Here is a 72,089-nt window from a genome sequence, read left to right on the forward strand (position 1 = left end):
AGCTCTTGGACTTGCTCCATGACAGATCGAGAATCGACCATCTCGTAGTCCATAAATTTGGAAGCTACAACTTGTTCAGTCCCTGCAGCATTATCTATGCTATACTTCTTTTCTAGGTTTTCCCACATTTGTTTAGATGTGGTTACATTAGAGTATACATTGTAGAGGCTATCATCTAATGCACTTAAAATAAAATTTTTACATAGATAATCCCCTTTCTCCAAGCTTTATAGTCCGTCATGACTTCGAGCCTAGTCTCTTGGTCGCTTGGCGCGGGTGGCTCGTTTTCCATGAGGAAGTTGGCGACGCCCAATGTTGTCAAGTAGAACAACATCTTCTGTTACCACCGCTTGAAGTCAGATCCTCCAAACTTCGGTGGTTTATAGGCAGGTGGCATCATTCTTGGTGCCAAAGGTGTCGCACTTGGTCCATGGAAGGAACCAATTCCGTTGCCCCCGAAGGAGCCAACAACGTGGTTGGGCATAGAGCCCCCACCATTCATGTTGGGCATAGAGCCCGCCATGGTCATGTTGGGCATAGAGCCCGTCATGTTCATGTTGGTCCCGGAGGAGCCAATACCCGTGTTGGTCCCGAAGGAACCAGCACCCGTGTGAGACCCGAAGGCCCCAGCACCTGTGTGGTACCCGAAGGCCCCAGCACTCGATCCATCAAAGGATCCGAAGGAACCACTAAAAGTGGAACCAACTGTTCCACTCGAGGTGGATCCGCCAATGAGCCCATGGGTGTTAACATACACCCAAGGGGTTGTTGATAAAGATGGATAGAACCCAGGGGTTGGCATCATCGACGGAATCGATTAAGTGTTGACAGGTCCAGTGGTCACCATGGTGGAGGAAATGGCGGCGGTGGTGGTGGCAGCAGCGGTGTTGGATTCAGTCGACATCTCCAGCAAAGGTGTTAAATCTCGTCTTGCGATTGTTGGTTTCTGGGGATTACAAGAGATACAACCGGGCGTAATACAACCCAAAAGAAAGAATACAAAAGGAGAAACTGAACTTAAAATTACAACGGAAAATCAAAACAACTAAACCGTGAATTAGCCGAGTCGAGGAGGCCTCTTCCCGCAAGACGAGATACGCCCCGGTAGTGCTCTCAGTTTGGCGTGTCGTCCCCAAAGGTAAAACGGCTACGTCTCTGGTGAAGCAGCACCGCTATCAGCAGAGCTCCGGCGAACTGGATGGAGGAGAGGGCAGAGCTTCGACAGAAAGACAATGCAGAGAGAGGGAGAGAGCTTATGAATGCAGAGAATGCTTGTTTTTGTGTAGCTAATGAAATGGTATGGCTAGCCTATTTATAGGCCAAGCCACTATGCAGGGTCAACCAAGCCATTGAAGGCTCATCATGGCAAATTCGTAACCGGCGTAGGTTACAGGCGTGTGGCAGGAGTGTGCCTTTCACGTGTGGAGCATGTGGATTTCTTATGTGGCAGTCGTGACTGTGCCTCGTTTGACCATGTGTCAAGCCACTTGGATTGCTGACTCGGCTGGCTCGGGCGGGCGAGCGGCGGCGCGCGCGTGTGCGCGCGTGTGGGCTTTTTCACCCATCTTGGTCCACTATAATTATTAAGTAACATAAAGTCACTTAATTTAAACACATTAAAATATGTGTTGATCCTCCAATGTGGGATAATTAACACTAGTTACTTATTCCCTAAGCTCCAACTCCAAGCTTTAATTAAAAGCTAATTTGCCCAACTTTAATCCACTATTTCTCACTCACCGGAAATCGGATTTGAGAAAGTGAATATACTACATTTATCTACGTAAAATGTAGATCGACGCTATGTCATTTAATTTCACAAAATTAAATGTCCCGTCACATTTATTATTTGGTCAAAATCCATTGACCGGGCATATTTAATCCATGATTTTTTACAATAATCACATTGCAAGTAAATATATTCGGCTTACAATCATAATCCTTCATCCTACCGAATGCATCCACGGCTTTCTCCGCATTTTTCTGTCTCCAGTAACCCAACCAAAATCAAGACCGCAAACGCATCTGCTGAAATGCTCATCTTCTCATTCCTCTACTCATCAAGAACTCCCCAGCACAAATCCAACGAATTCCCATTCTCGCCGCTCAAAAGCATGTCAACCATCAGTTTATTCGAGAAGCTACTTCGCAAATGCGCCGTATCAGAAGCCCACACGAAGAATCGGAAGCTGACAACCAGCTCCTTGTTCAATTGGAGGACTGAAATGACGACTTCGCGACTGAGCGATGGAGATAGCTCGGTGAGAGCGGGCTCCATGGGGCTTTCAGAGTTAGTTTAATCGTTTGGTTCCTTGTTCCTTATGGTCTACCATGATTACTCAATAGTTTAATCGTTTGGTTCTGATGTTAAAGTTATGTGTTGGTCCACATTTATACGAATCTTCTGTAAGTAGCATCGACAACAAAAAGTTTTCGAAATTAACTTTTTGCCTGTGTTTTCATATTTAAATTCATATTGGGGCCAATATTGTTGTTTTCTGGGATTATCGGCATCGATGTGCAATTAGTTTGCTGCTTTTTAACCTCATTGTGATTTTACATATAGGCTTCAAAAAACATTTGTCTGTGTGTTATTCTTTTCAGTAGCTTGAACCATGACCGACAACTACCACCCAATGAACTCCGTCGAGACGAACATAGGCTCGCAAGGTCAGTAAACTTAACATCGTTGGAAGTATTTTATGGTAAATACATTCATTTTATGTGTTCAACGGATTTGTAGTAATTAATACACATTCTAATACTCGGGCAGCAGTGGCCTAGGGCGTGGTCCAAGGCCCCGGGTTGATCGCACAAGAAGAAGTTGGACAGCCCGCGAAGAGGAAATACTTGTGTCTATTCTGAAGGATCTTGTCACACATGGCTGGAAAAGTGACAATGGGTTTCGCGGGGGATATCTGCAGCGGATTGAAGAGGCTCTGAATCGGGAGTTCCCAAGATGCGGCTTGAGGGTTGCTCCTCATATTAATTCGAAGATTAGCCAGTGGAAGAAGAGCTACTCGTCTCTAAGTGCGATACTTGGACGAAGTGGTGTGGGTTTCAACATGAATGGAGATTTCAAAATTGATTGTGACGATGACCAATGGGAGCAGATTGTTAAGGTTGGACATGTCAAACTCTGTATAGTTCATGACTTGCTATTGACTCTGTGTTTGGTATTGTTGGTAATTGTTTTTTTACATGAGAATATAACTACATGATTGGTTGTTTTATGCTTTTTCTATACAGCGTGATGCCAACGCACGTGGTATGCGACACATGTTATGGCCTCTATGGGATGATTGGAAGGTGCTGTTTGGAAAAGATCGTGCTGTTGGGACCGTTGCAAAAGACACATTCGATGCACATGCCAATTATGCAGGGCGAACACAATCCTCTCAACAAGATGTCCGGCTGGGATCCCCTGTTGAAGCTGGTGAATATTCAGCAGCCAACCCGAGCCCTCAGCAGAGCCCCGTGGCCAACCCGGATGAAAGCACCGGCCAGAGCATTGGTGATTCACTACAAACCAAAAAATCTGGATAAAAAAGGAAGGCCTCTAGCCCTCCTGTGGGTTTGATTGAGATGCTTGGACGGATGCAAGATGATACCAATGACCGGCTTGACAAACTGACCAATCGGATTGGGTTTGAGTCCGATCTTAGCGAAGCACGTAAGGAAGTTATCGACATACTGAGTGGTATACCGGATCTGACGCTTGTGCAGCAAACTGATGCCTCCGAGATCATTATCGATAAGGTGGAGCGTGTTGAGTTGTTCATGCGTCTTCCGGAGACATCGCGTCTTACATACGTGATGCGTGTGCTGGAGAAGCACGACCACTATTGAATGCAACACATTTGTGTTTTGTGCACCATGTAGACGTGCTCTACATCCTTCTTTGGTGCTTTTATATATTAATGTCGCCAAACTCTATTATGTAGACGATTAGTTTTGATGCACTGTTGTGGTTGTATATTTTGGGGTAAACTCTCTGTCTTAGTAGGTAAAGACCCCTTATTTGTTTTTTGGTAATGTGCATGATATTTGGGGCCTGTGTTATGGAAATGCATATTGATGTATAATTCCCGAGTCTTAAATTCAATTCACAAGTTGTACTTAATAACACACAAGTTGTTAAAATTAACGATAGAGGCATGTAAAGTGATAGAATCTAAAACATGGTAAATATCACAATGAAAACCATAGGAAGCATGCTCTCGTTGAGTGGAATTGAGATTTGGAGATGGTTCGTCAGAATGTTGGCCAGAATTTCTTCTTTCTCTTCTTCATCCTCTCTTCCTCGCTTTTCCTCTCTCTTCTTTTGTCTGGAATCTGCCTCAATGCCTCAATGAAAACCATAACAAAAATTCGGCAGTTTTCGCCGGGCTCGGACTGCTCCGCGCGGCCGTCATCAAATGGCCATAACTTCTTCATCCGAGATCCGATTGAGGCGTACAAGGTACCCACGCGAAGCTATTTCAAAGACGAAGATAACAGTGGTAAGATAAAATAATTTGGACATTGTCTTGATAGGCAATGAATAGTTTGAATCAGACTCCATCGCTTTGGATACAACATAGGAGAAACCTTGGAGAAAAATTAACATTATTTGATTTACATCACCGCCAATGAATGTCCTATTTTACTTTTACAATATTTGTAAGTGGACCCTACATTACACTAACTTATTCCACTCACATTTTACTATAAAACCAATACATAAAAGTAGACCCTCATTCCATTAATTTTTCAACCCACTTTATAACTTAAAGTCAAACCATTTCTTAAAATCTGTATCGATCAAATATGAGACATACTTAGGGTTTAGGGTATGAACGAAGAGAGTATATATATTCTCGTCTAAAATTTGGGGGAGAACCGGAGAAGGGTTCGAATTTTTTTCAATCCGACGCTTCTGTATTATGTTTTCACTATCTACTTTTGCATTAGACAAAATCCTTTTCTATGTCAATATTTTACAAAAACGTGTGTCAATAATAAAGCATTTTAAAAAGTGTAATGACATTTTTTATGATATTTGCAAAGCCTTAAACGTTCCACTTAGTCAGGAATTTGATATTGACTTTTTTAATAACAAAATTTTAAGTATTTAAGTTAAAGGGTTTGACGACTGTTAATTAATTCATCTTTTTCCTTCTTTCCAACTATATTCACAGCCATTGTTGTAGGTAGTTTTTAACTGTAATTTTATTTTCAAGCCCCTCCATCCATTAAACCTATAATAATTTAGACACCAAAGATATTACCTCGAGAAGGGCTGAAGATAACATTCTTTTTTCCTTTGCAAATTTTAACAATATAAATTTATTTAAGCCCCTCATCACTTCAACGTGTGTCCGCCACTGATCACATACTACTAGTTCTCATAACATTACATAACATACACTCGCTACATTAACAACAAACGATGAGTTATAGATGACTAATAAAGGTAATTGTAAGACCTCGTCGTTAATGCTGCCGACGCACGCGCTCTAGCAGAATTTCCACCATTCTCTTCATCGGATGGTTCAAACTCCATTGCCTCTGCACGGTTAGGATGAACGACATCAACATTCTCTATGTTGAGTCATATAACACAACTAATAATTTGTAGAAAATTACTCACCTGCGTGGAGTAACGGAGGGAACCGAGTTCCAGTCCAATATCGTCGCATTGTAAACCATTCACCTCGTACTTGAATATTAGCAAATCCCCATGCCGTAGAGCATTGTTTCTTGCACATTGGAACCAGCCCCGTGCGAATTGATGGACATCCCCACGCGTTTCAGACACTACCGATGCTACACAACCAAATTCATTTTCGATTCTACAATTCACAGGAAGAGGCTATTCCAGTTCGACAACAAATTGGTTGGGGAGTTTCTGCAAAACATATGAATAAGCTAAGAAATTAAACAAATATTAGAGTGATAATCACATTTCACATGCGACTATGATCAAATACCAAACAATTTGTGCTATCCACAGGGAAATAAAGTCTGCAGAAATATGGCTCCATGTAAAAGGATTGCGATGGAAATGGAGGAAAAGTATAGATGTTTGGCTAAAATCTTCGAAAAATGGTAGCTAAGAGCACAACTCGTTCTATTCGCTTCAATTTATAGCCTCTGTCGGATTGGGTAGGTATGTATATTTATTAGGCTTCCCAGTGTTGTCATTCGTTGAATTGGGGTTGGTTTGCTCAACCAACTTCATTAAAAACTCACCAGTTGCATATTGAAAGATATTTGTTTGTAGTACAAAAGGAATATAAAATGGAGGAGGTAGTGGGTGACAACATATTAAACCAACATAATTTTTAATATTATAACGTGAGATTGCATGCCAAGTGCATCTACATCCACACATCATGTTCTTAATACAATCAAGCTGATACGATACAAAAGGAAATTATCTCCATCTTTGGTAACGATAAAGCACTACTAGGGATACTACTAATTCATGTGACGACAAGAGTACTCCAGATAGACGTCAATTATTCATGTTCTTCCACCAACCACATGGGGCACACTGAGTTTCGTCGACGGGAGGGAGTGATATTTAAATGTGAAAAAAATCGCCTCTCTCCTCTCAAATTTTGGAGGATGCCCTAAAATTTTGAATTTTAGGAAGGTTAATTTAGACAATGACGATCAATTTGATGACACATACTCCAATGCAGAAAATAAACGCTGAAGAAAGAGCGGAAAAGGTTTCTGTATTCTTCGCGTATAGTTTCTTGGGCCTGGTCGGGCCAGGCATATTTTCAAGGGCCACAAAGTACGAATAACAATGCTATCAAATGTGGGTGTAGACCAGAAAATAGTCGGTTATCCTGGTATTCACGCCTATCAAACACGCCCTTAATAACTTTATAGAGCCTAAAAAATTTCTAAGCATAAATCTTGACGTGGCCATATGGCCCATACCACAATTTCACTAAAGCTTAAGAGCATCCACAACCGTGCTCTTGCCAGCGGCACGGTTGTGGGCCCGGACCCACTTTTTCTGTCTGCTCTCTGGCAAGAGCACAACACCCATAGCTGTGCTCTTCCGCAAGGACGAGCACAATTAATTTAAAATTCAATTAAACAAAAACATTTCCATAATACTAAAATTCATTAAAAAAACCTAAATAATATTACAAATGACAAATAAAATAAAAACGATATAATTAAAATCCTAAAAATTAAAAATTACATAATTAAAATACTAAAAATTAAAAAAACCAGTACTTGTTGCCGAATTTCGCCCACATGTGTTTGATTAGGTCTTCTTGTAGCTGAATGTGAGTTCGGGTATCGCGCATTGTGTGTCTTGTCTCGATCCTCTGGCCAACCGTCGTATGCTCACCTCGGCGTGGGGGAGACCTCGCTGTTGAGCTTCCGGCTTCATCCTCGTCGTAGAAGCTAGCCGCCATCGGCCCTTTGTCGGCTATAATCATGTTGTGTAAGATAATACACGTGAACATGATGTCGGCTATATTATTCACGTACCACAGCCGAGCCGGGGCCTTCACAATGATGAATGAGAGATGATTTGATGTGATAAATGGATGATGAATGTGTGTATTTATAGATGATTTTAGGGAAAAAATAAAAAAATTTCAAAAAAATTCAGAAAACAGGCAAAAAAAGGGCCATATTTTTGGGATTTGGAAAACATTTTTTACCATTATTAAAAATTAAATAACGAATTTTAAATAAAAAAAAATATTCAAAGGCAACGGCTATGCCGTTGCCCAATCGCGTGCCGCCACGTCGCCTGCTCGTGCATCGAGCAGGGCCGTGCCAGCAGCGCGAGCGCAGCGGCCGAGCCTCGTCCTTGCCATTGACACAGACGAACGCGGGGCCGGCGTCCACCGTTGTGCATGCTCTAAGACTATGTTTATCGGGTGGGGTTGGTCGACCTCCACCTCACCCCACATTAAAAAAAAAAATTAAATTGAAATCAATCTCCCTCCCAGATGCCAACCGCGGTCGCCCAACACCCAAACACCAACCGCCTGGTCTCAATTCCATCATCCAATGAGATTGTGCCAAATGGCACAATCTCATTGGTTGATATATATATTTTTTTAAATTAATATATCTTTAATATAAAATATTATAAAATTATAAAAAATATATCAAAATTCATAATTTTTCTTCCTCTATAAATAGAGACCACATTTGGTATAGTTTTGCATAAAAAAAATATCATCTTTTCTCCTCCTATAATCCTTCTTGTTTGATAAAATTTCATATTTTTTAGTTTACTTTGTTGCTAACTATGGAGGATGATGAGAATAATATATTCTCCAATTCCCCAAATTTCTATCCGTCCCAAAACTACAACCCTTCCCAAAATTTTAATCATTCTCAAGATTATATTCCTAGTTTTGATGATTTTCCAAATTCTGATCAATTCCAAAGTTCATTTCAAAACCAACATTCAAGCCAAAACATATCACCAACCAACTTGAGTGCTTCAAACACTCCACATGATTGGAGTGAGCAAGAAGATATGGCATTAATGTCTGCTTGGTGTTTCGTGAGTAGGGATGCAGTTGTTGGCACCAACCAAACTAATGCCCATCTATGGCAAAATGTTCTTGATCAATATGAGGAAACAAGAAAAGAAAATCCGGGAATGGGCCAACAAAGCCCAACTTCAAAATAGAGAAGCTCACAAAGCTCTGCGAGACGATTTGGTTGAGCATATATGGGCAAAATTCGGCTATTGCAATTGAATGTCTAGTTTTCGTCTTATGTATGGGCACCAATTATGTATTTTCAATTTCATATTTCAATTATTGTAATTTATATTTTTATTAGTTTGTTTTTATAATTTTTAGTTTGTCATTTATTACGTTTTTCTATAAATTTACAATAATAAGTATTTCATATATTAATAATATTATTAAAAAATAATATAAAAATAAATATATATAGTGTGGTTGGGTGGTCATTGATAAACCATGAAAATGTGGGTGGTTGGGTTGGATGGATATTGATGATGTGGAAGATGATGTGGAAGAGATAGAAATGAATTAAATATTGAAAAGGTGGCTGGTTGGGTTGAGTTAGTTGGTTGCTGATAAACTTAGTCTAAGGACCGAATACAAAAATGCTGATATTCCCAACGTTATATTATACGGTATTTGTATTATACGGTATCCAGAACCTTTTCCTTTTCAGCTGATAGTATTTGAAATCCATCAAACAAACATATATTATACGGTATCTAGAACCTTTTCCTTTCAAGATGCCATCACAGCCGTCCGATTATTCCACCAACTGTACCTATTACAATTCGCCAGTCAACATTACGACGCCGTTGATTGATCCAGCCGTTGAGAATATATCCCACCCACTCATTTTCAGCCGCTGGATCATTAATCCCTACAATAAATACACCTTTTCCTTTATCATTTCAATTCATTTCATATTGCTTCCATTCATTTCCTAGCCGCCTCCGTCAGCTAGCTCCTGACCTCTTTCTCCACGCCGGATTGGTGTTTTCTTATTTTTTTCCGTCAGATTCATTCAGATCGCGAGGCGATCTACGTTTTGGTTATGAAATCTCCGATTTTTGTTATGTTTTTTATTTTTCTTCGCTTGATAGATTGGTCTCCTGGTTGTTATGCTGTCTGCGGCTGTGAAACGCCGAGGTTTGGCTAGATCTGCAAAAGTGTTGGACGGATCGTCAAAGGTACTTCGTAGATCTGTGTTCTTATTCGATTTGTTTGGGTGGCTTTTCTTATTATTGCAGATATGAATTTTTAACGCTCGAATTGCTATTGATTTATTGTGTTTTATTGCTTATTATTGGCTTATTGCAGATCCGATTTTGCGTGATTGGATTGGAAACATCGGTGTCTGGATCTGGAAACACGGAGACATCTTGAGAAGAAACGATTGTTTGATGGAGGGCGTTAACAGTTCTGGCTTCGTCGTGGTTTTGTCTATCAATCTCTGGTGGATCGGCCGAGTGATTTAAGGGAAGTTAATTGGTTTATGCTGTGTTATTTCATGTGTTATTCTGTCTGTGTAGACTCGACGAATTGTTGAGGTATCAGACTGTAAAAAAATGAAAAATGAGTGAACTATGTGAAAAGAGAGGTGAGGTGTGGTTGTCTGCATGACCTTTGCCATGATGGGTGCGCTCGCATGGCAGGTCGCCCGTTAATGAAAATTTCTATTTTTTGGTTTCGAGGGGAGATGGTACGGGGATTTGCCCGGTTCTCCCCCTTGTGTGGTGTCCTCTCTCTCTCCTGCATCTCTCCATCTACTCCTCATATTTTGCATCTTCAATCTTTATTATGCACGCGTGCTAGTTTCAAATCCAGCAATTTGGCCTTGAATCGGGATGTGAACCGTTTAATGCAAAATATAACGCATTCAAGACCAAAACGTCTCCATTACTTGAAAGCAAAATATTGGGATCAATCAATATAGGGCTGCAATATGCTTATCAGCATCCACTACTACAGAGGTACCAATTTGCACTTTCTCAGATATACTTATCTTTTTCACTTGCCAATCTTTACATTCTTAATAATAAACTTACTCTAACGCTTTGTTGGTTTACTGGCTCAAATTATCTTGTGTCGTTACTTAAATAGGGTTTTTTTGTCAGGTCTGTGTACGTCTTATCTTTTAATACCTACAAATAAAGTTCTGAACAAAATATAATCAGAGCTATATCAATTTCAAAATCACTTTGATTTACTTTTTAGGAATAACCGGATACCAAACTTTCCTCTGACAGTAAACGTGCATCTTCCCTCTCATATGAATTGAATCATAACATGGTTAATTGGTAGTAGTATTTTTAACATTAGCTACAGAATATAATCTCCACACGACTTTAATTATTAACCAACTATCCGTTCCCCTACTACATCATTACTTTTTAACCAGTTCACAAGCTATCAAACTGTACAGTGTGTTCTTTATAGTTCTTTTGCACTTGGTTATTTAGTTTTCTTTTAAAGCACATTTGATATCTGATTTGTTAGTTTTCTGTTGAGGGTTTTAGCCAATTATTTATGATTATTAATGTATTACCGTTTAAATTAATCTGCCAATTGAATGGTTGGAGGGACTGTAGTGTATAGTTTAAAGCTGTAGCTTGGTTGTAATAGATCGACTTTCCAGTATAAGGTTGGTTGCTCACTGGATTTGGAGCTGTCCTTGGTATGGTGGTTTGCTGCTGCTATGTTGCTGCACCTCTGTTTTATGTTTTTTTGATGTGCTGCTGCTGCTATTGCTTTGGATCTTTTGGTGATTGTTCTCATAATTGTTGCTGCTTATCTAGCAAATATTCTCAAGTTGCATGTAGACACATGCTTTGTTGGTCTCTTCAAGTGTAGTCGAAGATAATTGTCAAGTAAAGCTGCAAGGAACTTCAGTTGTCTTTATGTTGCAAGTGCCATATGATTTGTGGTAATGATGTGAATACTCTTATTTTCAGGTGGTTAGATTTTACTTGAGCCCTGCGGTGTTCTGTTAGTTTATTGTTACTTTTCCTATATGATTGCTTCTGTGGTGTTTGTATCTTGTGATTACTTGTGCATTATTTTTAATATGATGATATATAGTAGCTCAAAGTTTGTTTTATCTTGGTGAAATTTAAACTTTTGCCCTTTCCCTAGTAATGGGTGTATAGACTTTTCAAAAACTTGATTGGAACTAGGTGGGAATATCATGGCATGGCAGGTATACGAAATATGGCGGAAGGATCTAGGAATTTTTTTTCTCTATAAAAACCCAAAATTTTTATTCTTGTGGAGGTGATGACGACAAGTTCGTGACGTTTATATGATAAAATTTAATTTGTTTTGAATTATTGCTCCTTTGTTCGAGTGTGACTGCGAGAGTATAATATTCAATTTGTAATGGGTTTGGTCAGTTAATTTATTTACGCAGTTATAATAACAACTTTTGAGGTCTAAATCTTGATGAAAGATTCTTACGCCTATGCCTCTGGATATGGTTGATATTTTGAGGTGCAAATTGTTGGGGTAAATCTTGATGAAAGATGCTTACGTCTGTGACTAGTTGGCTTAGGCTGATATTAACCTAGGTAGAGGAATTAAATCACCACCCTTGTGCATTAAACCCATGTTGGAGAGTATTGGAAGTCATTAGATCGAAAAATGATACTCCCTCCGTTCCATGTTAATAGAGTCATTTTTCTATTTTGGGAAGTTTCAAGTTAATTGAGTCATTTCTATTTTTAGCAAAAAGTAATTCTTCTTTTTACTTTATTCTCTCTTCATCTCTCTTACTTTACTCTCTCTTACTTTTTTCACTATTCATTTAACACACTATTCTTAAACTCTGTGCCGAAAAGAAATGCCTCTATTAACAAGGAACAGAGGGAGTACTACATTGAAGTAAAGGTTTTGTCAAAAATTGTGGTTGGATGGATCCATAAGCTCGAATGGGAGAGCGCTCAATTGCTGCCATGCATTGAGAGGGCGGCGGTTCAAGTCCGCCTGGATCCCTATTGGTTATGTCTCACTCAATTTGCGCGTGGTATCTAAATTTAAGGCCGAAGAAAAATATTGAAATACTGAAATATCGGCCTTGTCGTATTGAAAATACTGAATTTTTGGTATACCGTGATTTTCGGTAAGGTAAAGGTATGAATTTTTATATATAGCGGTATACCGTGGTATACCGAAATTCGATATATATTGTAATTTAAGGTATATACTGTAAAATATAAATATAATTAAATATTGGGTAAATTGCTTAAAAACTCACAAACTTTGGAGAAAGTTTGTTTTTCCCACAAACTATAAAAGTTGCGTCTAAAATCACGAACTTTATAGGACCGTGCAAGTTTCCCAAACTACCTGACTTGATGATATATTTCCATTAAAAACTTATATCACGTGGCATGATAGATGCGTGACTTGGCAAAATTCCTGAACTCAGGTAATATAACCTCTTTTTGGTTGATTTCGAAAGCGCAAAACAACGACGTGTAAAGAAGATTCAATAAAAAAAGCATAAAACGATGTCGTTTTGTGCCCAGTCAGAAATGTTGCTGAGTCTCGCCTCCGGCATGCCAAGTGGGATAAATTTTTAACGGAAATATGTTGTCAGGTCGGATAGTTTGGGAAATTTGCACGATCCGATAAAATTCGTGACTTTAGGCCCAACTTTTATAGTTTGTGGGAAAAATCAAACATTCCCCAAAGTTTGTGACTTTTTAGGCAATTTGCCCTTAAATATAAAATATATTTTGAAATTATAAAATCTATTGTGAAATATAAATAAAATATAGTATTTAATATATTATTTAAATTATAAAATATATATACTATTCTAAAAACTCAAATATTCAATTTTCATTGATGTTGAATGTAAGGTATATCGAACTTTGATACGGCATACCGAAAATGAGGTATGGTATCGGCATGAAAATTCTTCATATCGAAAATAAGGTATACTGAACTTTGGTATACCGAAAATTTTGGTAAGGTAAATGTATGATTTTTTCGCATACCAAATTTACGGTAAGGTTTACGGTATGATGGTTTCGGTAAGGTATACCGTACCTACCCACCCCTATCTAAATTTATTAGAGCATTTTTGAGATAAATTAATTGAAAATATATGTTAGTACTTATTTTTTTTATCTCTCTTTAAAAGAGTAAATATATTTTTTAAATAGTGAATTCCAAAATAACAAAGGTAAATTTTAGAGAAGATTAAAATTCAAAACTTAGTTTTGTCTATTTGATCTAAATTTTTTTTTGTTCTATATACTCCCTCTGTAGACCATTAGGAATCTCATTCATGGACGACACGAGTTTTAAGTAATTTTAAGAAAAGTGAGTGGAAAAAAGCTAGTGGAATAAGAGTCCTCTTGTGTATATTAGTTTTAAATAAAATGTGGGTGAAATGAGTTAGTGGAAGGTGGGACCCTATTACCATTTATGGTAAAAGTGAACCGGGACTTCTATTCGCAGACGAACTAAAATTGAAAAACGAGACTCCTATTCGCGGACAGATGGAGTATTAAGTTTGTGATATTTTGATCCCAAACAATATGTTTTGGTTCAAGCTAATCTTTTTTTGTTACAACTTATGGTTGAACGTGTTTGATCAAATTAATTACTCCCTCCGTTCCACCATAAGCGAATCACTTTATTTTGGGATGTCGCATCTTAAGTGAACCATCTTCATTTTAAGCAAAATGTCATTTCTCTTATTTTATTTTAACACCTACTTTATTCTTTTCACTTTTTTACTTTTTTCCTCTCCTTCTCTTTCTTCCCCTTCTTCTCTTTCTTCCCCAAAACCCTAATTTTTTCTTTATCTACGACACCAGCATCAGGATGGATTTTGAATCCGATTTTGATTTTGAATCTATCTGCTACATACCATTATGATATGGATTTTTTTAATTTCGATTAGCAAATCTGGAAGGAATTTTGAATGTGAATCTGAATAAGAAAACATACAATTTAATAAACGTCAAAGTAGTCCATGATATTCATATCAATATGATATAGGTCCCAAACATTTTACAGTTAAATTCAAGTCCAGTGCCAAATGATGTCAAAAAAACAAGTTTCTGTGTCACTGGCACAATCAAAACCACCATCAAATTCAAGTATCAACCATAAAAAAACAAGTACCTACCATAAAAAAACCAGTACACACCATCAACATAATAAACGTCAAACTAATCCATGATATTCATAATCGTGATCAAATAGGTCCTGAAAATTGAAGCAGACGGTTGTGTCGGAGCTTAGTCCTCATCTCAAAATCCTCATCGATTTCTGGAATATTGAACGACAGAGCTCCATGGTCGGAAGAACTAGGGTTTGTCGTCGTCCTCTGTGCGTCGTCTTCTTCCTCAGGGACTTCGTAGCCGGGCTCGACTTCTGAAATTGGAGAAAGCTCGACTTCGGCGTCGACACTAGGGTTAGCCGACGGACCTTGTTCTATTTGCTTCAGAGGAGGAGAATGGACTTCCTCTTCCTCGAATATGTTGCTTTAACATTGATAAGTCGGTCGGTGGAGCAGAATTGAGGGTATGACTTCCAACTCATGGCCAACAAGAGATAATCGGCGACGACGGCGTTCTCGGTCGGAATCAGACTTAGGATTTTTGTGGATTGTGTGGAGAACAGAGAGAAGATGAGAGAAAAGAAAAAGTTGGGTAGGTAGTCGATTCGTTTTCAAGTATTTGGAGTGGTGTGGAAGAATGATATTTGAATTAGAAATGAAAATTGAATTAAAAAAGACTTAAAAAATAATTTAATTAGCAAAATAATTAGAGGACTAATAATCCTATATTAAGCCTAATCGGGTCAAAATTTTGCTAATCGACGATTGACCGTCAAAAATTGACGGAACCATAAAAAATGGACCTAATCGACACGGATTTCATTTGTTATGGACCCGTTTTTCAAAAAGTAAATGATTTGGACCAAATTCGTATTTCGACCATATGTTTATGACCAAAATTGACCTTTACTCTAGAAAGAAATTTGCTTAAATATAAAACTAACCTAATTAATCTAATAAAAATTAATTACTATTATTCTAAATTAAAATATATAATAAATTAGCATTTACGGGACTTCATCCAAAAATAAATGGAATATTGGTTGTTTTTGGGACAAGTCGAAAAGAAGTATGGTCCCTTAACTATTATTTTTATTAAAGTCTCGTAAATGTTATTTTTATTAAAGTAAAACGTGGTTTTTATATTTTAGTTTAGAATAATAATTAATTAAGTTAATTAGATTATAATTAAAGTAATTTTTATTTTAAATTAATTTCCTTTTAGTTTGATCAATTTTTATTTTAAAAAATATTTTATAAATTTTAATATTAAATTAATTAAGTTAATTACATTACAATTGAAGTCTTTAATTTGGTTAAACGCGTTTGATCGTTATTTTTAACAAAAAAAGTTAAATTTCGACCAAAATATATTGGTTGGGATCAAAAGGTCATAAACTTAAAGTATAAGACCAAAAAGAATTTGAAGGCAAATGTAAAGGACAAAAAATAGACTTTAGTGTTTAGAGAATGTGTACCTTTTATGTAGAAAAGGGATAAAAATATCTTTTCAAGTATAATTCTCAATGGAGGGGTTTTTATGAAGTTATTTTTCTTTACCTTTATATATATAAATATTTCTCATTATTCATGTGGGTCGTAGGGTTTTGATCCATGCAAAACTAGATCTAAATAGTATAAAATAGCAGAATAAAATCGTACGGAGACCATTTTTAGGTCATTGTTAGTTCAATTTTAGGTCATTTTAATAAAGTCATCTAATAATGACATCAAACCAAGATATTATAAAATGACCTTATGTGTTTCTTGTTAATTATTAACTATCAGATCACCTAATCTTAGGGCCATGATTTGGGATGCATTTTTGGATTTAGATGCATTCTTGTTTAGATCAAAATCCTATTCATGTATACACATGTTTTTAAGTATTGCTAAATTATGTGTGGTATGCAAATTTATTATGAATATTTCTTTTCTATTTCCGCCCGAGTTGTTCACTGCCCTGTCACCCTATGCAAACAAGTGCTCCCTCAATTCCATAGTAGTTGGTCATTTTTCCATTTTTAGCGTCCTATAGTAATAATGTCATTTTTCTTTTTTTGGTAAAAAGTATTTCCTTCGTCCCTGAAAATTTGTCATTTATTTCCTTTTTCGTCTGTCCCTAAAAATTTGTCACATTTCACTTTTACCATTTTTAGTAGTGGACCCCACATTCCACTAACTCATTCTCACTCACATTTTATTTTAAAACTAATATATAAAAGTAGGACCTACATGCCACTAACTTTTTCAACTCACTTTCTACTGCATTTCTTAAAACCCGTGCCGGGTCAAATTGTGCCAAATTTTAAGGGACGGAGTTAGTAACACATTTTCCCACTCTTACTTTTTCTCTCTTATTTTATTATATCTACTATTTCCTCTCCCCTACTTTATTACTTCCTCCGTCCCAAGGAAGATGACCCCTTCCTTGGGCGGCAAAAGATTTTATGTATTTTTATTTTGTGTGTTAAGTAAAGATAGTAAAGTAAGAGAGAGAGAATAAAGTAGAGATAAAAGTGTTTCGAATTTTAGTAACGGGTCATATTGGTTGGGACAAACAAAAAAGGAAAGTGGGTCATCTTTAATGCGACGGAAGGAGTACTACTTTGATACATTACACACATTTTTTAATCTCTGTGCTTAAAAGAAATGTGTTCACTACTATGGAATGAAGGGAGTACTCCATAATGTTAGAAGTTCGGCTGCAATGATTGATTACAATCAAATTATGCACTATATTGCTTCCAATAAAATGTAATTTAGGACTTCAATTATATATTTTTTGACTTCGAATAAAATATAATTTTAGAATTTTAATGAACTTTGTGTTTTATTGAAATTGTGATAAATAAATTAGAGTATATAAAAAGAAATAACGTGGAATCCATGAATAGTTAAGGAAAATAATGTAAGTGGTGTGCATGGTTTCTTAATACTAGGAAATATGATAAAAAAAACAAAACTACTCCCTCCGTTCAATAAAAATATGGACATTTGTGACGACACATGAATTAATGTACATTTCGTAAAGTAAGAGAGAGATAAAAAGAAAAAATAATTATAGCATTGTTAGTAGAGAACGAGGTCCACCTTATTAGAGAGAACGGAGTTACCAAAAATAGAAGGGAATATTTTTGTGAGACATCTCAAAATAGAAAATGTCCTTAATTTTATTGGACGAAGGAAGTATAATGCTATAAATAGTGAAAGGAATACACGATTGAAGGATCCTGGTATGAATGGCCTAAGTAATATTGGAGAGAAATAAATCAGTAACGACGTGGCAAATGGTTTGAACAAGATAACAACTAAAATTAAAAAGACTACTATTTAAAAAAAAAAAAAATGAGAGCCACAAAATTTACGTCACAAAACACATGGTCAAGTCTGATTCATTCCTGAGGAGCACAAAACAGTATGTATAATTAACTCTAATAAATTTGATCATGAGTAATTGAGTATCCACCCACAGTAGAATCATTTCAATGAGACTAGTTGATTTGGAGGAAGCTGCTTGGTAATAGACTAATAGTCGACGTATAATGTAATAAAATAAGTGGTTAATTAGTTTTGTGGAACGTGGAATTGGGTCCTAATAATATTGAATTGACCTAATACTGACTCTATTTCCAAACAGTTGCTTCCAATTCCAATATTACATACAAATTCGGTAGTCTTATGTTTGTTTTATTTTTACAACTCACCCGCCCCGCACTACAATCTATTTTTATCTTCCAACATTCTACTAATTATTAGTTAGAGAAGAAATATCCATCAATAAAATCTACTACTATTAAAAACAAACTATTTTACCATTTTATTTGTACTAATAACTATTTTTCTCTATGTAATAGTCCAACAAATCTTTCACTCAATCACATTCAATTCATTACTATAAATGTCATTTAAGACAAAGAAAAATATGACCCCGGTAAATGTAAAAGCATTAATAAAACTATAGTAGTACCATTTTATAATCTGTTTGTAAATTAGTAAAAGTATGTGCAAATTATAAGTATAATCGATAGTAAAAATTGTATAATGTGTTATACAACTTAGTGAGAAATTAAATACTAGAAATACATCAACTAGTCTAATTATGCGAGTTATACTAAAAACTTAAATAGTTTGATGATAAGTGACAGAAAAAAATGGAAAAAAGATAGTAGATGATTAGATAAACAAAAAATTAAGCTAGAAAACTAAAATGTCCTTAATTTAGAAAAAAAGTGGACAAAAAATTCCGTAATGAGGCAAAGTCTTGTTTAGAGACTTAATTACTTAATTGGTATTTATTTTTATAAAGTATAAAAAAATATGCAAACACAATGTTCAGAGTTTTTTTTATATTTTATTGAATATATTTATTGTTATTAATCTCCACAAAAATTTTATATGGAATGCAATAGAAGAGGAAGAAGAAGCCAACAGAATGGAATTAAAATAGAGTGATGCTAAATGGCCATAATGTGGCCGGCCATAAAAAGTTAATTTAGTCCATTTACATGTATAAAAAAATTAGAATTATCGATATAAACTTATATGTGTGTGAATGGACTTGTGAGTTGATACTTATCTTTGAATTTCATTACGTAAAACACATTAATATCACGAATTACTGTATACGTTGAGCAACAATCAAGAAATGACAGTAGTAATAAGTTGGGCAAAAACTACGAAAGAGCAACACTAACATGTTGAGCAGCATATAATGAAGATGATATAAAAGTAAAATCAAGTAGTATTAAACCAAAAATTTGAAAAAAAAATCAATTTTTTTATTATTTAATTAATTTATGGCTGGCCATAATGTGGCCGGATCACATTATTCATTAAAATATCATAGTAGCGGTCGTAAAAGTTGGGGAAGAAAATCGAGTTGCATTGTTGGACTTTTCTGCTTCTAGAAAGATGCTTTCTGCACAATAAAGTCCTGTGGGATACAAATTTTCCTTCCTTGATCATCATATAATTTCATTTAATTCTTTAATACTAGTAATAAACATTACAATAAAGATTTATTTCATTCAATTCTTTAATACTAGTAATAAACAATACAATAAAGATTTATTTCATTCAATTCTTTAATACTAGTAATAAACAATACAATCAAGATTTATTTCTTATGAATACTAAAGTAAAGCATATTCGTAAAGTTTTTAGTGAAAATTTAACCAAACTAGGAGGCCACTTCAAATGTATTTCCTTTTTCAGTAAATATCACAATCACATAGTGCTAGAAAGAAAATTAAACTACTAAAAAAAAGGACAAAGGCTTTTTGTTAACATAAATTTTTGACATGGCTATTTTTTTTTTCCAGTTATGGGATTTTTTAAAAACTTAAAAAATAATTTGCTTGCAATTTTATACACTAAATAGTTGTACAACACCTAACTTTGTTCAGATTAAAAAATACATTGATTTGATTTGCCAACTCCATTACTAACACAATCTCTTTCTAAAAAATAAAATAAAATATGATCATTCAAACAAGATCAAATTATCAAAATTTTTTGAAAACCACCACCAAATCATTGACAGGTCATACCAACTTACACTATTTAGCATCTAATCTCAAGTTATTCTACTCCCTCCGTCCCAACTAAGTTGAGACATAATTTTTAGACACGAAGATTGAGAAATTGTATTAAAAAGTAGGAGACAGGAATAAAATGGGAAAGATAAAAGATAGGGTAAAGTAGAGAGTGAAATAAAGTAAAAGTGATTGAATGCTTTATTTTTTTGTTAAAAAAATGAAATGACTTAGCTTAATTGAGACATTACAAAGAGGAATATGACAACTTAGTTGGGACCGAAGGAGTATTTTTTTTGGAGTAATTTGTATTTTATTTCTTGATCAGAAAATATATTCGCATTTATCTTTTTGAAAAATAAAATCAATAGTTCAGTCCCCATTTAATTTTCTTTCTCTCTCAAAAATAAAATTATTAGATGTAGTAGATTTTTTAAGGCATTGCTCAATTAGTATATTTGATTGAGGTAATTATTTCACACATAACACACAGTCAAAGACTATTAATACACAGACACGTGTGTGAATATATAATAAAGTTTTCACGCATTATTGTGATTTATGAGCTCTTTTCACACAAAGTACGTGTGTTTGTGCGTGAGTGAGTGAGTGAGAGAGGACAACTAGTGGGAGGAGCTTTTGCATGAGAAAATCCTGAGGTTGATAAAGAGGAAATCTCTCTCCCTTTGTCTCTCTAGAATCTCCATTGCTGGGTGAGTGACAAACTGATTTTTGATCCATGCTTTTTCGGTGTTTCTGTTTCCAGTCATGTGTTTAGTCTCTCGCTCTTGTTCACCATTTTTCTTGTGCTTTTATTTTAATTTTTTTTCCATGGATCTATTGGGAGTTTTTGGATCTTGATTGATGAATCTAAATCGCTTCTCATCTAGTGGCTGATTGCCCCTGCGCTGGAATTTGACTAGAGATGTCCTAATCGATTCCTTTTGTTAAATTGCTTTTGAAAAAAGTCGAGTTTATGATCTCTGGGGGTTTTGATCAGGAAAGCTCTGTTTTTTCAATCAATGTTTGTTACTAATTGAAATTCTTTCAAATGTAGATTGAGCCGTGTAAATGGTGGAATTGCATAAAAATCATCCATCGTTTTTTGGGCATTTTAACGGATTATTACATTAGATAGAATACTCCATTTGAAAAAATCAAATAAGAAGAGATTTGTTTTGGTGAAGTTTATATGATTCTATGCTTGTTTCTGTTTAATGTGTATACATAAATGGCTGTAAGATTAAGGTTTCACTTATTGAAAATAAAGCGCCTTTTTTTTGTAGCTGATTTTGATTTATGTAAATAGTAGTGAATGTTATCAAGATGAACTACATGATTTGAACTGTTTGATATATAAAATTGGGTAAAGGGGAGATACTTATCCTGAAATTAAACCAATTGTATCTGCTTGTTAGAACATCGATGGATTCTTCTTCTTGTCAAATGTGTTGAGCATAGAGTTACATCTTTGGATATAAAGAGAAGGGCACCCTTGACTTGGTTTTATATGACATTAATTTTCTAGTTGCATGTTTCTCTATGTACAGCCTGCTTCCAGTTCTTTGTAGTCTGTGAGTCATAACAGAAATAGCTTAATAATTTTTTTCCTGTTACAGATAAGCTCCTTTGCTACATAAGAGTAGCTCTAGACAAATCATGTTTTTCCGCAAGAGCAATTCCTCCCATGATGGTGAGAGTGTTGAGCAGCAGCACGAGCGCAAGGTAATAATGATAGAATTATTTGCCTTTTCAAATAATGCTTGTGAGTCTAGTGAATATAAAGTTTCCATTAAAGTAAGGTAAGTAGCTACTTATTTTTATTTGGTTATTGTCATGCAGTTTGAAGTCTCCTGCTAGCTTTATGTCTTGTCATTTAATTATTTGTTATTTGTAATTTGAGAACATAGTAGTAGTGAATATGCCGTACATCGACATTCGACACCATAATCTTCGTAAGTATGCGTGATTAAGCAAGAAAAATATACAAAAAATGTAATGCTCTCCTGCGTTTGCACTAACCAAATCCTTGAAGATGATCTGATTGAATTTTCATTTATCTGCAGTTCCAAGAGCTCAAGTCTTCTCTGGGACCGTTGACGGGTCGCAGTCAGCAGTATTGCTCTGATGCATGTTTGAAGAGATATCTGGAAGCTCGGAGCTGGAATATAGAAAAATCAAAGAAGATGTTGGAAGAGTCACTGAGATGGAGATCAAGTTTTAAACCGGAAGAAATCCGTTGGGTAAGAGAGACATAATATGTTTCTTACAAAATCCCCAGTCAATTTACTTTTATAATCATTTTGTTTATCAACGTAAATCAATCTGAGCATATACATTGATCATTATTCATTTCTAGAGTGAAGTTGCAATTGAAGGTGAGACTGGGAAAGTATTCAGAGCAAACTTTCATGATCGGCAGGGTAGGACTGTTCTTATACTAAGACCGGGATTACAGGTATGTGAAAAGATTCTATAGGTTTCTTAGTTGTCATCCTTTTTTTCCTTTGAATAGGAGTTATTTAAAATTGTGCTCTTTTGCATTACAGAATACGACATCACTGGATAATCAGATGAAACATCTGGTTTATCTCATTGAGAACGCCATAGCAAATCTTCCAGAAGGGCAGGAACAAATGGCGTGGTTGATTGACTTCACAGGTTGGTCTATAAGCAACAACGTCCCTATTAAGTCTGCAAGAGATACCGTCAACATACTACAAAATCATTACCCTGAGAGACTAGGCGTGGCGTTTCTGTACAGCCCCCCTCGCATTTTTGAAGCATTTTGGAAGGTTTGTTTCTTAGTCTTTGATACGGAGTACTACATTTTTTATTGTTTATAGATTGTGTATGTATTTGTGTTTGCATTTTCCAACCGCAAAAAAATGAATTCTGTCCAAATGATTCCATTTCTCGATTGCTTGTGTTTCGCTGCATCTTTTTTCTTGGCTGCTGTATGCATTCTTACTGAATGCTTGACGTTATCAACAACATCTATGGTGCTATTTTGCATTTTGGTGATTTTGCATCATAACTTATGGTTCGCCAATTGTTTAAAGAAGTGATGTGTTATTGCAGATTGTTAAATACTTCTTGGATCCAAAAACGTTCCAGAAGGTGAGATTTGTGTACCCAAAGAACAAGGACAGTGTAGAAATTATGAGGTCGTATTTTGATGTGGAGAATCTCCCGACTGAGTTTGGAGGCAATGCAACACTGCAGTACGACCACGAGGAGTTTTCAAGGCAAATGGCAGAGGACGACATGAAATCTGCCAAGCTGTGGGGTTTGGAGAAGCACCATCCTAATGGTTTGATGGGAGCAGAGGTGGCTCCAGAGCCAGAGTCCCTTGCTCCACCAGCGAGCTAAGTCGTATCTAATGGCGATGACAAACTAAATTATGATTATTAGAATAATGCTAAATCTAGTATATAAGCTCTAAAAGAAATGAACCAATTCGGTACTTGCAAAATATGGATGCTAAGGTTAATACTATCTCAGGGTTTCATTTTGTGTACTGTTATAATCTAATCCATTCAGGCATTTCCCTGAGAATACAGTCTGTTAGAGAGGTTTCACTGATCCTGTTTCTTAATTTTATCTTGTTATGATATGCATTAGAGCATATTATTGGGTAAAAAATTATAACATGACACAAAGGTTTTGGCCTGTGTCATCATCAATTTCTATATAGTTCATCCTTTCCTACCATGCTTTTCATTTTCATGATAATGACAACACAGTTGAGACGAAATGTAAGATTTTAGTGATGTCAATGAGAAAATGGGTTTATAATTTATATAGATAGGTAGGAGTACTCATGTGCAATGATAGATTCAGTAATGGAGTTAATGGGGGTCGAACATACTGAAGAAAGTCGCCAAAGACAAGGGTGGTGTGGCAGCCGTCACCAGTAATGAATGGTGGACGGAGAACAAAAGTGAATTCCGACGTTGGGACAGAGTTGCTATATCGTGGGGTCAATGATAACTCTAAAGATTAAATTATGTGGAGTTTTTCGATCCTCATGAACCAGCTTTGAGTTGATTGACAACCCTCTCGACCCCACCTGTATCAATCATCGTTACTATGAGATGTTGGTTGCGATCTTGTGAAGGGGTGCTTCTAACCTATCCTATTATAACCTACAAAGCCAGAAGCCTAGTTGATTAAATGTACCCTTGCATGATTTTTTCATTAGACAAAGAAAGATAGCAAATCGAAGGCAAAATTGAAAATGAACTTGTCGACCTCAAGTGGCCTCATTTTATTTGTATATTAAAATATATTTGTATAAATTTTTTATTATATTAAATCAAAACGATCATTCTTTACAAAAAAAAATCAAAATCAAAATTCGTGTTACCACCCACCTCCTTCTATAATTAGATTATATAATAGTAGTATTATATAATTTTAAAAAAAAGTTATTCTCTCTGTTGCCATAGTAATATTTGCCCTCTGCCATGCACAACAAAAAGATACTACTCACTATGTCCCTTGAAAAAGTTAAATCACTTCTTTTTTTCCTCATTTTAAAATAATCATAATAAATAATTAGAGTTATTAAATAAAGTAAAATTAGATCACATATCACAACATTATAGACACAATTGAAATTATTGTAAACTTTTAATGATATATATACATACTTCAAAAAGTGGAAAAAAGAGTTAAGAATTGTAGACATATTTTTATTATATCAATAATAGTAGTAATATTAAAATAAAAATAATTACATTTGATTTGGTACTTGCAACAGTTTATAGTGTACATACTATAGTTATTTGAAATACATATAAATAACATTTTTCATAAAAATTTAAATATGTAATCTTAAATTAAAAATAGCTTTAATTAGTTAGGTGAGAATTCATCTAATAGTAGTATATACGAACGGACTCTTATAAGCATTTATGAATGTATAATAGTTTTAGACAGAGAATTCATTTTTTCGTCCAAACGGTTGCCCAAAAGAACATTTTGATTTTACCAATCATGTTTGCAGGGGCGGATGCAGAAAAAATTGACTGTAAGGGCTGGACTTCACGTAAACATAATATATATATATATATATATATATATATATATATATATATATATATATATATATAGGGGTGTATTCATTTCCTTTTCCTATATTTCCTCCTTTTTCCTTCTTAATATCAGCCATTAGATTAGAGAAATGGACGGTCAAGATCAACATTGGGTAATTAATCCCGTGTTGCATTATTTGTCCTATTTTGTGCATTATGAGGGTACAATAGTAATCTAATAATGGCTGGAAACCGCTACGAATAATGCACCACATGGCCACGAGTAATGCATATAATTGCCTATATAATGCACAATATGTGAACTGCAATGCATACGAACAAGATGTGCTGTGTTATGATGTTTGACACACGTTTCTTGTTTCTCCTAAGGGTTTAATAAGCTTAGGGGCTAGGGTATAGTACGTAGACAAATATGTAATCTTCACATGGTAACGAGTAATGGATATAATTAACTATATAATGCACAATTTGTGAACTGCAATGCATACGAACAAGATGTGCTGTGTTATGATGTTTGACACACGTTTCTTGTTTCCCCTAAGGGTTTAATAAGCTTAGGGGCTAGGGTATAGTAAGTACGCATTAATAACAAATTATAAAACGATACGAATAATTCACCAAATTATCACGAGTAATGGATGTTATTAACTATATAATGCACAATATGTGAACTGCAATGCATACGAATAAGATGTACCATGTTATGATGTTTGACACACGTTTCTTGTTTCCCCTAAGGGTTTAATAAGCTTAGGGGCTAGGGTATAGTACGTAGACATTACTAAATGCACGTATGTAATCTTCAATCCGTTGATTAACCCATATACACAATACCTCTAATAATGCATAATATACTGAGATAATGACAATTAACAGATACATAATGCACTACCTAAACCAAATAATGCACATACGTATATTCCAATAACAACAATTTGTTAGTAATGTCTACGTACTATACCCTAGCCCCTAAGCTTATTAAACCCTTAGGGGAAACAAGAAACGTGTGTCAAACATCATAACATGGTACATCTTATTCGTATGCATTGCAGTTCACATATTGTGCATTATATAGTTAATAACATCCATTACTCGTGACAATTTGGTGAATTATTCGTATCGTTTTATAATTTGTTATTAATGCGTACGTACTATACCCTAGCCCCTAAGCTTATTAAACCCTTAGGGGAAACAAGAAACGTGTGTCAAACATCATAACACATCACATCTTGTTCGTATGCATTGGAGTTCACAAATTGTGCATTATATAGTCAATTATATCCATTACTCGTTACCATGTGAAGATTACATACGTGTCTACGTACTATACCCTAGCCCCTAAGCTTATTAAACCCTTAGGGGAAACAAGAAACGTGTGTCCAAACATCATAACATGGTACATCTTATTCGTATGCATTGCAGTTCACATATTGTGCATTATATAGTCAATTATATGCATTACTCGTGACCATGTGGTGCATTATTCGCAGATACCAAAATGTGGCAGTTACTTTTCCGTCAAATGTCAATAATAACCCTGTAATGCATACAACCACCTTCTATAATGCAACACGGAACCAGTTTTATAGAATCAATCTGATCCGTTGATGCCTTAGATCTAACGCGTAATATTAAGAAGGAAAAAGGATCTAAGATGTGAAAAGGAGAATAACGCTCCCCTATATATATATATATATATATATATATATATATATATATATATATATATATATATAATATAATATAATATAATATAATATAATATAAAAACCGCAAAAACTATAAAATGCATATATATTTAATACGAACTAGTCCAAAATATATCTAATAAAAACAACATGTCATAGTTGCGGTTTTACGTCTAAAGCGATGGCAACTGAATTCTACGTGTTCTCATCGATTGAAAACGTTGCAAGATTTTTTCATTATCAATCATTGAAAACAGGTCCTTCTCAATGTACACAATCAAACTATCATTCATCCACTCATCTCCCATCCGATTTCGCAAGTCAGTCTTGATGGTCTTCATTGCAGAAAATGCTCTCTCAACAGAAGCAGTAGCAACAGGTAAAACCAATGCCAACTCAATAATCCGATAAACCAACGGAAAAACCAAATGTTTACCACTTTTGACCATTTCCGTAGCAACGTCTCCTAAGTTGCTTAAGGCAGCAAATTGAGGATCACATCGTACATTAGCAATAAAATTACTAAGTTGAAGTGGAAGCTGTGAACAATCAATTGCAGAGAAGTCCTCGTGATATAAAGTAGCAAGACGGATTACTTAATCATCATTGAATCGAGAGAAAGAATTTCTTGGATCAAGACATGATATGCATCCTAGCAACTCGGTGCTAGCTTCAGAAAATCGATTATCCATCTCTTGTATAGTTAAATCAACCACCTTGACATTGCAACCACAATAACATAAATTATGATATATATAAGACATGAATAGGAATATTATAATACCTGATTAAAAATCTCTACACGATAATGATGCAAATTCGTGATCAACTCTGCTCCATACTTCTTATAACCACGGCGTGGTATAATTTCATCCATATCAACTTGTGAAATATTATGCAATTCACAAAACTTTGTTGCTTGATCATGTATGTCTTCCCATCCATTCTCTCTAAAACTTTGCAACTGATGTTTCACACTTTGGATCAATGATATGGCTTGAATAATATTTTGATCTTTCTTTTGCAAGGCAATGGATAATTCATTGGTTATTCCCAATAAATGTTTCATCAAATGCAAAGTGAAAACAAACTCATAGTTATTCATCCTTTCAATCAATCCTTCAGTGGTACTTCTGTTATCACGGAGAGTAGCATCGTCACGTACAACTTCCAACACTTTCTCAACCGAAGACCACATAGAGCATAGACGAAGCAATGTAAAGTAATGTGAGCCCCAACGAGTATCTCCAGGCATTACCAAACTAGTTTCTTGATTTTTACCTCTTCCACTTATGACTTCTCCATCATTAAGTTGTTCAACTAATCTGTCATGTTGCAACTGCCTAAGTTGGTCTTTTCTCTTACAAGATGCCCCGACCATATTCACAATCATGGAGACATAGCTAAAAACATCCTTCACAACTCTAATACCCTTGGCAACCGCAACAATAATTAGTTGGAGTTGATGAGAGAAACAATGAATATACATGGCATATGGATTTTCTTGCAATATTAAGGATTTCAATCCATTAAACTCATCCCTCATATTAGAAGCTCCATCATATCCTTGCTCTCTCACTTTAGATAGAGATAAATTATGCTTCACCAATAAATCATCAATAGCACATTTCAAAGTATGAGAGGAAGTGTCAGTTACATGCACGATTCCAATAAATCGCTCAATCACATATCCTTCGTTATTCACATATCTTAAAACAACTCCCATCTGCTCCTTCATTGAAACGTCTCGAGCCTCATCAACCAAAAGAGTGAAAACTTTATCTCCAATATCATTAACTATGGCAAGTGTAACCTCTGAAGCACAAGCGTTTGCTAATTCCTTTTGAATTCGTGGTGAATTCATTTGATTGTTAGCAGGAGCATTTGCAAACAAAGTTTTGGATACATCATCGTTAAGTTCACTAAACCATAAAAGCAACTCAATAAAATTACCTCGATTTGAAGAACTACTTGACTCATCATGTCCACGAAAAGATAATCCTTGCTTTAAGAGAAACCGAGTCACATTCAATGAGACTGTCAACCGAATGCGATATGCAACTTCCATCTCACGGGTATTTGACCGTAATATACTTGCCACACTGTTCCTTTGATCTTGAAAAGCTTCGAACTGAATTCTAGCATTATTATGACAACTATTCACGCCTCCAACATGATAATTGAATCTTTCTAATGCATTTTTCCAGTTGCTACAACCTGTCTTTGTAAAAGCATCATTTGATTGTCGACCCCCTTTATCCGATTTCTTGAAAAGGTAGCACCAAAAGCAAAAAGTTGCATCCTTTGATACACTATACTCTAACCATGTATACCTTTTAAACCAAATATCTTGAAAACTTCTTTCTTGATTACCATATTTCTTTTTTTCATACTTATGTCCAATTGGCTGACAAGGGCCAATATTCAAGTACTCTCTTCGCACTCTATCTCGAATTGAAACATCGAACTCTTCAATTGGCTTGCGTTTTCCCGGATCACCAACAATATCATTCAAGTTCAACCCAACTTCTCTTCGGGGCTGATTTTCCATTGCTTCAACAATGGGTTCACTTGGAGAAGAAAATTCATCCCGACGCTTTTTTTTAAAGAAGCGTTCCATCCTCTACGGTCAATCTAAGCAATAACGAGAGAAGTACAATATTAGTTTATATACATAACTCCATAAGATATAAAGATGCTATCAACACTCACTAATATAAACCGTATTCTATACGACAATCACAAATATTAGCTTGCAACTAACCATTGTTATAACTTTTTTAGCTTGCAACTATTCTATCAAAATTTTACAAAAACAAGAAATAGAATATAAAATTAACAACTTTAATAAACTCCTTACCTCACAATTTGTAAAGAATTTGAATATTAATTTCTCTAAAGTTTAAAAGACTTGAACCCCAATTTCACGAAATGCTATTGTTTCTGTATCGCCGCTATGTAACCTTCAAAATGAAACCCTTCTGTTCTCCTTTTTAATTTTTAAAATCTTAAAAACGTGTGGGGGTGTTGGCCAAGTAAAATGTAAACTCATTTTACTATAATTTAATAATAAAAACGTGTTCAAGTTTAAAAAGTAACCACACCCTGTCAAAGCATTTAAAGTGGGCCTATCTGACTTTTACTTTTATTAATTTATGTATAAAAATCCTCTTCTTCTTCTTCCTTAGGCTTCTCCACGCCATTGTTATATTTCCTCCGCAAATTTTAACTTTTCCTTTCTTTAATTTTCAGCCCCATACAATTATGCATCCAAAATAATTTGTTCTTCAGTAGCACTATTTTGGTAAGGGCTTAACAGAATTTTTTAAAATTTTAAAAATTTTAAAAATTTTGAAAGTAGAAAATAAAAAAAAAAAAATTGGGTAAGGGCACCAGCCCTACCCTCTTTGTACGTGTGTCCGCCCCAGCATGTTTGGTCTCAAACAATATGAACTGATAAAAAACAATCATATTTTTGACGAATTGGTGTAATTACAAATAAAGCAGAGCTGACATCATTATTAAGTTAATTACTACTAAAGATAAAACTAACATATAAAAATTATATTCTTTATATTTTTATAATATATAATAAAACTCTTCATAGTAGTTACTATACGACTTATTTTGCTGATATAATTTTTTTCTAGAAATAAATTATTGGAGTAGTACATATTTATATAATATTATAGAAATAAATTATATTCTTCTATATTTTTGTTTAGAAAATAATTTATATTATTGTAATTTTAAATGCGGTATATAAAGAATTTCTTTCTAATAAAGAATGTTATGTATATTTTCATAAAATATATCTATTTTTCTAATATGGTTTTTGAACATAATTTCTATAAAAAATATATATTTTAATATTTTTCAGAAATGTATAATTTTATAATTTTTTCCCCTAAAATTATTTTCTCGTAATTTTGAGCGTGGCATATGAAGAGTTTTCTTTCCTAGAAAATAAATCATATAATATGAAAAAATTAATGTAAAAATATATTTTTAATTACGCTAAGGTTCGTTTAAATTATTTCATACCACAGTAATATTTAAGATTTTTATTAATAATGTAATTTTCTAAGCTTTGCTTTTGCTTGGTAATTTTAATGTTATCATGAAAAAAGAAATGTGTTTGTATTAATTTACATTGTTTCAAAAAGATATTGAGACCAATGATTAGAAAAAACGAAATTTTTAGTGTATTTTAAAATCATTCGTTAGCTCAAAAAAAAGTTATGCGTTTTGAAAAGCAAAAGGGTTTATTGCGATAGTAGTTGAAAATAAGCGCGCCAAATTCGCACTCATTTCCTCTTCAGCTGCCAACGTCTTCTTAATTTCTTCTCTCTCCCTTCTGCAAGCGGTCTGATGATTTGCGCCTTTCCAATATTCGATCAAATTTTCAATTTTTCCCCTAGTTATTGGTGAATCTAAGTGCATCACTACTAATTTCGACCCGATCACCATAATTGTGTCCAGGGCTCGACAGAGAAATCCCTAAATCGAAAATAAACTTAGGGTTTTTGGTTAAAGATGTTTGAGTGGATGACTGGCCACAAGAGATTGTTAGTGCTGCCTCCGATGGAATGGCGGAATATGGAACTCTGATCGTCACGTTGAGCAGGTATCCCTGTTTCCGGTATTGTCTCAAAATGCTTGTGAAGTTGCAGGATTAGGCTCCACATTTTGTCAGATCTGTGTTTGTAATACTCTGCCTCAAATTATCATCAACTCAAATACCTATTACAGCATTGACACCCAAAATTTTAGATTCTTTAACCTATGAAAAGGCTAAACCATGTTTAGTTTTTTGTTCCAAAAGATTGAAAATTGAGTTGTTTGACACTGTCACTTTCCTTCTAGCGTCTTGTGGTAACATAATCAAAATGTTCCTTCGCATTCAATATCCCCCACTCTATTGGCTGCCATTCCTTTGCTTCATGGTATGGTTGCAAATGAATTAAAACTAGTGGAATAATGTCTTTTAAAAACCTCTCCATCTATGACATGCATAGAATGATTGTTGAGGAGAAAGGGTTTACTTGTAGACAGGTCTTTACCTTACAGTTAGCAGAGCTTCCACAAAAATGATTTATTTATTTTTTGCTTCAAGGTTATTGACGTGCAAGTTCAGTATTTTGAATGATTAGATATTGGCTTTCATGGCTTTATTTCATGATCAGTGCATTCCTTAAACAATATGGTTGCTCTGTTGAAGGCATTGGTTGCTTCGAAGAAAAGAATACAGTTGATGAAGTATTGCGAAGAAGGAAAGCCTAAATTTCGCTCATACACCTTCTACGGTAACCAATTTCTTTGAACAAGGACTTAGGTGTGAGATTGAAACTGCCAAATTTTTAGTATGTTTTCCTAAGAAATTGTGCTATCTCCAGATTGAAACTGCCAAAATTTTCTATGAGTCTCTAAACATCATTTAATGATATTGGTAGGATGGATAAAATTGCCACTTTTTTAATTTGACGTGTAAAATTTCATGCTAACTGACACTGCCTGTGTCTGGCACATAGATTGTATTGGATCAACTGAATTTCTCGCTCAAACATTTTAGTTAGTCACCCGTAATACTGACATATAGCTTTAATATAGTTGGCCATCTAAAGAGAATAGGAAGGCAAAATCTCCAAAGGTTCCAATTCAATAGATAATTATTTGAATAGATCCAGCTCACATGTGAGATTTGAATCTACAAGTATGCAAATGAGAGCAAGTAATGCAGATGGTTTCCGTATTAGTATTTCAAGTACTCCTAGTTGTTCAACCCAAGGTTCTGTAACAGATGACACAGAATCTCTGGGTGGAGAGATTTTGTATGACGAAATAATCGATGGAGCTGTGAATCCGAATCCAATAAAAAATGATGTATTGACTCCAAAAGTAGTGGAATCACATGTAGTTCTTGATGTGCAGCAAATTGCTTGTGGCGTTCAGCACATTGCTCTTGTTACAAGGCAGGGTGAGGTTTTTACGTGGGGAGAGGAATCCGGGGGTAGACTGGGTCATGGAATTGAGAAAGACTTTAGTCGTCCTCGACTAGTGGAATTTCTGGCTCTTACAAATATTGAGTTTGTTGCATGTGGCGAGTTTCATACATCTGCGCTGTCTAAGTCAGGTGACTTATATACGTGGGGTGATGGTACCCATAATGTGGGTCTTCTGGGTCATGGCAAAAACTGTAGCCACTGGATACCAAAAAGAGTTTCTGGAACTCTGGAGAGCCTTCATGTTACATCAGTCGCTTGTGGAACCTGGCATTCAGCAGTGGTGACTTCCACTGGAAGTTTGTTCACTTTTGGGGATGGAACATTTGGAGCTCTGGGTCATGGTGATCATGAAAGTGTTGCATATCCAAAAGAGGTTCAATCACTGAGAGGTTTGAAATCAATTTCTGTTTCGTGTGGAGCGTGGCACACTGCTGCTATTATAGAAACTACAAGCCACCCTGGAGTCAGTTCCTCAAGAAAATTGTTCACCTGGGGTAATGGTGATAAAAATTGATTGGGTCATGGAAACAAGGATACTTATCTTGTTCCAACTTGTGTTTCTGCTATTATTGATTACAACATCCAGCAGCTAGCATGCGGACATAACATAACTGTTGCCCTTACTACTTCAGGCCATGTCTTTACTATGGGAAGTACTGAATATGGTCAGCTTGGTGATCCACAATCAGATGGAAAGCGGTCTAGATTGGTACAAGACACATTAGTGGGACAGTTTGTTGAACAAATATCATGCGGTACATATCATGTTGCTGTTCTTACTGGAAGAAATGAAGTATTTACTTGGGGAAAAGGAGCCAACGGTAGGCTGGGACATGGGGATTTGGAAGATCGCAATGTTCCAACAATGGTTGAAGCTCTCAAAGATAGGCATGTGAGGAGCATTGTGTGTGGTTCAAACTACACAGCAAGTATATGCATCCATAGGTGGGTCGCTGGTCCAGATCTATCATTTTGCACTGCTTGTAAGCAGGCATTTGGTTCACTTGAAAACGGCATGACTGTTTTAATTGTGGCCTGGTGCACTGTCACGCTTGCCTTTCCAAAAAGTCGTTGAGAGCAGCACTGGCTCCAAGTCCAGGTAAACCACAACGAGTATGTGATTCCTGTTATCTTAAACTTAAAAAGGGTGCTGATGTTGTAAATGGAGTGAGTTTAACTCGGCGAGCATCAGGATCTTCTCAGCCAAAAGATAGGAGAGTGAGAAACAGCTCACAAGTACTTCTCCCTAGCAGAGTGGACCCAGTAAGGTACCTTGAGTTTCAGTCTGGAATGCGTGGAACAAGTGCTTCCCAAGTTCCATCATGTGTGCAGCTAAGGGATGTTTCTTTCCCAAGCGCTTTTAATGTCATTCAACGTGCTAGAAAGCCTGTTATCACATCAGTTCCATATCCTCAGCAGGCCTCACCGCAACCTCAGCCTTACTCAATACCTGTTTCTCCACAGTCAAGCTAATTCTGCAATGTCAATGGCTGCCATTGATAGTTTACAGGCTGCAAATGAAATTTTGACCCAACAAGTTTCCAAATTGCATAACCAAGTATGCATATCTCTTGCCAATAACCTTAATCTTATCCTTAAAATCATTTGTTGCTACAAATTGCTAATTGTTAATTTTCAAAGTTAGGTTAAGAGTTTAAAACAGAAAACTGATACCCAAGACACAGAAATTCAGAAGTTGAAGAAAACTGCCCAAGAAACTACTTCATTGGCTGCTGCTGGTTCTTCCAAAATGTTTTCAAGCAGTGCAAACTGTCAAGGCCATCTCACAAAAAGTAATCACATTTTCTCACTTCTTCAGCTATATTTGTGGAGTGGTTAATATAAATTGTTGAAATGTTTTTCAAACAGGTTTCACATCCCTTTGAATTTATCACTTCAATTCAAAAGGTTAAACATCATGCTAAAGGTTGATGATATTAAGTCTCTAAACATTAGATATGCATGCCTTTGTCCTTACTATCACTCATGCATCTTACAATCAAAGAGATCAGTGCTATCATTTACCAAAGCAAGATTGTAATGTGGTTCTGCTCCTCCAACTTTTTGGCAGCTGTGCTGGATGATCACACGTAATCTGTATCTTGCTGAGAAACCTATTAGAATGTATAGTCCCAGCCATTTTTCCTTTTAATTACTTTGTTTTTTAGACAGCTTTTGATTACTTTGTTGTTTGCAGAACAGTACCATTTTACTATTCTTTATGATGTTAGAACCGTATCTTCTTTTCTTGATCAATATTAACTCTTTAAACGTCTTTTTACCATTTCGTAGCATTATATTCCCCTAACAGCATTTATAAAAAAATTGAGGGATGGGAATGGTATTGCATGGTCTGTTCCTTAGTTGTACGTATATTATATATTTTCCTAGAACACTAGTTTCTTAAATTTATTGTATGTGATGCTCCCAAGGAACCTGCAAAATTTAAGATAAGCACACATAATAATATAAATATGCTATTATTCTAGTACACATACTAATAGAACCTGTCATCCTTGTTCCTGTTTTCTAGATGAAAGAAATTAGAGAAGAAATACCTCCCGAGGTATCTGAGAGTAATTCCTTCAAAGTAGTTCAAGCTCAAGTTAATGTCATATCTTTCTGTTTTCATAATTCAGTAAAAATCATTTTCCCATTTAGATTTTGCTAAATTGTGATCTTCTCTGTTTAATGCAGGAGCCAGTAATGGTGGACGGAAAACAAAGATAGATTGTTGAGAAAGTACGATCCAACCAGAACAAGTAACACGCCAGCCCAGGTGATGGAACTCCACCCGAGTCTTCGGCTGCACAGTCTTTTGCCGACCTTAATGATGTACTTACAAGAGTAACCGGCTATGAAAGCCATTACTTAGCAAAGCCTATACTGATACTCCATTTATGATTAACATTCTTTTCTTCACCCAACCCAAAGATGCTCATTTGCTTTGGCTGCTTTATGCTTAGTTTATATATATATACGGAATAATATAGGTGGATTTGCAACACACTTTGAAGCATCGACGGATTTGAGATTATTCAATTATTATCAACATTAGTAATCAGTTAGATAAATTTATGCAACTAGATTCTACACCTACAAAATTTTATTTTAGCTAGATTATGATTGGGAAAATTGCAGATGTAATGATTGCAAACCTTGCACAACCAATCGCGGAGATTCGCGGATGCTATTTTTATTTCATACTTATTGCTTTTGTTTACTGTAAGTGCTCCTTTATGTTAGAAGAGGAATTTAGGTAAGTATTGTATTGAACTAAGCATATCGTACAATTGATATGATAACAATGCAAACGCTACTTAATAAAACGAGCAAAATATAAATAAAACAAAATAAAAGACCTCGTATGACTAATAGGTCATCCTTTGAAAAGCACACAATAAAAAATTGAACTAAACTTTATTTCTGAATACTCTGTTCCAAGCGTTTCAATTCAGCGCACAATTTAAGAAAAATTGTATTAAGAAATGAAGAATAAAATAGGAAATGAAAAAGATAGAGAGATGGAGAGAAAATAAAGTAAGAGAGATTAAGTAAATGAGACGAAATGTGTTGATTTTTACTAAAAAAAAGAAATGACTTCATTACTATGGAACGTAATAAAATGACAAAATAACTCCACTACTATAGAACGAAAGGAGTACAAAAGTAGGGAGTAAAACTCTATTTATAAACACTAGACTCATAGACCAAATTAAACTCAAAGACAAACTTCTATCTAACAAACAATTAACAACTAAAAGGCTAGACAGTGTTATATTGTTAACTCAATATTTAATTGTTAACTATAATTAAATAATAGTCATTAGATATTCAAATCAATGCCTAGATCATCAGTCTCCCAATGTATCAATAAAAAAACTTCAACTTCAATAAGAGTTAAGGTCAATTTACAACAAATTAGTTATAACTAACTAACTTTTGAAAAATATCTCTAAACTTTAAATGATTATAACTATCTCAATTTAAATTATTTTTTCACACAACATATATCAAATTAAAGATAATTTAATAAGGATTCCAACGAGATCTCAATTGCATATGTTTCGAGATCAAAATCTAATTTTTTTTTTGAATTTTCGTAATTTTTGTCAAGCAGATAATGTCAATATAACTAACAAAATACGTCAACTTAATACATGTAAAATATCAATATGAAACTGTGTTGACATATTCAAAATATGATGTTGATATATTCAATTCACTGTGTTGACATTTGATCTGAAACTCTAAATTTAGAGTTGTTAATATTAAAAAATAAAAAAAACAAATTTACATGTGGCAATTTATAGATCATGAGATCTTTCAAATCTTATGTTGTTAAATTAGTTATAGTTAGCACTTAAGAGGTGAGTTAGCAATTGATCATATCCCTAAAAGACTTTGATCAATTTTTACGTGAGGTCAATTAACTTTTATAACATTGTGAATAATATACGTGATGTCAATTAACTTTCAATAATGTAAGTTAGGGATATTGATGGAAACTGAATATTTTTTAGCTAGAGCGAACTACAGAAATAGTCCCTGGACTATACGTTTATCTCACCATTAGTTTCTATACTTTTAAAATATCTCTAAACAATCCTGGATTAAACATTTATCTTGAAAATGATCATTTTTCACTTATTTATGTCGAAAATACCTTTTAAGTCTGAGCATTTTGGTCTATACATCATTTTAACTTTTTGAAGAGATCACCCTTCACCATGATTTGCATGTACAGTTATATATCTAATTAATGATTTTGGAGAGAGAGAGTGGATGAGGTGTATAAATATAATGTATATATATGCTACTAGAGAGAGAAGGTACATATACATTTTTTGTATATAATGTATATATATGTAGTTTGACTTTCACTTTGGATCGCAAAATTAATTTTCATTTTTCATAAATTCGACTGTCATAATGAGAATTTAAGCCATTAAAATAAATGTAATTTATACCTTTTGGTTTGCATATTGTTTTTCCTTTCATATAATAGTAAATCTGGATCATTTTTCAGAGACAGACGCAAACGTATAATCAATGCACACAACCATATCTCTCTATCTTCATTAGAGCATCTTGGTTCTAGAAATGCAATAGCTCTCCCATAACCTTACCACTGCCACATCATCAGCACTAAAATCCTCCTGACACATCATCTAGACATGCAACTGGACATGCAATAGCCCTCCCATAGCCTATCTACATCACTAATAACAATTATATATAATTTAATTTACAATCATAGCAACATACGGAATTTAATTTACGAGACAAATACAGGAAAATTGAATAATACTATTAAAATTTTAAAAAGTACAATAAATTAAAAAAAGTACATTAATTTAAAAAAAGTACAAAAATTAAAAAGTACAATAAAAAAATTACATAAAAAATCACTCCTCACCGCCGTCCTCGCCTCCGTCGTCGCCGCCGCCGCCGCCGCCTCCGTCGCCACCAACGCCGCGGCTACTCCCGCCGGTATCCCTCTGCAACCCCTCCAATTCTTCACGCATGCTTCGGAGCAATACGCGAACATAAGCCTTCTCCTCGGGGTCCACCGCCGTCCGGAAGTCGGCTAACGTCTTCACCATTTGAGTGCGCGTTTATTGACGCGCGAAGAATTTGAGCTCCTCGGTGGACCTGCCGAGGTGGGATGCCGACTGGACCTCCTGGGAACTCGGGGTGCCTCCCTCGCATCCCGTTGCGCTAGCCTTTGGCCAACCGGGCGAGGTGGGGCGACCGAACGAACGAGGGGTCGGGACTCGGGACCTCCTGGGCCGTCTCGGGGAGGTCGTGGGAACCACCGCTGCTGCCGCTATAATCACTGGTATAGTTCAGTTTCTGCTTCTTCGGCCAGCCAGCGTCGACACCTGCCCGAAATTTCTCCGACTCGTTGAGCACAAGGTAGCAGTTCCAATAGGTGAACTCATAGTACTTCCCGGGATCCGGATAGGCTCTCTCCGCAATCCTCCTGCAGTCTTCCTCTATTTGGCCACTAGTCCGCATGTGGAGGGCGTTGGCTTACAAACCCGAAAAATCGAGAGACGGCAGACCTGATTCGGTCCCAGCACTTCCGGCACTCCTCCCCGGTGCGCGGTCTCCCTTCAGGGCAAAATGCCCTGTAGGCTGCGGATATCTTGGCCCACAAGTTGACAATCCTCTGGTTGTTCGAAACGAGAGGATCATCGCAGACACTCACCCACGCCTTGGCCACCGCAACGTTCTCCGCCTCCGTCCACTTCCTCCGGACCCAGCTCTCCTCACCCGGCTGCGACAACTCGCCAACCTTCTTGGCCTTGCCCTTCTTCTTAGGGGCGCTCCGACCCTGCCCTACTCCCCGGCTTTGAATGGGAGTTTCCGGAACCTCGTTAATATCAAAACCCAACTCCTCTAAGGAGAAGGTCTCTACTGCGTGTACTGTGCATCCGTTGGGGTCGATGTGTGCGAAGAACCGGTGGAAAAATCAAAAGCTGGCCGATAGACGTTTCCCCCCCCCCGGGCGTCCCCTGCGGCGGTGGCATCATCTGTTGCGCCGGTGGCTGCATCCCGGTGCCCACCCCTGCATCATCTGCATAGGGGGTTGCATCGGCGGTACCCCCTGCCAAGCCGGCACACTTCCCCCGGCGGCCATCAGTGGCATCATCTGCTGCCACGGGTACATGTTGTAGTACCCGGTCATCGGAGGCCAACCACCTCCCACGGGAGCCGGGAGAGTCTGAGACCCTCCCCCGGGAGTCGGGGGAGTCTGAAACCCGGTCGTCACTGGAGTACCTTCGTTGGTGTTCTCCATTTCTCGGTGTTGATCTTGTACAGAAATTAAGATAGAGAGAGTACTTGTTAAAACAAGTGGTGTGAATGAAAATGATGTCCAAAACGCGTATATATAGTGTTTCGAAAAATTAAAAAATAAAAAATAAAAAATCTGACGCCGGCCTGACGCCGATCCGAGGCCTACAATGGCGCCGTGAGGATCGACGTGAGAATCAGCGTTTGCCCAAGAATCGGCGTGGGCACACCGATTTTGACGCCGCTCGCAATGGTTCGGCGTCAGCACCGGCGTCTGCGAAAAATCGGCGTGCCGGTGACGACGCCGCCATTGGAGATGCTCTTACACATCATTATCTGAATAGAATAACAAAAGGTGAGAACTTTGAGTAGAAATAGAAATAGCAATAGCCAGTGGCGGACGCAGGATTTTAACGATGGGGGGTCCAAAAATAATTTATAATAAAATTAGAAAAATATAAAATTAAATATTAATGTTTAAATATTAAAGGAAAAAACAAACATATCATAACATTTCTCTTCTATTCTTCATCTTCTGGAATCGCTGCATAATAGTTTCATTAGTAACATTAACAAAGACATCCTTTTCAATGTAAGGAACTAAGCAATCTTGTAATAGTTGGTCTCTCATACTATTACGTAGAGAACTCTTGATGAATTTCATTGCTGAAAATGCTCTTTCCACTGAGGCAGTAGCAACCGGCAAGATCAATGACAACTTGACTAACAAATAAACCAATGGGAAGATTTCATGCTTTCTTGTAGAAACCATCTTCTGAGCAAGACCACCGATTCCAAATAACTGTGAAAAATTTTCATCTATCCGCATATCAAAAATAAAGCTTTGAAGTTGATTTTCAAGCTCATCCAAAGCAACTCCAGAAAATTCTGATGGATAATAACTAGCAAGGCGAAGCAGTTTCTCCAAATCAAATGCAGAAAATGAATCTCTAGGATCGAAACATGCCATACATAAAAGTAAGTCCGTGTTAGTTTCACCAAAACGATGATTTAACTCTTGAGCTTGCATGTCAATCACAGAACAAAATATCTCAACTCAATAATAGTGGAGATTCTTCATTTTTTGAGTTCTACGTACTCTTCCTCGAGGTACAAACTCATTATCCATGTCAAGCACAATTATCTCATATTTGTCACAAAACTTAGAAACATCAGTAAGCAAAACTTCCCAACCTTCTTCCCTCATTATTTGCAAACGTGCTTTTGCTACTTTGACAAGATTCATTGCGTTAACAATGTCTTGATCCTTTTTTGTAGCACTTGAGAGAGCTCATGTGTGATTCCCAAGATTTGCTTCATAAGATGTAACACAAAAATAAACTCAAAGCGATTAATAATTTCTGACACATCATCCGCTTCAGCAATAGAAGAAAACAAATGAATCAAGTTGATAAGAGTACCATAATGTGAACTCCAACGAGTATCTCCAGGCCGCTTTAATGACATCTCTTGATTCAATCCTGTCCCGGTGGTAATTTCATCACTTGCAATCTTTTCTAGAATATTCTCTCTCTGTTTTTCTCTAAGTATATCTCTGCGCTTACAAGAACCTCCAACAACATTACACAAACGGTTGATAACATTATAAAAAGATCTGATACTTGTATGCTTTTTGGCAACAGCAACAATTGTGAGTTGAAGCTGGTGAGCAAAACAATGTACATAATAGGCACTGGGATTTCTCCTGAGTATCAAACTTTTCAATCCATTGAATTCACCTCTCATGTTGCTTGCACCATCATATCCTTGTCCTCTCAAACTAGATACACTTAAATCATACATAGATAACAAAGAATCAAGTGCCTTCTCAAGTGAGGTTGCAACCGTGTCTCTGACATGCACGACACCGAGAAAGCGTTCCATAACACATCCATTCTTGTCCACATATCGCACCACAACACCCATTTGCTCTTTGACTGATATATCTCGACACTCATCGATTAATATGGAGAAAAAATCATTTCCCATATATTGTACAATAAGTTTTGTTGTCTCAACAGCAAATGCATTTATGATGTCCTTCTGAATTCTCGGTGATGTTAGTTTGAGATTGTCAGGAGCATTTTTTAGTACAACACTAGATATCTCATCGCTGCAAGAGGCAATAACTTTCAAAAGCTCAAGAAAATTACCTTGATTTAAGGATTCTTCGGACTCATCATGTCCGCGAGAAGGCATTCCTTGCATGATAAGATAACGAAGTGAAACAATCGTTGCATTCAATCTGCAACGATAATTAAGCTTCGATTGTGTTGACTGCTTTAGTAGAGAGACTTCAATGTGCTGGGGTTGGTTCATCAAATCCTGACATGCTAATCTACACCTATTATGCTCACTTGTATGATTTCCAACATGATCTCTTAATCTTTCTTTCTTGCCCCAAGCAGTAAATCCCTTAGATACAAAGGCATCTTGTCCATTTCCATGGAGTCTTGAGAAAAGACAGCAATATAAGCAATAAGCAGCTTCCTTGGTAACACTATACTCCAGCCAGCTCTTAAATTCATCAAACCAAAGTGAGACAAATTTACGTTTTCGATTTCCATTGCTTGTAGAAAGGAAATTATGCTTGCGTGATTGACATGGACCTCTTAGTAAATAAGCTCTACGATTGTCTTCTATTGAGTTTGGTGGATAACTCATTATGTCAGGTCGTTCCCCAGGATCACTTGGAAGCTTCTCTAAATCGACTTTATCTTTGTCTTCACTCGGTAACTCTTGAGGTTGGAGAAGTGCGGATCCATCCTCTAGATCAACTTTATTTCTGTCTTCATTAGGTAACTCTTGTGGTTGGAGAAGTGGAGGTTCATTCTCTGACGGAGATAAAACCGCGGTAATAGGAGAAACTTTCTTGAAAAAACGATGCATCACCCTACATATAATAAAATAGACAATTAGTAAATATAAAAAAAATGACATAACCAAATAAAAGGCTGCCAAATTTACAAATCAAATCAAAAATAAGGAAAGACATATTATAAACTTTATTAAATAGAATTATACAGTGGGACTCCAAAACTATTAATATAAGCATAACATATGTTGAATGAAAACATGTCACAAAATTAAATTGGGGACAACTACTAACTCAATGAAACGCTGCATAATTAAATAAAATGCTCAATATGACAATCACAAACAAACAAAATAAATGTTATTCTACATCTAGAACTAGAAGATATATATATATAATATAAAGCTCAAAGCCTCAAAACACCCAATTTTCAGATAGAAAAACAAATTTTCTCTCACTTGATTTTTGAATGCAAAACATCAGAATATGAAATTACCCGTAGTGCCGTTAACTCTGGTCTCTGGAGATGGAGAAGCAATTTTAAATTATGTAATGGTAATTGGAGAATGTGTAGCGGCTGGAGTGAAAAATTGGCCGAGAAGATTGGATTTGGGATATTAGTTATCTAGGTTTAACTCTTATTTAATATAAAATAATATTTAATTTAATTTTAATGTGAAATTACTAAAATACCCCTGAAATTTTAAAAAATATTGGGGGTCCCAAGGCCCCCAAGGCTCTTCTTATGTCCGGCTCTGGCAATAGCAATAGCAATAGCAATAGCAATGCAGAGAGATAAAAAGGAGTCTTCTTTCGAGAAGAACAGGAAGAGAGAGATATAGATAGAAATTAGAAAGTTGTGGTTTCGTAGATATAGAGACAGATATATAGAGAGAGAGGTGTGCGTGGACGGTGAAGTACGTGAAAGGGCGACAATTAAAGGCAAAACTGAAGCATTTGGTCTGCGTAATCCTCAACATCCCTCTCCTCACCAAATCCCCCTCCACCGTGCCAATTTGCACAAAATAGCTCTTTGGCGACACATACATTTTTCGTATTCAAATCGGAGCCACCTACAACCATTCCCTCCTCCTTCCGCCGAGTTCGCTGACAACTAAGATATGAAGAAAAAAATCAACAAATCGGAGCTTTGAAGAGGGCAGCAGGAGGAAGAAGAAGAGAGGAGAGGTGTGTGTTGATGCCTCTATTTTAAAGGAAACAAGATACAGAAATATAAAGGAACAAACAAATGACATACTGAAAATCATTAATCATGCTGATGACATCTTCAAAAAGTTAAAATGGTGTGTAGATCAAAATGCTCAAACTTTGAAAAGGATATTTTCAATCGAAAACATTGAAAAATGACACATTTAAGATAAACGCTTAGTCCAGAGTTATCTGGGATATCTTGAAAATCCAGGGCATAATCCAATGACGGTTTTTGTAGTTCACTCTTTTAGTTATAACTAATTTTTAAAACATATCTCAATTTTGAACTTATATAACTATTTTGATTTACACAATTTTTTCACAAAACATATATCAAATTAAAGGTAATTTTACGAGGATTCTAATAAGATCCTAATTGCAAGGTAATTTTACGAGGATTCTAATAGGATCCTAATTGCATATGTTTTGATGATAACATTTGATAATTTTATGTAAATTTTTAAGTAGCTAGTTTTATTTAGAATGATTAACAAATAGCTAATTTACTAAAAAAATGAGGAAACAAATGAAGGTATTAAAAAAGCAATGATCATATGACTAAGTTTGTGGAAAATCTAAAGGTGGTCCAGATTAATATTTTGTTTCTTTATCCTAGTTCGAGAACACTATATCTCTTATGTATGGCCATGAAAAACAAAATGAGGAAATAAATGAAGGTATTAAAAAAGCAATGATCATATGACTAAGTTGGTGGAAAATCAAAAGGTGGTCCAAGAACACAAAACAATGAGGGAAGAAAATAAAGTAATAGCTATGAATTTGAGCTCAATAGACAATTTTCATAGTTGTACTTATTTTCAAGCCGAAAGAAAATACATTTTACAGAAAAAAGCTCAACAATAAGAACAATCAAATGATGATGCAAATTGAACATATCTTCATACTTCGACAATATTAGAGGATCTGGTTATGTTACTAAATTATTAGATTAGGTTTTTTATTTTGTTATTGTAATTTATTGTTAGTATTTTTAATTCACATTATTAATTAAATAATAATGGATTGATTTGTAATATTTTATAATATTTTGCATAGCATGTATGTGGAATTGTTATATAGAAAAACTCAAAAAAAAGATTTGGATTAAAATTTGGATTTGGTGAATGCTTGTAGAAATTTTCTACACCAAAAATAAGTTTTGGTATATAATTGGAGATGATGTAATAGACAACCTTCCAAATAATTTTCAAAAACCTAGAGCAACAATGCAATAATAAAGTGAAAATGGTTAAATGGTTATGTAACCCAGAGTTTATTGACGAAAATGTACACACATATGTCAAATATACAATTCATAAATGTTCCACATGTAAAACACCTTGCAGAAAAGGAATAGTGTGGCACACATCTATTCTCTTACACTACCCATTCAATGATACAAATGAGTAGATATCAAATAAACTCAAAAAAATAAAAAATTGAGCAAACAATTCTGATCATCTGAAGGAGTTCTGGATTTCCTCTAATGTCTTCCCCTTCGTCTCCGGAACCCAAATTGCCACAAACGCGACAGTGAATATGCACATCATGCCATACATAGTGAATGTTCCTATAGATATAAAGAGACACGTCATGATAACAATAGTTGTGCAGATTGTGAATGCTGAGAAACAGTTTTCAGAACAACGTCGCTGTTGAGAGCATCATCACCGTTACATCCTAAACCTCATGACTGAATAAAGCTCAAAAACAACTGCATGAAAGTTCGACTAAGTCTCGTGCTTTTAAGCTCATTTGGTCTTGTTCCTGAGATTCCTAAAACACCCCTTATCTAATGAAGGTGTTGTCCACTCAATCAGACTATATTTCTTCTATGTTAATACAACAGTATGCTCGTGCAATCGTTTTGCTTAACCCAAAAGGCTACCCCATATGTTACTAGATTGAGATTTGAGCCTACTTCTCGTATTTCCTTATCATGTTTCATATCAAAGATGTTTTTTTAAACCATGCATTTCCACGATATGGACTAATAACGGGGTAATGAAAGTATCGAGGGTTGAATTATACAAACCTCCACTACTCCAAGTTAGTAGCATTGGTGCAGTCATTGTAATCAGCCACGAGAAAGACCAGTTGAACAAAGTTGCAACACTTCCAGCTAGGCCTTTGATTTTTATTGGAAGAATCTGCAAGTCGTGGATATATGATTTAATCAGCTCATGTCAAATCTAGGCCGTCAAATTCATACTAACAAAAATAAAAAATGAAAACAAGCTTGTGAATGATTTGCATATATGGCACATGGAGTAATCAAAACTTGAACACATGACATTAATGGTAACTTTGCATCAGTTTTATAATTGTATCTTCCACAAATTAATACCAATAAATCTTAATACTAGTTTCACAACTGCAATTGTAAAACACTTATTTAAGAATCCAATGACGTCGAGAAGATGGAAAGATAAAGTTTACCTCGGACATTATGAGCCATGGAATAGGTCCCATTCCAAGTGAGAAAGAAATGATCAAGCACTACATATGACAAATGTCAGGTATTGGAGAAAATTCATAAATCAGCTTTTACTATGTTGCTTTGTAAGAAAACATACCACTACTCCAACTACTGATAGGATTCCCAGGATTCCAAACAATGTAGAGTCCTCGGAAACAGATCCCTTTTAACAATATCAAAATCAACAATTCGTATCAGGTTTCTCTATTATCTCTAAATCAGCTTCTGTTGAGTCACAAATGATTCACAAAGCAATACCTTTAAGTAGAATGATACAGCAACCACTACAAGACTAAGTGCCATGCCGGATGACGATACCTGAAAGAAGTACTAAACTGTAAGACGAGGCACACTCCGGTGCATCTGGAGACTGTACTTCCAGATATGCTAAACTTTTGCCTTGTAAGAGAATGCATTCATTTGTAGACATTAAAATCATAAAGTGTTTCATTAACTCACTAATAAAAGAATCCGACGCCCAGTTTTGTCCACCAACCATGTAGCCACTGCAGTAGCAATAACCTGAAGATTACCATGTTAGAATATAAATCAGGGATATCTAATAAGAACTCGAATATTTTGAATAGATAATGTATTGGAAAAATAGTGATAGAGATGCGTGTTTATAGGCATAACCTGAATAACCCCGACACCTACAGTTGCAGCATTGCTCGAAGAGATCCCTGCTCAAAAATAACCCAGCACTCCAAATTAACCAAAACTCAATATAGCTAGATATATGTAGTCTCATCTACGAGCAATTGTATTGATCTCAGATAATCAAAAACTTAAAATTGAAACATCAATAGCCCATTTCCATCTTTCTAGGATAAGAAATTTACATGTACCCACCTGCAGATTCAAATATGTTGTTGGAATAAAAGATGACACCATTAATTCCGGATAGCTGTTGGAAAACAAGTAGTCCAATTCCTATCTGTGAGATGAAAGACAGCGTCAAAGATCAACTACAGTACACGAGCAGTGGAAGATTACAACACTTATGAAGATATTATGTACCATAAGGGGTAACCAATATCTTCTTGATTTGAGATCTTGAAAGCGTAATGCATTTCTTCGGCTTGATGATGCTAAAGATCCCTGCAGGACCGAAACATTAGCTCATGATGAACTCATATTTCATTAGATTTAGAGATAAATAATGAATAATAAATGCATGGATCAAATACACACATCCTTGCGAATTAATGCAATAAACCTGCCTTGATTTCATGTACTTCAACAGAAATATCAGTGTCAAATCCCCGAAGTACTTGCAGGGACGCTTCAAAATCATCCGTCATTCCCATTTTAGCCTAATATTCATACAGCAGGAATATGTAAATCATTCTATCTGTGACAATCATGAGAGAAAAAGTTGTTGGATGCCTCACCAACCACCGAGGAGATTCGGGGATGAAGAAGAGTCCAGGTATCAGTATCAGACACGGCAGTATGCCTGCACACAAAGTGAATGTAGTCAGCATTTGAAACCATAGTGCAAACTCCCAAATTTTTAATTTCATTAAATCCAATAGCTCATTAGAATTTATTGAATGAAAATTTTCTATGCAACTGAGATAAGGTGAATAAAACGATGTACGTTTTGAATCTGTCAAGGGATTCATCACTATGATTATGAAATGAATCAAAAACAACAGTCATAATTTTCAGTTGACATACGAAAGAATTCCAACTATTCACAAAGCATAGATTCCAATGATTAAATGGTCTAGCGGAATTTACCAAGAACTGCAAGAAATCTCCATTCGACAAATAGTCCCAGTAGATATGATAGCAGGATTCCAATTGTCACAGATAGCTACATCATAGGAAAAAAGTGAACTCAATGACTTCTTGAAGCATAAGAAGTTCTAAGAGGAAAATGGCGAAAGCAAACCTGGTTCACTGAGCCCAGAGCTCCTCTAAGATTCTGGGGTGCTATCTCAGCTATGTATACAGGGACCTGCATCATATTAGAGAATATATAACTTCAGTAAATCGAGAAAGACTATCTTGAGAGTTGAGATTGAAAAAACACTAAGACAAAGCTTTGAATTTTACCGTGTAAGAGATGATGCCCACGCCAAATCCTTCTAACAGCCTTCCCATGTATAGAAATGAGTAGTCCTATATTTAAAGTGAAACGAAGAAACTTTTAAGAAGTAAGAACTGCAACAGAACATGATACAGACATAAAAAAGAGTAGAAAACCTTACTTTCGCGAATGAGATGCAAAGCCAACCAATGATGTTAGGTATGGCAGCAATCATCAAAGACTGCAAGACAACACACCGTGTTAAAGTCTTGACCATTCACTACAAAATTGAAAGAACAAGGAACTGCGACTAGCTCATGTTAATAAGCAAATGCATACCCCCTTTCGTCCTATGTACTCAGAAATCTGACCACTAGCAACTGCCCCAACCATGGCTCCCACATTGGACAACGAACCAAATAGGGAGAACTGTACAAATGGCCATTGTTATTGTGATAAATTTAAAAGTGAGGATACAATCTAGTAACAAAAATATGAACATACTAACCTGCGAGACTGTGAGGTCGAGATCTTTGGTGAGAGCAGACTGTGTTGGGGAAGAGTAACCACACTTCACAAAACAACAAACACAATCATTATAGCTTATATTTATTTTAGTTTCGCCTATACTACCATACGAATTCATAGGAGGAAGAGGAAATATGCTAAAAACATTAACATTCATATTTGGCAACAGAGGGAGAAAGCTATAAGTAACAGAAATAGAAAAATCCCCCAATAAAAACGTTTGACAATAAACCTGAATTCTGAGCTAAGCCACATTCCATGAAAGGTATTATAGGATCACATTACAGCCAAAAAAATACTTTAAATGTATAAGTGGCAAAGATAACTACAGGACAAAGTAAAACTAGTGTCAACGGTCCAAGGTAAAAGCCTGGTTATTTTATTATACATGGGTGCTTATTGGTGATATGTAGTAGATGGTGAAGACCATCTTAAACAGAGATCTAAATTGGTAGATGGCATCTGATTTTAGATGCCCAACTTCACAACTCTCACACTCAACAGTAAAATCCAAAATTCTGCTAACTGACAAACTTCATCTAAAACTCCATAATTATCAAAGCCTACAAAGCCAATCATCAATGTATCATGATAAAAAAGTCCTCCTAAACCACCTAATTCAGGTTCCAAATCTTGATCGACTCAGAACCCATTCAGTTTATTGAACATATCATCAAGTAAGCTGAGGTCTAACCAAATTTCAAAACAAATTGCAATCAAACAAGCACTAATAACAAAAAGGAAATGAAAAGTAGTCTATAGATATAAACAGAAAACGTTACAGTGAAACCAAACTGGATGGGACCCAAAGCCACAATCAGAACGCAAGCCAAAACTGAGATAGAGCTATCCCTGATTGCTTGAGAAGAGCCCATCATACTTGATTGCCTCGAACCCATCCGATACCAACTCCCTGTATGCAGGAATGGTTTCCTCAGATCCCCCCTCCCATCGTCTCCCTCTTCCATCGCTCTCACTAGAATTCAAGAAAATGCAGATCCCAATTCAAAACTATTCTCGATTGCCCTCCAAAACCATAAATCGATTTAAAAAAGTGATCTTTCTTTGATTCTATGGATTCCAGTTGAGCAAAGACTAGAAATGGGATTGGGAGATATTCTTCAAAAATGACTTTTTTATGTTTGTGCAAGTGGTCGTGTGTCAGTATCATGTTGTTGACGTGGACAAGATTTTCAAGATTTACTCTTTAGCAGGCGCCTACTTTTTTAAACGTGGAAGAGCATCCAAAGTGGTTATAGTCCAGCAATAGTCCAACTATAGTCTAGCCACAAACTCCTCCTGCCACATCATCAATACTAAAAATCCTCATGCCACATCAGAAATAGCCCAGTCATAGCCTAGTTATATCATAAATAGCCTAGCCACATCAATAGCCACATCACTAATAACACAATATACAGAATTTAATTTACGAGACATATACGGGAAACATTAATAATACTATTTTAATTTTTAAAAAAGAACAATAAATTAAAAAAAGTACAAAATTTTTAAAAAGTACATTAATAAAAAAATTACATTAAAAATCGCAAAAAGTACATTACTTAAAAAAAACCACTCGCCGGCTCCCTCGCCTCCGTCGTCGCCGTCGCCACCGCAACCGCCGCCTCCATCGCCACTGTCACTGCCGCCTCCGCTGCCACCGCCGCTGCCGCCTCCACGCAGATCGTCATTCATGCTCTCGAGCAATGTGAAGAGAAATCTCTTCTCCTGGGGGTCCGTCGCCGCTCGTCATTCGGCTAATGTCTTCACCATCATCTGGCGCGTTTGTTGACGCGCGAAGTACTTGAGATCCTCTGTAGACTGGCGGTCAAAGGGGGATGCCGACTGGACCTCCTGGGAACCCCCGGCGACCCCCCTCGCCTCCCGTTGCGCCCGCTTTTGCCCAGCGGGGCGAGGTCGGCGGCCGAACGAACGAGGGTTGGGGAGCACCTGGTCCGTCTCGGGGAGGTCGTGGGAACCACCGCTGCTGCCGTTGAAATCCCCGGTATAGTTCAATCGTTGCTTCTTCGGCCAGCCAGCGTCAACACCTACTCGGAATTTCTCAAAGTCGTTCAGCACAAGATAGCAGTTCCAGTAGGTGAAGTCCTTATACAACCCGGACTGGGGGAAGGCTTTCTCCGCTATCCTCCTGCAGTCGTCCTCCGTTTGGCCACTACTCTGCATGCGGAGGGCGTTGGCGTACAAACCCGAAAATCGGGAGACGACAGCCATGATTCTGTTCCACGCCTTCCGGCAATCCTCCCCGTTGTGTGGCCTCCCCTCTGGGCAAAATAGCTGGTAGGCTGCTGCTACCTTGCCCCACACGTTGATGATCCTCTGGTTATTAGAAACAAGAGGATCGTCGCAAACACTCACCCACACCTTTGACAGCGCAATGTTCTCCTCGTCCGTCCACCTTCTCCGTACCGTGGGGTCATCCCCACCCGGCTGCGACGACCCCCCGACCTTCTTTCCCTTGCCCTTTTTCTTTGGGGCGCCACTACCCTGCACTGCTCCCCCCGTTTGAACGGGAGTTTCCGGAACTCCGAGACTATCAAACCTCAAATCCGACAACGCAAAATCATCAAAACCGCTCGGCGTGAACTGCGCATCCGTTGGGGTTTATCTGTGCGACGAAGCAGTCAAAAAATCAAAACTGGGGCGATAGACGTCCCCCCGCGTCACCTGCGTCGCCGGTACGCCCCCCGGCGTCCCCTGCGTCGCCGAACCTCCCCCGGGTATCATCTGCATATTGGGTGCCAACTCCGGCATCATCTGCATATTGGGTGCCCAACCCCGCATCGTCGGGAACCCCCCCGGCGGACTCCCTCCGGTCGGCATCTCGGGTAGCATCTGCTGCCACGGGTACATGTTGTAGTACCCGGGCATCTGATTCCATCCGCCTCCAACGGGGATTGGGGGAGTTTGAGAACCGCTCGTCCCTGAACTAGGCTCGTTGTTCATATCCATTTCTCGGTGTTGATCTTGTACAGAAATTAAGATAGAGAGAGTACTCGTTAATACAAGTGGTGCGAATGAAAATGAAGTGCAAATCGTGTATATATAGTGTTTCGAAAATTAAAAATAAAAAATAAAAATCCGCTGGGCTATGCGCTAGGCGATCCGGGCGCTGCAATGGAGCCGAGCGGATCGCCCAGCGCATAGCCTAGCGGATTTTGACCGCCTAGCGCTAGGCGAAATTGATTTTCGGAAAACCGCTCGGCGGTTTTCGGATCCTCCAATGGTTCGCCTAGCGACCGCCTAGCGCCGGCGCTCGGCTAGGCGGTGCGCTAGGCGCCATTGTGGATGCTCTAATGACGATTTATAAATCAAGTAATTAAAGCATCCGCAGCGGTGCTCGCTGGGACGAACGACGTCCGTGCCGCTGGCGTGGCACCGCTGTCGCCGCTGCTGCACTCCTGCCGTTGGCACGGCGCTGCTCGATGCATCGAGCACGTCCGTGCCCCTGAGCAGGCTACTTGGCGCGTTTCTATTGGCCAACAGATTATCTGTTGGAAATTCAAATTTTTTTAAAAAAAATTAAAAATAATACCAAAAATTAAAAAATATATATTTTCAGATTCCCAAAAATATGGCCGTTTTATTACCGTTTTATTACCGGTTTTCTGAATTTTTTTTTATTTTTTTGTAATTTTTTTATTCCCAAAATCTTCTATAAATACACACATTCATCATCCATTTTTCACATCAAATCATCTCTCATTCATCGCTCATTCATTTTTTTTCATACAACTCATCTACATCTTCCTCTCTCACTCAAACCCTCTCAAATGGATTTCACCGATATCATGGCGGAAGCGGAGCGCGAAGAACAAGAATACTATGAACAATATCGTACCGCCTATGAAGCCTATGTCGCCGCCACTACCCCCACCCCTCATCCTCGACCAACTAGATCAATTCGCCGCTACATCCCTCGTGACCGGGAGGGAGCCAACGAAAGGCTCGTTGCCGACTATTTTTCAGACAAGCCGTGGTTTCCGAAAGATTACTTTCGGCACCATTTTAGCATGTTAAAACGGTTGTTTATGCGTATTGTCAACACATTATCTGCCCGTGTTGAATACTTTCAATCAAGTAGAGACGCAACCGGTCGGCAAAGTCTCTCGGCGTTGCAGAAGTGTACTTGTGTCATCCGACAACTTGCTACTGGGCAAACAGCTGACCTCTTCGATGAGTATTTGCATGTTGGTGAGTCAACTAGAATCCTATGCCTTCAAATTTTTTGCGACGAGGTTCGTTCTGCTTTCGGTGAGGAATTCCTTCGCGCACCCACCAACGATGATTGTCAATGGTTGCTTCGTCTTCACGAAACAGTCCACGGTTTTTCCGGTATGCTTGGCAGCATTGTCTGCATGCATTGGAAGTGGAAGAATCACCCGACTGCTTGGAGGGGGCAACACTTAAGAGGCAACAAAGGCGGCGACCCAACACTTATCCTTGAAGCGGTCGCCGACTACCGCCTATGGATTTGGCATGCATATTTCGGTATTGCCGGATCCAACAACGACTTGAACGTGCTCTATTCTTCACCACTCTTCAATGATGTTTTGAATGGTGTAGCACCGGTGATCGACTTCACCGTCAACGGAAATGCATACCACATGGGTTACTATCTCGCCGATGGTATCTACCCAAGGTGGTCGACTTTCGTGAAGACGTTCAGCAATTTGCAAGACCCGAGACGGGTTCTTTTTGCGCAGCGTCCTGAGTCTGCTCGGAAAGACGTTGAAAGAGCTTTTGGGGTCCTTCAAGGCCGATTCAACATTGTGAAGAACCCGTCTCGGCTGTGGTACGTTAAGAATATCGCCGACATCATGTACACATGTATTATCTTGCACAACATGATTATAGCTGACGAAGGACCGAGGGCGGCTAACTTTTACGACGAGGATGAAGCCGGAAGCTCTACCGCGAGGTCTCCCCCACGCCGAGGTGTGCATACGACGGTGGGCGAGAGGATCGAAACAAGAAACACAATGCGCGATACCCGAACTCACACTGAGCTACAAGAAGACCTAATCAAACACATTTGGGCGAAATTCGGCCACGAGTAGTGGTTTTTTTAAATTTTATGAATTTAATTATGTAATTTTTAATTTTTAGGATTTTGATTATGTAATTTTTAAGTTTTTTGTAATTTGTAATAATATTCTGGGTATTTTTAATGCATTTTAATATTGTGGAAATGTTTTTATTTAAATTGAATAATAAAATGGTGGGACCCTTGAGCACGTCCTTGCGGAATAGCAAGGGTGTGAGTGTTGTGTTATTGCCTAAGATTAGAGAGTAAAAAAGTAATAAAAGTGGGTCCAGGCCCACATCCGTGCTCTTTGACAAGATTGGTAATAGCAATAATAAAAATAATTATAATAATAATATTAATAATAATTTTATTAAATTATATCACACCTTAAAATTTGTACTCCCTTTCTCTTTGTAGTTCGTCCCACAAAGAGTACGAATATTTGGTTTGGCATGCATTTTAATGCACAATTGGAAAACGTAAGAGAGATAAAAAGAAAAAGTTTTTATAGTATTGTTAGTAGAGAATGAGTCTCACCTCATTAGAGAGAAATGAGTTTCTAAAATTAGAGAGTTCATACTTTTTAGGAACAGACTAAAAGAAATAGTTCATACTTTTCAGGGACGGATGGAGTATTAATTTTGTATAATAGGATTATTAGAATTTTATATTTTAAATGTGAAATTAGTAAAGTAAGATAGAAATAGAAAAAATAGTTAAAACTGTGTAGTGAATGGTGGATCCATAGGTAAAAGAAAATGAGAAAAAAATTGTCATAAGTGAATATGAACTATTTCTATGGGACGGAGAAAGTATTATTAATTATTTTTAAATATACATACTATATAGTTTTATAAATTAATATATGTAGTTACTATCATTACGTCATGTGAAATAAGGTATAATATGTTTAAATTGTTAATATATATACTATCGATTAGTTCCAATTTTTTTCAATTAATATTGGATCTTGATTAATATTTGGAGATTTCAATTGTTACTTACTTACTTACTATTGAATCGAATAATTTATAAAATTTTCAATTAATTTTTAATTTAATACTAAAATTAAAAATTTAAATAATCTTTGATTCACTTTAGAGATACAATTAATTGTATGTTGAATACGATAATTTGATAGTACTCCTGTAATCTAACATAAATTTTATTTTGTAGATATATATAGTGTTTGTTGGTCATTGATTTAATGGTTTAGTTGAATATAAGATGACCCATTTAGGTAAAATTAATGATAAAAATTGATGAGTTTGGAACTGCCAGAATTATTGGCGGATAATGCTGTCAATAAAGCAATTTGAAAATGGACAACGAATTAGTGACGGACAAGATAATGCTGTCAATAAAGCACTTTGAAAAAGGACAACGAATTAGTGACGGACAATTCCGTAATAATTACTGCGGATAGTTATATGTATGTAGTTAGTGACGCAATTGTCTGAAATTGGCAATGAGATTTATTGACGGATAATTCATCACAATGGTCGTCGGTAATTTTACTACTGGCGCAATCCGGCCGTTTAGTAAAATTATTATGCATCAACTCAATCACCAACTTCCGTAATCCGTCGGTATTCATCCTGTAACACTGTTTACCGACGGATTTTTGATAATTAGTGGCAAATTTTGTGAGTCAGTAAACAACGATTTTTTTTGTAGCAAAATAAGAATAGTGAAACGAGTTCCACACGATATCTAAAAAAGGAACAAAACAAGAAAAGATACAATTATATCATTGTTGATGCGTCACAAGCGTTACACACTTGTGTATAACACCGAACAAAGTTAATCACTTCAGTTTGAGATTCTTCATCATAAACCTGTTCAAATTAAAAAAAATTCCATATGAGAGTTGCATTTAGAATGAGGAATAATACTGCAGCATGAGATATTAACTAATGGAGAAAAAAAAAATTAAAATTCGAGTTATTATGTTTTCTTAATTATTCTTCAAAGTTTCAATTTTTAACACTCCTAGTATATCATTTGATTCAGTTGATACACGTGTTCTTAAATGCATGCCTTAATTAGTAAATGTGTCAATCAAGAATAGTGCTAAAGCCCTATCCACATTTGTTTGTGTCTCAGTATTAATATTTTAATAATATTTGTTGTAAAAATAAAAAAATATTACTAGTATTAATATTTATTAATGGAGCAATTATTAACTAAACAATATTTGCAAACTAAACGTTAATAAAACCGTGATGCGATCTCTAAATTTCAGTTTATTTAACCGTTAAAAAAAATAGTGTACATACCGGTGGTCGGTGGTGTATCCTCTGTTAGTAGAGATGGATGTGTAGTTAGGTATAGGTACTCGATCCGTTTCGATATTGTTGATGTCCTTTTCTAAGGCATCATAATACCTCCTCACTTCCTCAACCGTTTTCCCACATGCTCTTGCAATCTTATGCCAATCCTTATCGTATCTCACCAAAGCCTCCTCGAATTGCTTGTTTTGATTAGCAGTCCACGACGAAGAAGACCCTCGTGCCATCGAGCTCGATGCCATCAATGAGAGAGAGAAGAAGACTATGAGTGTTAGTGTGTGTTGTGTTGTGTTGTGTTGTGTTGTGTTGTGGTGGTATGAAATATTAGATGCCACAAATTAACTCCTTAAATATAGAGAAAAGAAGATGCTAGCAAGCAAGTTGACGAATATTTATAGAAACTTATTTCCTTTTTTTGGGTGAGGAATTCAGAATATGGGACTCGATAAAACAAGAAGAAAGTCAAGGATATGGAATTTTTGAAAATTCGGTTACTTGTGTTTTGCAATAGCAAGTGGAATTCTAAGTAGATAAATAGTGGGATTAGATTAAGATCCCCCTCAATCCCCTACTTGTTATTAAGATAGATGCGCCAATACTACAAAATCATATTCCTCAACTTTTGGCGAGATATATAAATAGGCTTCCGAGAGATAATTCATTAATTTTCCCATTGATGTCGATAAAGTTGTAGTACACCATTAGGTTCAATCTCATTTTGATTTTCACTTTGTATGATTTCACTATGGTTTGTTGTGCTTCAATTATACTATAAGGTTTTGATCAAAACAAGAATTGATCTTAATACAAAATTTAGACCAAATCCTAATCATGGAATTTGCTAATATGATGGTAAAAAAATTATGCATCTTATACAGACGTCATTATTAGTTAATTTTTAGGTTATTTTAGAAAATCCAGATTTGAAGTCATTTTTAGATCAAAATAAGAATTGATCTTAAAAAATTTCTACATTAATATATAGGGTTTTGATGAATTTTGATCAATTCTTGTTTTAATGAGGTCATTTTTAGGTCAATTCTCGTTGAAATTACAAAATGAGTAAAATTTTGTTCATTAACTTATTATCAATTAACTCATCACAAATTCTTCAAATATTCGACAATACTACTCCCTCCATCCCATAAAATAGACGTCATTTCCATTTTGGTCAATCCAACAAAAAGAGTCATACTTCTATTCTTGACAACTTTTTTTTTCTTTTTAATCTCTACTCAGATGAGTCTCATTCTCCACTAACACTACTATACTAACTTTTTCTTTGTATCCACCTCCTACTTTTACTGATTGTGTATTTAAACTCGCGTCATCTAAAAAATATCTTTTTTTTGGAACTGCAGAATATATTTTAGGAGTCTATTCTACTAGACTTGGTAAACACCCTTGATTTCTTTAGACTATTTTTTGGTAGCATTGTTGAGATAAAAATGAACACATCATTTCTACCTCATTTGAAAATCTGTGGTTAATTGAAAAATTGGCGGTTAATCGAAAAATTGAATAGTTAGGCAGAAAATTGGCGGTTTGGAAATTTTGACCAATACTTGGAACGTATAACTTGACATGACGGTTAAATTAACTTGATTACACGCATGACGTACGTGCAAGACACAAGTTAGTACTTCCCACGTCCCACTCTTTAGTGTCACAAATTTCTTTTTGGTTGTCTAATTCTAAATGACACAATTCTTAAAATATAAATATCAATTTCTCTATTTTTTCTTTTTACTTAATTCTCTCCACTTAATTAATAATACTGCATAAAACTCCATATTGAAAAGAAATATTCCACTTACAATGAGACTTAGAAAGTATATAAACGCATGTAATTAACCTAAATCGAAACCCTAATATAAAATAAGTGTTGAAGACAAGGATGCGATATGATATTAATTGGTGGAGTGATACTCATCTTAAAATGTGGTCCAATAGCTATAAGTTCGGAAAGAATGTTTGAATAGAGTCTGTGAGAATAAATTCAAATTAGATTAAATGTTCCAAAAGATAAGGAAGACCAAATATTTGTAGACGCTTAGCACTTGCGATAGATTTTATGTCGACATATAATAATATTCTTATAGTAATATCAAGTTAAAATGCGTATGTAGATCTTTTAACTTCCATATTATTTGTCTCATTAGATCCTTAGAGCATCTGCAATGGTGGACGGACAGCGTCCGTCCGTCCGTGCCAGCGGCACGGAAGACGTCGTCCGCCGCTGGCACAGCAAGTTCGTGCCAACGAGCAGGCGACGTGGCAGCGTGTGATTGGTCAACGACATATCCGTTGGAAAATCATTTTTTTTAAATCGAACCCGTTTTCTGTATTTTTTTTTATTTTTTTCCCTAAAATCATCTATAAATACACACATTCATCATCTATTTTTCACATCAAATCATCTCTCATTCATCTCTCATTCATCTCTCATTCATATTTTTCATACAACTTATCTACACCTTCATCTCTAACTCAAAACCTCAAATGGATTTCACCCATCTCATTGCGGAAGCCGAGCGCGAAGAACAAGAATACTACGAACAACATTGTGCCGCTTATGAAGCATATGTCGCAGCGAATACCCCCGCCCCTCCTCCTCAACCAACTAGGTCAACTCGCCGCTACATCCATCGTGACCGGGAGGGAGCCCACGAAAGGCTCGTTGCAGACTATTTTGCAGACCCGCTGCGGTTTTCGGCAAATTATTTCAGGCGCCGTTTTCGCATGTCAAAGCGCTTGTTTATAGGTATTGTCAACACATTGTCCGTTCGTGTTGAATTCTTCCAAACAGGTCCAGATGCAGCCGGTCGGCAAAGTATCTCGGCGTTGCAGAAGTGTACGTGTGCCATCCGACAACTCGCTACTGGGCAGACGGCCGACCTCTTCGACGAGTATTTGCATGTTAGTGAGTCCACTGGAATCATTTGTCTTAAAAATTTTTGCGAGGGCGTTCGTGCAGCTTTCGGTGATAAAATCCTTCGGGCACCCACCACCGATGATTGCTAACGGTTGCTTCGTCTTCACGAATCAGTCCATGGCTTTCCCGGAATGCTTGGCAACATTGACTGCATGCATTGGAGGTGGAAGAATTGTCTGACTGCTTGGAGCGAGCAACACTTAAGCGGCCACAAAGGCGGCGGCCCAACACTTATCCTTGAAGCGGTCGCCGACTACCACCTATGGATTTGGCATGCATATTTCGGTGTTGCCGGATCCAACAACGACTTGAACGTGCTATATTCTTCACCCCTCTTCAATGATGTGTTGAATGGTGTAGGACCAGCGATCGACTTCACCGTCAACGGAAATACATACCACATGGGTTACTATCTCGCCGATGGTATCTACCCAAGGTGGTCGACTTTCGTGAAGACGCTCAGCAACCCGCAAGACCCAAGACGGGTTCTTTTTGCGCAGCGTCAAGAGTCCGCGTGGAAAGACGTCGAAAGAGTCTTTGGGGTCCTTCAAGCCCGATTCAACATTGTGAAGGCCCCGGCTCGGCTGTGGTACTTGAACAATATCGCCGACATCATGTACCCGTGTATTATCTTACACAACATGATTATAGCCGACGAAGGACCGAGGGCGGCTAGCTTCTACGACGAGGATGAAGCCGGAAGCTCAAGCGCGAGGTCTCCTCCACGCCAAGGTGTGCATACGACGGTGGGTGAGAGGATCGAAACAAGGCACACAATGCGCGATACCCGACCCACGTTGAGCTACAAGAAGACCTAATCAAACACATGTGGGCGAAATTCGGCAAAGCGTAGTGGGTTTTTTTAATTTTACGAATTTAATTATGTAATTTTTAATTTTTAGGATTTTAATTATGTAATTTTTACTTTTTAGGATTTTAATTATGTCCTTTTTATTTTATTAGTAATTTGTAATATTATTTCAGTTTTTTTAATGAATTTTAATATTATGAAAATGTTTTTATTTAAATTGAATTGTGCTCGTCCTTGCGGAAGAGCACAACTATGAGTGTTGTGCTCTTGCCTAAGAGCAGATAGAAAAAGTGGGGTCGGGCCCACAACCGTGCTCTTGCCAACGATCACGGTTGTGGGCCCGACCCCACTTTTTCTGGTTGCTCTTAGGTAGGGCTGTCAAATCGGGTACCCGAGGGTACCCGACCCGAAATTTTCAGGTACCCGATCCCGAAAAACCTAAAATTTGCTACCCGATACCCGATCCGAAAATAATTTCGGGTACCCGGATACCCGATTCGGGTGTCCAGTCCCAAAAAATCGGGTACCCGATCCCAATTTTTTAAAAAAAATTCGTTGTTTTTTTCATATTTTTCCCAAGTTCCAACCTATTAAATACTTACAAATTCCAAATTCTATAAGTTCCTAATCCTAATAACAACACAAAATTCAAAGTTATAATTTTCCAATCACAATTCACAAGTTATAACAATATAAGTTATAACATACACAATAACTATCAAAGATTCATAATTCAAAATATCACAAGTCAATGAATTCATAATCTCCAATCCATTATCCATAAGTAACATAAGTTCAAGTGACATAACAATATAACATAAGTCTAATAGTCAATTTGGAGAAAAAATTAACATTGTTCATCCAAAATCCATCATTCATTCATTCTTCATCCAAAATCCATCGTTCTCCATCTAAATTCAAATTGATTAATTGAGTCAAAGTCAATAAGTAAATAATAAATTGACAAATTAAATAAATCATTATTAAAATTATATATTTTTTTGGATTTTCGGGTATTACCCGATCGGGTATCGGGTAAACCGATACCCGAAAATCCCAATAACCCAATACCCGATCCCGACCCGAAACCTGATTTTTTGGGTATCGGGTATTCAATTACCCTATTTTTTCGGGTTTGGGTATCGGGTATCCAATACCCGATATCCATTTTGACAGCCCTACTCTTAGGCAAGAGCACAACACCCACAACCGTGCTCTTCCGCAAGGACGAGCACAAGGGTCCCACCATTCCATTATTCAATTTAAATAAAAACATTTCCACAAAATTAAAATACATTAAACATACCCGGAATAATATTACAAAATACATTAAAAATTAAAAATTACATAATTAAAATCTTAAAAAATAAAAATTACATAATTAAAATCCTAAAAATTAAAAATTACACAATTAAACTCCTAAAAATTAAAAATTACATAATTAAATTCATAAAATTAAAAATCCACTACTCGTGGGTTTGGGTATCGCACATTGTGTGCCTTATTTCGATCCTCTCACCCACCGTCATATGCACACCTCGGCGTGGGGGAGACCTCGCGCTTGAGCTTCCGGCTTCATCCTCGCCGTAAAAGCTAGCCGCCCTCGGTCCTTCGCGGCTATAATCATGTTGTGTAAGATAATACACGTGCATATGATGTCGGCAATATTTTTCACGTACCACAGCCGAGACGGGGCCTTCACAATGTTGAATCGGGCTTGAAGGACCCCAAAGGCTCTTTCGACGTCTTTCCGCGCGGACTCTTGACGCTGCGCAAAAAGAACCCGTCTCGGGTCTTGCGGGTTGCTGAGCGTCTTCACGAAAGTCGACCACCTTGGGTAGATACCATCGGCAAGATAGTAACCCATGTGGTATATATTTCCGTTGACGGTGAAGTCGATTGCCGGCGCTACACCATTCAACACATCATAGAGGAGGGGTGAAGAATAGAGCACGTTCAAGTCGTTGTTGGATCCGGCAACACCGAAATATGCATGCCAAATCCATAGGCGGTAGTCGGCGACCGCTTCAAGGATAAGTGTTGGGTGGCCGCCTTTGTGGCAGCTTAAGTGTTGCCCCCTCCAAGCAGTCGGGCAATTCTTCCACCTCCAATGCATGTAATCAATGCTGCCAAGCATACCGGGAAAGCCATGGACTGATTCGTGAAGACGAAGCAATCGTTGGCAATCATCGGTGGTGGGTGCCCGAAGGAATTCATCACCGAAAGCTGTACGAACGCCCTCGCAAAATTTTTTAAGACAAAAGATTCCAGTGGACTCACCGACATGCAAATACTCGTCGAAGAGGTCGGCCGTTTGCCCAGTAGCGAGTTGTCGGATGGCACACGTACACTTCTGCAACGCCGAGAGACTTTGCCGACCGGCTGCATCTGGACCTGTTTGGAAGAATTCAACACGGGCGGACAATGTGTTGACAATGCGCATAAACAAGCGCTTTGACATGCGAAAACTGCGCCTAAAGTAATCTTCCGGAAACCGCGGCGGGTCGGCAAAATAGTCGGCAACGAGCCTTTCGTGGGCTCCCTCTCGCTCACGATGGATGTAGCGGCGAGTTCATCTAGTTGGTTGAGGAGGAGGGGCGGGGGTATTCGCTGCGACATATGCTTCAAAAGCGGCACGATGTTGTACGTAGTATTCTTGTTCTTCGCGTTCCGCTTCCGCAATGAGATGGGTGAAATCCATTTGAGGTTTTGAGTGAGAGATGAAGGGGTAGATAAGTTGTATAAAAAATATGAATGAGAGATGATTTGATGTGAAAAATGGATGATGAATGTGAGTATTTATAGATGATTTTGGGGAGAAAAAATAAAAAAATACAAAAAAACGGGCAAAAACACGACCGTTTTTTTGGGATTGGGAAAATATATATATATTTTTATTTTTTGGTATTATTTTCGATTATAAAAAAAATGATTTTCCAACGGATATGCCGTTGGCTAATCACACGATGCCACGTACGCTGCTCGCTGGCACGGACGTGCTCGATGCATCGAGCAGCGCCGTGCCAGCGGCAAGAGCGCAGCGGCGGACAACGGTGCCGCGCCGCTGGCACGGACGGATGGACAAGCGCGTGCTCTCCGTTGTGGATGCTCTTAAATTATTTTGTTTCATCAAGTCGATATACTTTTCTATTTGAATTTCTTTTCATTCGTCCTTATTTACTGGAATTGTTAATTTTTCATTGGAAAATAACTCATCTATTAATTAATGAAATAAATTTCACATGATATCTTAAACAAAATTTTGAAATAATTATTATACATAAAGGCGAATATTAATTTAAAACAAAAATAAATCTTCTTCATTTGCTCTCTCCAACAATGAATTTATTTAATGTAATACCCTATTCTCTTAATAATGTTTAGTGTTTATCAATGTGATCGTATATGAAGAAAATACTATATTAAAGTAAGTAGTACTTCAATATACTATCTTTTGTTACTTTAAATTTTTTTCGATTTTATTAATTAAGTGCCAACGGGAGAAAGTAGCATCGAGTTTACGTGCAAGAAAAATACTCCCTGTCCGCGAATGGGAGTCTCGTTTTTCCATTTTAGTCCGTCCGCGAATAGGAGTCCCGGTTCATAATTACTATAAATGGTAAAGATGCCCCATATTCTACTAACTCACCCCACTCACATATCATTTAAAACTAATATATACAAGTGAGATTCATATTCCACTAACTTTCTTCCACCCACTTTTCTTTATATTTCTTTAAATCTGTGCCGGATAGAAATGAGACTCCTATTCACGGACTGAGGGAGCACGGAGGGAGTACAAGTTAGTAAATAATTGTCCGTGTACAATTATAGCTCAAATGTTAATTAAATGTCCATTTACAGAAACCAGAGTTCTTTCTCTACAAGTGGAGAATACGCTAAGTGCGACCAATAATTTCTGTGTATGAAATTCATACGTGAGTTTGATTTACCGAAGTATGGTAAATGAATCTAAATAATTGAAGTAAATGAACAGTGGGGATTTCGACAACTTCCTTCCCTCTTTTGTAAGCGTCAAAATCAAGTATGTGAAGCTCCCTTTCCCAAGGATGTAAGAGCATCCACAATGCCGCCTGTCCCGGCGGACGTCCGGCTGCCGTACCGGAGTTCCGCGCGGGACGTCCGACATTGTGCAGCGGTGACACGGATACGGATGTCCGCCGCGGACACCGGAGTTCCGCGGCGTTCCCGGGACGTCCGTCGCGACGTCCTTGAGGACGTCCGCCATTGCGTTAACTCCACGGACGTCCGCCATTGCGTTAACTCCACAGACGTCCCGATTATTTTATTATTTTTTTTCAAAAATTCTATAAATATAGCTTGTTGAACTTCATTTCATTCGCACCACTTGTATTAACGAGTATCTCTCTCTCTAAATACTTTTCTTTCGAATATAAATGGAGCACCATGATAGTGATTCCTCCGCCACGAGCAAGTCACATGGACCGATCTTTCTCGTTGGCGGAAGTACCCCAATGTCCGCCACGATGTCCGGAATGGCGGGGATGATGTCCCAACCCCAAATGACGACGAGGATGATGCCCGAGTACTACAACATGTACCCGCCATGGTATGTGATGATGCCCCAAATGCCCTAGGTGAGTGAGGATGATCCAGGCTTGCCTGTCGCTGCCGGGGGAGTAGGCAGGGGATCCCCCAATCACCGGTGGACATTGTCTATCGCCCCTATATGGATTTACTGTCAGCGGACAACCCCCCGAGTACTCCTCTCGAGACTCAGTTCACTAGAATCGAGACGTTCTCGTTTGAGGAGTTGAGGCTATCTCCGATCCGGGATTCTCTCACAGACGCACAAACGGCGACATGGAGGAGGGGGAGGACAAGGAGAGGGAGGGGCAGGGGACGGGACACTACCTCGCCTGCGGAGGGGTACGATGGTGAGGCGGTGGCCACTGAGGTGGGGGAGGGATCCAGCGGTAAAAAGAGGACCGTCTAGAGCACAGAGGAGTGCATCTCGCTTGCGAAGACGTTGATCAGTATAGTGGAGGATCCATATATCGGGGCTAACCAGCATATCAACAGGATGTGGTGGCGCATTAGCCAAAGCTACCTCCAATTCAAACTGCCAGGGGGGAAGCCTCACAACGGAGAGCAATGCCGGAAACAGTGGGAGCGACTGAAGAGGCAGTTCAGCCGATTCGCCGGCATTTACACAAACAACCTCTGCTCGGCAACCAGCGGCATGTCTGTCGAGGATGTGAAGCTTCTGTCTCACCATCAGTTCGGCCAAGGATGTGAAGCAGACTTCGGCCAAGTTTACTGAGGGTGTTGAATCTGGCTGGCCGAAGTGGGCGAAGATCAGCGCCTCCGGGGAGTACAGTAGCTGTGCTGGTTCCCACGAACTCCCCCCGCCGAGGCAGAGTTCCCGACACCTTCATTAAAAGTCCGCGGCGCAGATGGCGAGCGGAAGAGCCAGCGGGTTCGCCGAGGCCCAATCGGTAGCTATTACCCAAAACGATCCCGAGCTCCCCTCACTTGCCCGCGTCGCGCAACATGATATCTTGTTACGTGCAATGGTTGAATGACGGATATCGACCGATCGCCATTACAGGTCGTCGCTGAAGGATATCATCAACAGTATGCGGCGCGATTTGGGGTTGGGAGACATGGCGGAGAGTGGCGACGAGGGGACTACCGGCGGGGAATCCGAAGAGTGAGACGACGGTTTTTTTTAACTATGTAATTTTGTTTAATAATTATGTATGTTTTTTTTAAATAAAGTGGTTGCAATTTTTTCGTATTTGTGTCGAAATTTTAATTCCGTAAATTGTTTAATTCCGTAAATTGTTTAATTTCGTGAATTTGTGAATTTTTATTATTGTGGGAAGTCCGTCGGGATGTCCTTGGAGATGTCCGTCACTCTGTAGTGGGATGTCTTTATGACGTGGCAGTGCAATGGTAAGTCCTTATGACGTGACATGAGGTATTTTTGGGATGTACTTGAGGATGTCCGACGGAACATCCGCACCATGGATGCTCATAATGATACATCCCATGAATCATGCGTGAAAGATCAAGCAAAATTTTGAATAGGGATGAATAGTGACAAATAGTAATGAACAATGAATAGTGTTAAGCAACGTGAATAGTGCAAGGAATAGTGTCGTCATTATTTCTTTTCTTATATACAACCTGCCATCCATTCCTTTATTACAACATGTGCAGAATGAGACGGACATTTTCAGCTGCGCAAACATATGTATAGTAGTAAAAAATCAAATGATTTCAGGCGATCACATTTCATTCAAGTTCACTGCAACACGCGAATGAGACGGGACATTTTCAGCTGCAACAAACATATGTATAGTAGTAAAAAATCAAATGATTTCAGACGATCATTTCATTCAGGTTCACTGCAACACGCCAAGTAGAGATTTTATTCAAAAATTTCATAATAAGGGTTGAATATGGACTCCTTGCTTTGGCTTGTGGCCCAAATAAATGTTGGCCCGATCACTTACATGATGCACTGGATGGTTGCCACTTGGCACCTCCACGCGGATCCCGCTTCTCACCCGTTGGATCTAGGGTGTGTTTGTTAAGTGATGAGCCGTCTCTTCACATCTCTCATTCTGTTGATTCTACTCTCTCTATCTGAACTCACACTACAAAAAAAAAACGCTAGATAGTGGCAGAAATTAGTGATGGCAACTTCTAGCTCAACAACTAGTGACGGAAAAAGCGCCAGTCACTAATAGTGACATATTATTCCGTCACTAAAGCGAAGCAATCGTATATGTTTACTGTCATTTGGTGGGATTAATAGATTTAGTGACGGATTTGTCCGTCACTAATATTTTTTATAGACAAATTTTTTAATGACGGATCCGCCAAACTTACAATGTCACTAAAACATTTGTCAATAAAAATATTAGTGACGCACAAATCTGTCACTAAAGCTATTAATCCCAAAAATGCCAGAAAACATAGATGACTGATTCGCTTTAGTGATGAAATTATTTGTCACTATTTGTGACTGACGCTTTTTCCATCACTAGTTGTTGATCTAGCAGCCGCTGTCACTAATTTCCGTCACTTTCTAGCGCTTTTTTTTGTTGTGTCACTCTGTCTTCTCTCTACCTTCTCTCTAAGTTTCCGGCGGTTTTAGCCGGCGATTTCCTTCAAGCTTTTGGTTCTACCGATGATTCTCAGTTTCTAAGAGATCTATCGGTGTAGTTTGAGTGTTAGGAAACTTTTTCGATTTCCTTCTCAAACCCTAGGGTTCGGTCTTCTTCTGTGACCAACAATTTGTGCTTGAAGGTGTTGTGTGAGGGTTTCTTTGGTGTAAGGCTGTGTTCTTAGAGGTGTTGTGCGGGTCCGTGTGTAGAGATGGCTGTGGTGTGCGATAACCAATGAGATCTAGGGTTTCACTGATCTGTGGTTGTGTGGTTCGTTCAACGGTGTTCTCCTTTGTGACTTGCAGTGGGGATTGGGGGGGTCTGAGGCCTAGTGCAGTCACTGCTGTGACCTGAGCCATCTGTGGCCCGATTCTCTGACTTAGTCTCTCTTACTTGTTTAGATCCTTAGGGATCAATTTCTTGTGAGACTAATCGTTCTACTAAGTGTGCAGGTAAAGAATCATAAGATGCTTGGTGTCAAGTCTGGTGGAAGGCTGACTTATAGCTAGGGTTTCTGATTCGTTTTGTTTGTACTTGGATTACTTGTAATCTTGGTTCTACGGTTGTACTTGGCTTGTATCTAGCCATCTCAGGCCATAATCAATAAAAGAGGTTCTGGTAATTAGTGAATCCTGAATGGTCTGATCCCTGTAATAAGTTATCCCACGTTTCATGCAAAGAAGTACATATGCTACAGTGATAGTATTTACTTCCTTGTCGGAAAAGCATAGTATAAAGAGGAGCTTTATTTCTCTTCATCAACCACACACTACAGATATCTCAGACTCTCTCTCAAATCTCCCCAAATAAATTATGAAAGTTTTGATCGAAGTCTTCTTTTAGTTTTCAACCAAGCATGGAGGAAAACAGATTAGCAATCCAACAAGACTTCATTGCTCTCTTTTCGGTAAACCTTTCATCCAAATTTCACATTCTTTCTCTTATGCATGTCATATAGTATATTTAGAGAGATCACAGAGAATATAGATTAAAGCCAAACATGCTCACTTTAGTATCAAACAATCCAATTTTTGCAACTTCAATTACAATTAAAATTTATCTGTCTTTTGATCTTTTTAAAATTAAGCCTCTGAAAATGGCAGCACATTTGGAAATTAATAACGGAAGATCGAACCGTTCAAATTTAATTTCGTTCGGTGAAAATGAGGTTGGATGAGTTCTTACCTTCGTTTAAAATTTTAAAACGATCGGACAACGTTTGAACCTCCAATAGTGTAGAAAACCGATGCTGCTACTTTGGAAAACAACAGCCACTTCCGAAATTAATAATTGAATCTCTAATCTTTAAACTTTGATTTTCCTTTTGGTCAAAATAATGCATTATGAGTCATCCACCTTTGGTTAAAATTTCGAGATGATCGGACATTGTTTGGACCTCCGATCATAAAGAAATTCGAGGCTATGTCTTGTTTGGCGAAAAAGAAAAGGGAAAGAGAGAGAAAGTTAGAAAGAGATGTTGAGCACCTAGAGAGAGGAGGATTCCACATATAGAGTTTCTGGGGTGGAAGTCTATTTTGAATTATTTAAGTTCTTGGACTAATATTTTTAGTTCCTTTGTTGTCGGGTCATTTCAAGTATAAAATTGATTTGGGCCTTAGACTTTATTTTATGTTATGGGTCAACATTACTAGTGCTTGATGGGTTAAATTTTGATAGAGTTAATTGAACTATAACAAATTAATTCTTCATTTGGGATTAAATTAATTGCTTGAGATTAAATTCTCTTGAACTAATTTAAGTAAGTGAGTTTCTATGTTTTTTTATTCAAGTAAATCCTCAGATTTTATTAAATTAATTAAATTCTTGATTAATTAGTACCAATAATTAAATCTTCAAATTTAATTAAAATGAATGAGTTTATGATAGAGAGAAGAAAAATAGGATGCATATCCTAGGAGCATATCATCTACTCCGTCTGTCCTAACTAAGTTGAGTCGTATTTTTTTTAACAAAAAATAAAACATCCAATCACTCTTACTTTATTCCACTATCTACTTTACTATCTCTTTATCTTTCCAACTTTATTCATCTCTCATACTTTTCAACACAATTTCTTAATCTCTGTGACCAAAAGTTATGTATCAACTTAGTTGGGACGGGGGAGTACTTTTTATTTATTTCTCGATGCTAAATAGACAATTATCTTTTATTGGACAAGGTCCGTCGTATGGAATTAAACTCCAAGTGAGTTAATATTGTTATACGGAGTCGGAAGCATACATGGTGAACTTTTCTATCCTACACACATATGTGGATATGTGGAGTATATTTGAGATAATATTTATTTATGCAAATGATGTTGTCTTGCTATACATGACTTGTTTTATGTGATATGATGCCTATCTGTTTTGGTTATACCAAATGTGCTATGCCAAAATTTATAAATCGAATTCGGGTTCAGCAAGGGGAGAGTCCCTACTCGGACTAATGTACACGTGGACTGTGTGTCATCGAAAGGGTTGGTCGGTTCGGTGACCGTAGAAAGTGGTCACTTTCCCGCCACAAGATGTTTCAGATACGGCAAATCACATAAAGAACTTAGATTGCACAATCGAACTTTTAAGTATGAGGATTTGGTCAGCTCGAGCTTTTATAAGAAAACCCTGAGAATTACCGTGATTGATGACTTGACAATATTTTAAATGTATAATTGTATCTTTTGGCAATGTGTACACTGAGTACCTTTGTACTCAACCCTGCATATATTTCTAAATGTGCAGTTGAGCTGTGATGGAGTGGAGGGTGCTGATCCAAGTGGGGCTTACTCCTGTGTCTATACAGTACTTTCGGAGGTTCATGCCTTCATATATGGAACTACGTTCAATTGTTTCCGTTGTACTATTTAAACATGTTAAATCATGTTTTCCCCTTATGACTCTGACAAATGATAAACAATATTGTATGAACCTTTAACTTGAATCTTTATGATCGAGCATATCCTATTCAAGTATTCCATTTGAGATGCTTTGTAATCATATGAATCGTTCATAAACCTCTTCTTAATTTCTACTCCTAATCGTGGTTAACCGAGTTTACTATTCTTAGTAGCTGCGGTCGTGACACTTGGTTTATTTGATTCATTAAGATTAGAAGCCACAACCAGCTCGGCTTATTCGGTTGTGCTCAAGTCTAATCTTAATTGGCAGTGTATTTCATAGATTTTGCTTTACTTTGCTTATTGCATATACAAGCAATTGAGTTCAAGCATTATTCGAGAGCAGATTTAGAAACATTAGTGTGTTGGGGTACAAACCCATCCCACATCGGATGAGTATGGGAAGTTGGAAGGTGTATATAATTCCTGTCCAACCCCAATTAGTTTGAGGCCTTCTGGGAGTGACCCAAAAACAAATCCGTGCGGGCTTGACCCAAAGCGGACAATATCAAACTAAATGTTGCAGTCGACGATCCTAACAAGTGGTATCAGAGCCAAGGTGGCTATGGGTTGTGCCTGGATGAGCCCCGATTAGGGTCGGGCCCTGAAGGACTCGGGTTAGAGTCGGGCCTAGGATGACCCAGGGGCCAGGGCTGGAACGACCCATGTTCGTGTCGACTGCGTTCCCGATGTGGTCTCGGTTTGAGGGGAGGTTTGTTGGGGTACAAACTCATCCCACATCGGATGAGTATGGGAAGTTGGAAGGTGTATATAATTCCTGTCCAACCCCAATTAGTTTGATGCCTTTCGGGAGTGACGCAAAAACAAATCCGTGCGGGCTTGACCCAAAGCGGACAATATCAAACTAATGTTGATAGTCGACGATCCTAACATAGTGACTGTCTTAATAATAACCAGACTCGTTGTAGGATATCAAGATTAGTAAATGGAGTAATTTAATAGAAGAGTTAGTGAAATAAGTACTTGAAATTCCCTACTTTCATTGATTCTACCCCTAGGTTTCCATCGCTTTCTTAGTTTTAAGTTTTATTAATTAATAATCTATCCTAAACCCCCTATAATCTAGACCGTGTTTAAAAATTCAAATTACAGTACTTAGGATTAGAATATTAGTTCACGTGAATACGATACTCATAATACATTTATCTATACTATGATAATATTGTGCAATCACAGTTTTATATCTAGTGCCAATAAAAGGTACATTAATTGGAGAATAACTTTATAATGTGTTGCCTCTTTGCTTCTATATTTTTTGTGTTCATCTGTTACTTTTTTTTTGGTGATTTTATTTTAAATGTTTAAATTTTTGTGTTGGTTTCATTATTAGTTTTTGAGTGAACTGCATAAAAGAGCCATAACTTTTCGCTATTTAACAGCAGAGGCTCCTAACATTTAAAAATCCAATAACAGGTATCTAACAAAAGATATAATCACAAATCGTGTTTTTTCGGACCATAACACCCTCAGGGCTTGGAAGGGCAAAATCGTCCTTTTGTATGGCCGCCTCTACATTGGCTGTTGCTTTTACTGTTGACGTGATGGCGAAAAGCAATTGATGTGACAGAAAAGCATGTCTTTTGTCGTCTCTTATCTTCCCACGCTTCAGACCTGCATTGCAATTTCTAAAATTTTGCCAATTCGCCAAAACACTTAGCGGTTGCTTCTCTTTCTTATCTTCCCTCCAATCCACTTTCACTTCATCATTTTCGTCTGGCATAACCCTATCTCACCACAATTTTATACTCATTCTCGGAAAACGCCGTTGCCTTTCACGCCATTTTCATCAATGCCTCCAAAACGGAGACGAGGTTCCGCTGGAGGGTCCTCCGGCCGTAGTTCTTCAAGGCGCAAAAAGAAGCCGCCAACGCCATCGTCTTCGTCACCATCACCTCCGGCATAACCTAGATACGGTAGAAGGGGTCGAGGACCGGAGATGATCGACGTAGACCTAGAAACATGGAGCATTCGCGATCCTCGGCTGGATTTCTTTGTTCCGGAAGATGAATATAGTAAGTTCAAATTTAAAATTCCAAGCAAGCGATTTTGACTGTGATTTAGGGCTCCAAAAATTGGGAGGTTTTGTGAAATTGTTTTGATGTCGTCGCGTTTGGGAAATTGTTTTGACTGTGATTTAGGACTTTATATGTGAAATTTGTTGGTTTAAATTTGGAAT

At 37.3% G+C, this 72,089-nt stretch overlaps 5 protein-coding genes, 1 long non-coding RNA gene and 1 pseudogene across 6 annotated transcripts; 3 read left to right on the forward strand and 4 right to left on the reverse strand.

Moving 5' to 3' along the window:
* Positions 1 to 9,272: 9,272 nt before the first annotated feature.
* LOC121805597 lies at positions 9,273 to 11,610 on the forward strand. The gene is made up of 2 exons (XR_006051514.1): positions 9,273 to 9,700; positions 9,831 to 11,610. It is a non-coding gene; the product is annotated as an uncharacterized LOC121805597 (long non-coding RNA).
* Positions 11,611 to 20,698: 9,088 nt separating this feature from the next.
* LOC121802091 (phosphatidylinositol transfer protein 3-like) lies at positions 20,699 to 23,708 on the forward strand. Its single transcript, XM_042201658.1, has 6 exons — positions 20,699 to 20,836; positions 21,743 to 21,848; positions 22,190 to 22,366; positions 22,483 to 22,581; positions 22,673 to 22,918; positions 23,205 to 23,708. The coding sequence occupies exons 2-6, from the start codon at positions 21,783 to 21,785 to the stop codon at positions 23,493 to 23,495; spliced, it is 879 nt and encodes a 292-aa protein (XP_042057592.1). The 5' UTR covers positions 20,699 to 20,836; positions 21,743 to 21,782; the 3' UTR covers positions 23,496 to 23,708.
* Positions 23,709 to 27,044: 3,336 nt separating this feature from the next.
* On the reverse strand, positions 27,045 to 29,422 carry LOC121804184 (zinc finger MYM-type protein 1-like). Its single transcript, XM_042203716.1, has 2 exons — positions 27,656 to 29,422; positions 27,045 to 27,410 (listed from the first exon to the last, which is right to left on the reverse strand). Exons 1-2 carry the CDS (start codon positions 29,420 to 29,422, stop codon positions 27,045 to 27,047), a joined length of 2,133 nt encoding a protein of 710 aa, XP_042059650.1.
* A 2,586-nt stretch (positions 29,423 to 32,008) lies between these two features.
* LOC121804185 lies at positions 32,009 to 35,606 on the forward strand (annotated as a pseudogene).
* A 5,313-nt stretch (positions 35,607 to 40,919) lies between these two features.
* Positions 40,920 to 42,341, reverse strand: LOC121804186 (zinc finger MYM-type protein 1-like). The gene has a single exon (XM_042203717.1). The coding sequence runs from the start codon at positions 42,339 to 42,341 to the stop codon at positions 40,920 to 40,922; it is 1,422 nt and encodes a 473-aa protein (XP_042059651.1).
* Positions 42,342 to 44,950: 2,609 nt separating this feature from the next.
* On the reverse strand, positions 44,951 to 49,902 carry LOC121805601 (sugar transporter ERD6-like 6). Its single transcript, XM_042205518.1, has 18 exons — positions 49,532 to 49,902; positions 48,730 to 48,792; positions 48,561 to 48,650; positions 48,403 to 48,462; positions 48,248 to 48,313; positions 48,084 to 48,149; positions 47,930 to 48,005; positions 47,578 to 47,642; positions 47,407 to 47,499; positions 47,204 to 47,284; positions 47,036 to 47,120; positions 46,820 to 46,866; positions 46,643 to 46,705; positions 46,442 to 46,501; positions 46,281 to 46,346; positions 46,144 to 46,203; positions 45,740 to 45,854; positions 44,951 to 45,274 (listed from the first exon to the last, which is right to left on the reverse strand). The coding sequence occupies exons 1-18, from the start codon at positions 49,715 to 49,717 to the stop codon at positions 45,162 to 45,164; spliced, it is 1,455 nt and encodes a 484-aa protein (XP_042061452.1). The 5' UTR covers positions 49,718 to 49,902; the 3' UTR covers positions 44,951 to 45,161.
* Positions 49,903 to 55,251: 5,349 nt separating this feature from the next.
* Positions 55,252 to 56,419, reverse strand: LOC121805602 (protein RADIALIS-like 4). The gene is made up of 2 exons (XM_042205519.1): positions 56,079 to 56,419; positions 55,252 to 55,637 (listed from the first exon to the last, which is right to left on the reverse strand). Exons 1-2 carry the CDS (start codon positions 56,330 to 56,332, stop codon positions 55,607 to 55,609), a joined length of 285 nt encoding a protein of 94 aa, XP_042061453.1. The 5' UTR covers positions 56,333 to 56,419; the 3' UTR covers positions 55,252 to 55,606.
* Between the last annotated feature and the right edge of the window lie 15,670 nt (positions 56,420 to 72,089).

Source organism: Salvia splendens, chromosome 5, assembly GCF_004379255.2.
Source record: "Salvia splendens isolate huo1 chromosome 5, SspV2, whole genome shotgun sequence".
Classification (NCBI taxonomy): Eukaryota; Viridiplantae; Streptophyta; class Magnoliopsida; order Lamiales; family Lamiaceae; genus Salvia; species Salvia splendens.

Coding starts and splice junctions, on each gene's coding strand:
- LOC121804186 (XM_042203717.1), bottom strand. CDS start 42,341: ATGAGTTATCCACCAAACTCAATAGAAGACAATCGTAGAGCTTATTTA.
- LOC121805601 (XM_042205518.1), bottom strand. CDS start 49,717: ATGGAAGAGGGAGACGATGGGAGGGGGGATCTGAGGAAACCATTCCTG. Junction 47,500..47,577: donor CCGAATCTCCTCGGTGGTTG/GTGAGGCATCCA, acceptor TATGAATATTAG/GCTAAAATGGGAATGACGGA. Junction 46,204..46,280: donor TATCAGTAGTTGGAGTAGTG/GTATGTTTTCTT, acceptor TGTCATATGTAG/TGCTTGATCATTTCTTTCTC.
- LOC121804184 (XM_042203716.1), bottom strand. CDS start 29,422: ATGGAAAATCAGCCCCGAAGAGAAGTTGGGTTGAACTTGAATGATATT. Junction 27,411..27,655: donor GTGTAGAGATTTTTAATCAG/GTATTATAATAT, acceptor GATTGTTCACAG/CTTCCACTTCAACTTAGTAA.
- LOC121805602 (XM_042205519.1), bottom strand. CDS start 56,332: ATGGCATCGAGCTCGATGGCACGAGGGTCTTCTTCGTCGTGGACTGCT. Junction 55,638..56,078: donor GGATACACCACCGACCACCG/GTATGTACACTA, acceptor TAATTTGAACAG/GTTTATGATGAAGAATCTCA.
- LOC121802091 (XM_042201658.1), top strand. CDS start 21,783: ATGTTTTTCCGCAAGAGCAATTCCTCCCATGATGGTGAGAGTGTTGAG. Junction 21,849..22,189: donor AGCAGCAGCACGAGCGCAAG/GTAATAATGATA, acceptor ATTTATCTGCAG/TTCCAAGAGCTCAAGTCTTC. Junction 22,919..23,204: donor TTTTTGAAGCATTTTGGAAG/GTTTGTTTCTTA, acceptor GTGTTATTGCAG/ATTGTTAAATACTTCTTGGA.